Source organism: Tamandua tetradactyla, chromosome 5 (assembly GCF_023851605.1).
Source record: "Tamandua tetradactyla isolate mTamTet1 chromosome 5, mTamTet1.pri, whole genome shotgun sequence".
Lineage (NCBI taxonomy): Eukaryota > Metazoa > Chordata > Mammalia > Pilosa > Myrmecophagidae > Tamandua > Tamandua tetradactyla.
The window spans coordinates 88,079,967-88,142,180 of NC_135331.1; the positions used below are offsets into that span (position 1 = coordinate 88,079,967).

Below are 62,214 nucleotides of genomic sequence, written 5' to 3' on the forward strand. Positions count from 1 at the left end.
TATAAACTGGTTTTAATTGGGACATTTTCTTGACCTTAAAACTGTAAACTAGCAACTGATTAAATCCCCCTTTTAAAAAGCCATTCTCTTTCTGGTATATTGCATCCCGGTGGCTAGCAAACTAGAACACAGACTAATGGGACAGAAGTGGTGGTTTGCTACTATAATTGGGGTGTTCAGGGGGCATCTTTGAGGAAATGACTGGAACAGAGCTCAATGTGCAGAAGGGGGTTAGGTTTGTAAAGGGTGTGGAGTGACAAAGTTCCATGGGGAGGGAGCCGTAAATACAATCATCAATGTATTAATGAATCATAAATCGTAAGGTATGTGAATGTTTTACTATTATGACAGCAGAGAGGAAACTGAATATGTGGCCAATGTTTGGATAAAAGTAGCAAGAGCATTACCTAACTTGTGGGGGACCTTTTATGTTACAGATACTTCATGAACATCGTCTGCCATTTAAGCTTATTTGATTATTTATCATTGGCTATTTGAATATTTTCTTTGGAGAAATGCCTATTTATGTCTTTTGCCCATATTTTAATTGGGTGGTTTGTCTTTTTGTTCTTGAGTTTCCTTTTTTAATATAATGTAATTCAGCAATGTCTTATGTTGGCATTTTCTATAAGTTTAACTTTGTATATTTTCTGCACATTTACATGGATCTTTATTTTTTCCTTTTTTTCAGAACTGTTTGGGCAGGAACTTGGTAATGTTTCTCTGACAAGCATTCTTATAATATCTCTTAAAGACGATTTTTCTTCTTCTCTTTTTTGCTGTTTATCTTCTATTCTCTTGAATCTCCCTGCCATTGCTTTTCCTCCACATTCCCTTGTTGGAGGAAAAGCATTCGGTTTTCTGCTTTTCTTCCATACGGGATGCGTCTCCTTTCCCTCTCTTCCCGTTCTTTTCCATGCTCTCGTTCTTTTGCCCCACCCCCCACTCTTCTCCTTCCTTTCTTATATAGTTTGAGCTTCTTCTGCATTCCACTTGCTTAAGATGACCTTACCGTAGGGTTAAGAATGTGAAGGGAATCAGGTTGAGGCCAATTTTGATTTCCATTGGAGGAGTTTTCTAGAAATCCCTTTTGTAAACAGGCTCTGGAGGTGCTGAGCTAAGTCACTCTTCCTTTTGTCTCATTTAGTATCTCGCACCCATGCTTGCCCTTCAGTAGGCAGGAGCAGTCTTGAGACTTGATTGCCCTTGTCCAAGTCTCTTAAGTTGTCTCAAGGGCTGGACATAGTTATAACATGGTTCTGTCTGGCGCTTATGTTTTTCCACCTTTAGTTGTTACGGTTCTTTCCTTTGTATCTTAATTCACTCTATTATTAATTCTAATAATTCACTCAATTATTTTAATTTTTATGATGTGCTTTCTGTCGATAGAGATTAATTTTGCCTTTCTATAATTTAATATAAATTCTAATATAAATGAAATCATTCAGTGTGTCCTATTCTGCGTGAGACTGCTTTTACTAAGTCTAATGCTTTTGAGATCCGTTCATGTAGTTTGTTCCTTTTTATCAATGAGTAGTATTCCATTGTGAATCTCTTCACTTACGGATGGACATTTTTGGTTCCCAGTTCTGACTCCTATGAATAATGTTGCTATGAACATTTATGCATAAGACTGTATGGGCCTGTATTTTCACATCACTTGAGTAAATGCCTGAGAATAAAAATTTGGGGTCCATATACTAAGCTTATGCTTAACTTTCTAAGGAACTGCCAAACTATTTTCCAAATTGTTTGTTCCTTTTATTATTCCCGTTGGCAATGTATATAAGTTCCGGCATTCTATGTTCTCACCTACAGTACTGTCAGTCTTTTAAATTTTAGTAGGTGGGTAGTGATCTTTCATATTTAATTTTGCATTTCTGGTGAACATCTTTTTGCTTGTCTGTTTGTAATGTATATGTCTTATTTTGTGAAGTGCCTTTTCAATTTTTGATCATTTAAAAATTAAGTTGTACATCTTTTTATCATTGAGTTGTAATACTTATATTATAAATATATATTAACCTATATGTCATGTGTTCTAGATACAAGTCTTTCCTCTGATATATGTATTATAAATATTTTCCCCATCTATAATTGCCTTTTCATTTTCTTAGTGGTGTTTATCAAAGTGCAAACTTAATTTTTTTTTAATCAGGTATAACTGAACAATACTTTTTTATTGTTTCATACTTTTTGTGCCCTAAGATGTTGTCTCCCCAAGATTTTCTCATATATTTTCCTCCAATAGTTTCATTGGTTTAGCTTTTATATTTAGGTACAGCTAACTTTGATTTAATGTTGGTCTATGTTGTGGAGTAAAGGTTAGAGTTCATTTTTTTTCTTTTGGATATTTTTTTCAATGCAATTTGTTGAAAAATTATCCTTTCCCCATTGAATTACTTTGATATGTTTGTTGAAAATCAGCTGACTATAAATATATGTGCATATTTATATATGTGTAATATATCTCGATATTAGTCTGTACTTATAACATGCACATACACACACACATATATATATATTCTTGCACCAGTACTACAATGCCTAGATTACCTAAGCTTTATACTTCACCTTGAAATTCGCCAGTATAAATTCTCCACTTTCGTTTTTTAATAACATTGTTTTGGCCTTCCCAGGTCCTTTGAATTCTCTTATGAATTCTATAATGAGCTTGTCGATTTCTGCAAAAACCCTGCAAGGATTATGATCAGCGTAGTGCTGACTGTATATGTTAGTTTGGGAAGAATAGGCTCTGCAACAATATCAAGTCCTTCAATCTGTCAAACTGGTGTGCCCCTTATTTTATTTATGGTCTTTAACTTCTTTCAGCAATGCCATGCAGTTTTTCACTTTACAGGCCTTTCACATATTTTGTTAAATTTATCCCCATGCATTTCATGTTTTTGGGAGCTATTGTAAATGGAATTTTAAATATATGTATGACTTACTGGACAGGAAGATGGCAGAGCAGAGTGAATTGAGTTCGTTCCTGCTCTAAGGAACAAGATAGGTGATGGGGAGAAAATGACCAGGACCGTGGCCCCGGGGTGTGAGTAAACAAACAGGTTTCCAGGGTGTTTTGGGGAGGAGAGAGGAAGGAGGATTGGGACGGGAAGAGTGGGTGGATGGGTTGACCGTGATCCCTACCCAGGGTGGGTAGCGACATGAGAGGAGGTGCCCTTGGAGGGAACTGATGGTCCCTCCACCCCAGCTTGCCCCAGCTGCAGGTTGGGGAGACCTCCTGGTACAGGGCTGTAGCCAACAAGGCCCGGGGGTAGGCGGAGGCACACCGATCACCTACCATGGGGGCCGGACCGCTGGGCATGGGAAGTGATTGCGCAACTGGTTGCCAGGAAAACCTAGCCCCATGGACATGGTGTCTGGTAGATCCACCAGGCACTGGGCCCTGAGGGTTGGCTGATTCCCTGGTGCTGTGGTCAGTTCCCCAGTCCCACTGGCCCTGGGCAGCCCTTCTGCTGTGCACATCACCTTCCAGCCCCTGCACCAGGAGCCATGGACCTGAGGAAGGAGGAACCTCAGGATCGCCACCTGTTGATAGCAAGTGGTAAGTGCACGCGGGCTAACGCACTATCTGCCTAGCTTTTAATTTTTTTCCAAATATTCCTTTTACTTTTCCCCTTCTTTTTAAAAAATATGTTTTCTCTATATTTTTTATTAGTAGAATTATTGTTATTTAAAAATTATTTTTATTTACATATATTTTATTGATTATTCTTATTTATATATATATATTTATTATTCTAGGCTTTTTATTTATTATTATTTTTTTCTCTAAATTTTCTCTCCCTTTGCAAGACACCAGTCTGAATTCATTCTCAATATATCTTGGGTGTCTCATTCTGAATTTGGAGCCTACTATTGTTGAGATATTTTTGTTGTTGTTTCATATTTTTTATTATATTCTTATTTGATTTGTTTTATTATTGTATTAGTTAGGGTTCTCTAGGGAAACAGAACCAACAGGCAATATTTGTAAATGCAAAATTTATCAAAGTGTCTCACGTAACCGTGGGAATGTAGAGTCCAAATCTGTAGGGCAGGCTGTGAAGCTGATGATTCTGATGAAGGGTCTGGATGAACTCCACAGGAGAGGCTTGCCAACTGATGCAGGAAGAGAGCCTGTCTCTTCTGAATCCTCCTTAAAAGGCTTCCAGTGATTAGATTAAGATTCAGTCATTGCAGAAGACACTCCTCTTGGCTGATTACAAATGGAATCAGCTGTGGATGTAGCCAAGGTGATCATGATTTAATTCTATGAAATGTCCTGATAGTAAAAGACAGGCCAGCACTTGCCTGACCGGACAAACAGGTACCACCACTTGGCCAAGTTGACACATGAATTTGACCGTGACACTCCCCCCCCTTGTCAAATTGGCAGCTATACTTATCACCTTAAACCATACCTAATTTCTAAATAGAAAACAATAAGACATTTCTTTTCTCTCCTGACAATACTCAACTGTTCTGCATATAACTGGAAACACGTTAAATCTCTCCAGAATAGGCTGCAAGTCCTTGGGTAATATTCATTCTTAAAATTGATATATTACAACTTATATAGTATAACAATGAACTATTAGTAGTATAAGTATGAAGAAAACAACATTAGAGTCCTCGTTTCTGTAACTGATCATGTGGTTGTAGTTCATTTTTATCACTACCTCCTTCCACTACCCATTCCATCTTCCCTTTACCCTCAGCAAGCACTTCAGATGACTGTGGTTCTTTGCCTGGTGTGGTGACCCAAACCTTTATTCCTGAAATTTCAGAGCCATTGGTAGTCCTTCCAGGATTGGGTTGTTGCAGTTTTCCATTGATTTTAGCCACAGGGCATGATAGTACTAAAAGACACCCTAGGTGATCCCCTATATTCCTGGAAAACTCTTCTTAACCTCCATAGTGTAGTCACAGTCTTATTTCCCCAACAGTCAGGGTCAATAACCCAGACAGTAATGTAATCTCCTTCTTAGCTTGTTGATCCAGGGGCATGAGTAGCCCAAAGTGACCAGGTGGCAGCCTCAGATTCCAGTTCAATGGAATCATTGTTATTTCTCTTGGTGGAAGCACTCCTCCTTTTGTAACTAAAACCTGTAGACCAGTAGAGCTCAAGGTCGCAGGGACAGGAAGCAAAAATTTTCCTAGTGGATCGCTAGGGGTAATAGTGAGTGGTACAACTCCCACTTCCACCTCTTGGTTCCTGGACCCATAAATCCTGGCTATGGGAGAAATAGCACCACACAGCCGATGCTGATTCAGAGCATACACAGCTTGTTGGAGAACATTACCCCAGCCCTTCAAGGTATTGCCACCTAGTTGGCACTGTAATTGAGTTTTCAGAAGGTCATTCCATTTTTCTATCAATCCAGCTGCTTCTGGATGATAGGGAACATAGTAAGATCAGAGAATTCCATGAGCATGTGCCCATTTCTGCACTTTATTTACTGTGAAGTGTGTTCCCTGATAAGAAGCAATGCTGTGTGGAATACCATGATGATGGATAAGGCATTCTGTAAGTCCACGGATGGCAGTTTTGGCAGAAGCATTGTGTGCAGGGAAAGCAAACCCATATCCAGAGTATGTGTCTATTCCAGTTAGAAAAAATCAGTGCCCCTTCCATTGTTGCTTCCCATGAAACGGAGCTCGAAGGATATTAAGGAATGATGAGAAAGAAAGAATGAAAGAAAGAAAGAAAGACAGAGATGGATTCAGGGAGTCTGAAGCTCAGTGATAACAGACCACAGACATCACACAATTTTATTCTTAACCAGATCCTGCTTATATATTGCAGGATAACAAAAAGCATGCATGCATTTCCTGAGGGAACAAAGTTCTTATCTTTCAGTTCTCTTCCTTCATACTTAAAATAACCATTTGAGGTAAACAAACTTTCTCTTCCTTCCAGACTATTCTACATAAATCAGATAACATAAAGCAGGTTTCTGCAGTCACCACCCTAATGCCATCTACTCCCAAGTAGTTCCGCAGGTCTTATGTTAATCCTATCTTCTACATTTCCCCCTTTTAATTTTATTAGCCGAGGTGACTGTGCCTGTCTTAGGTTGCCCTTAAGCTCTGAAGGAAGGGGCTTACCTGTCATTGGCTACCAGTCAAACTTTCTGACTTTGATTATTTGTTGTTTAACACAGCTGAGGAGGAAGAGAAAAAGTATAAATAGCCCCAAACCTAACAATGCAGTTCCAGTGACCGCGGCCAATGATTCCAATGACAGCTATAGTGATGAGTCCAATTAGTCTCTTAGTCCTTTTCAGATATTCTTTTGCCAAATGGATCAGGACTTGTGTTTCTGGAGAGGATTGCCAAGATCTTGACATCTGCACTGGCAGCCAAATACCTCTTCTTCTCCTTGCTGCTCCAATCGTCTCATTTTCCTGCAACATAAATACTCGGATACAAGTGAATAGAGAATAATTCTCACAATTAAAAGTTTGATTTCCTATATGTATATAGTGTTTATGGCTGCTATTTAAAGAGAAGATATAGTTACTACAATTTGCTACACAAATTGGTCCCAGTCCTAGGAAAATTTCCTGTATGTTTCTCTGAATAATGTATTTATCATCCCAAATTTTGGCATAAATCATCCTCTATGTAATAAACTCTGATTTAGCTTGCCTGTCCATATAGTCTCAGTTATCTTTGACCCCACAGGGGCCACACCTTACAATTCCATAGGAATCATTAATTATGATAACTGCTTGATCCATATGACATAACTGGCATCCATTCCAACTTTCTTTTCCATCTAACAGGCAAGTATCCTTTGTTTCCATAAAGTTATGCATACGGGTCTTTCCAAAAATGGAAGAGTTAATTTGACACCATTTTTCTTCTTCCTTAGGTAGTTTTGGAAGCCTAGAATCTACTGGACCTGGGAATCCTAATCTAGTATTCAGGTATTTTGGTAAAGTTGGATTGGCCCATGTTAGGGCCCACAGCAGAGGTGGGTTAGGAATACAAACCCAGTAAGTATAAATATTTCCCTGTCCTTCAGGAATTAAAGTTATATGTCCTATAATATACATTACCCATTTAGTTAATTTCATCCAGGTCAACATGTCTGGGTTTTATTCTCTTAGAGGGAATCCAAACTGAGGTTCCTTCATCTGCAATGACAAGAGCAAATCCCCTACCCCACACCTTTACCATTCCTGGTTTCCATAAATCATCTTTAACATCTTTCCAATAGATCAGCTGCAGCTGAAGTTCTGTTTGGGATATATCATTTTTCTTTTCCAGATTACTAAAATGTTGTTCTGTAGGAGCCTGTGATGAATTATCATAAATATTTTAAAATTTTAAAGTAAACAGTGCTTTTGCTAATTGATCTTTAGGTGTACTTATTTTCATAACATCATCCTCCAGATCATCATCTCCCCCTTTTTGTTTCAAGAGCATAGACTTTAGCATCCGGTTTGCTTGTTCAATAATTCCTTGCCCAGAGGGATTATGTGGAATTTCTGTGACATGAGTAATATTAAAAGTGGTACAAAATTTATGAAATTGTTTTTCTGTATAAGCAAGACCATTGTCTGTTTTAATACATTGAGGGCATCCCATAACAACAAAAGCATTAAGTAAATGTGATCGAACATGGCACATTTACTTTGCAATCTCCTACAGGCCTATTTTGGCAAGTTGGTGTTTTAGAATGGATTTTTCTAAAATACCATTCTAAAGTGGATTGAGGTAAAAATTTTACCTCAATATGGGCTGCAAATAGCTCCAGAAAAGAAACAGTCTCCAGATTATGCCGCAGCCCAGATGAAATGAGAACAAGTGTCTATGATAACATGTACATACTGCATTTTACCAAAATGTGAAATATGAGTAACATCCATTTGCCATAATTCATTTGCTTTTTGACCTCAAGGATTAACCCCTGATGCAAATGGGAGTGCATTGAAAGGTCCACAGGTTTGACAAGTCCTAACAATGTCCTGAGCTTGCTGTTTAGATAAAGATGGAAATTTCTTTGACAGCCCTTTGCTATTGATATGAGTCAATTTGTGAAATGCTGTGAGATCCTTCATTACCCCCACAAAGTATCTGCTTGCTGATTTTGTAATGACAAAGGACCGGGAAGATTAGTATGAGCTCTTATATGCATGATAAAGAGAGGATTAATTCAATTTCTGAGTAATGTTTGTAAATGTAAAAACATTAAGGACAATTCATCTCTTTCAAACAAAGAAGCTGTGTCAATGTGAGTAACTGTTTGACAAACATATTCAGAGTCAGAAACAATATTGAGAGATTGTGGGAAACTTTGCAATACTTGAATTGCAGCTGCTAATTCAGTAAACTGGGCTGAGGTATAAGGCATTTTACAACTTTTGTTTTCCCCTGGGGTAACATATGCAGCCTGTCCATTGCTACTATCATCAGTAAAGGCAATAATGACTCTCGCCAATGGGGAAGCCCGAACTATTTTAGGCAAGATCCATTGTGTTATTTTTTAGAAATTGTAAAAGTTTTGACATAGGCAAATGATTATCAATTTGTCCTTTAAAGTCACTTAATGCTATTTGCCGAGAGGTATTGAAAATATATAGACTTTGAACCTCTTCCTTTGTGAGATCACACACTATGTGATTAAGATCATGACCTCTTAATTGATAATATCTTTGGCGACCTTTGGCTATTAAAGAAATGATTTTTTTGCAGATATGTATTTAAGCATTTTTTGTCTATTGTTTGGTAAAAAAAAATCCATTCTAAAACACCATCTTGCCAAAATAGGCCTGTGGGAGATTGCAAGGTAAAGAAAATAATAAAATCAACAGGCTTTTCTGTATCTATTTGAACAAGCTGTCCTTCTTGAATGCGTTGTTCAATTAATTGTAACTCTTGTTCAGCCACACCTGTTAACTGCCTTTTGCTTAATAAATCAGAATCTCCTTGTAAAATATCAAACAAGTTCTGTAACATATAATTAGGAATCCCTAAAGTGGGTCTAATCCAGTTAATATCTCCTAACAGTTTTTGAAAATCATTTAAAGTTTATAAATTATCCCATCTTAATTGTATTTTATTGAGGAATTATTTTACTTGCAGCTATTTGCATTCCTAAGTATAGGTAAGGCTCAGTCTTTTGAATCTTTTCTGGAGCTATTTGCAGCCCATATTGAGGTAAAATTTTAAAATAGCCCCGAAAACCTTTTCCAAAGAGTCATCATTGTCACATGCAATTAAAATATCATCCATATAATGAATAACAAGGGCCTCTAGAAATTTGTTTCTTATTTCTTGTAAAGGTTGATGCACAAATAGTTGACATATGGTGGGACTGTTCATCATCCCTTGGGGTAAGACACACCATTGATATCATTGCATCGGAGCCTGATTATTCAGTGCCAGAACAGAAAACGCAAACTTTTCTTTATCTGCTGGGTGCAAAGGGATAGTAAAAAAGCAATCTTTTAGATCAATAATAATCAATTTCCAAGATTGAGGAATCATAGAGGGTTGAGGGACCCCCAGTTGAAGTGTGCCCATAGGGCTCATGGCTTTATTTACTGCTCTTACATCAGTCAGCATTCTCCACTTCCCAGATTTCTTTTCAATAACAAAACCTGGAGAATTTCAGGCCTTTGGGAAGGTTCAATATGTTGTAATTGCAATTGCTCTTGGACAAGATTATGAAGGGCATTCAATTTTTCTTGAGGAAGGGGCCACTGATCCACCCATATTGGCGTAGTAATAAGCCATGTTATTGGGGTAATGATGCTCTTTGTTTCAATGGCCCCCATTATAAATTTGTTTGCTCCTTAGAATATCCTAAACCTTGATAATCCCTTATTTGCCTAGTGTTTTGAAATTACATCTTTAAGTATAGTTGTTCTGCCTTATCTGATACGTGAGGGATACGTAAATATGCTCCCCACTGCGAAAGCAAGTCTCTGCCCCAGAGATTCAAACTGACATCTGCCATGAAAGTTTGTAATGTTGATTTTTGTCCTTCTGGGCCGATTACTTCAAATGTTTCAGTACTTTGATAAATATCAGTCATGGTACCTGTGCGGGTAAAAACAGTAGGTATCTTTCTTAATGTCCAATTTTGGGGCCAGTATCTTTTAGCTATGATAGTTACATCAGCTCCAGTATCAATCAATCCCAGAAAAATTTTATCTTTAATAGTAATATTAATTTCTGGGTGGTCATCCCCAATAAATGTTTGCCAATAAATTTCATTTCCAGTTGAACCAAAACCTCCTTGACAGTTGAAGGGCAGAGAAGGAGGAACGTGATAAGGTAAGAGTAGTAATTGAGCAATGCATTGCCCAGTTTTAATTTGAAAAGGCTGTAAAGATTGAGCCATAATTTTCAATTCCTCTTTATAGTCACTGTCAATTAAACCAGTTAGTATTAATAGACCCTGCTTAGTTAAACTACTAAATTTAACTAAAAGGGCCAGAAACTCCAGAGGGCCAGAAACTCCAGTGCTAATTAATTGAATACCCATTTCAGGTTGAAGTAAAATATCCTCAGCTGCAGGTAGATCTATCGCAGCAGTACCGTGAGTTTCAGCTTTTAACGCTAAGGTTGGAACACGTGATTTTTGCCGTTGCTGACAGTATACTGTGTCTGTGGAGCTCGGCTCATGTTGTTTGTCCTGGGGCCCTGAGCTAAGCCCGCAAGGCAGTTTCCCAACCTTTTCAATAGAGCACCATTTTTATGTGTTCTAGAATGACATTCATTAGCCCAGTGAAAGCCCCTCTGACAAATAGGACACAATCTGGATGGCAATTTCTTAGTTGGGATGGAATTATTAACATGAAAAGATTTACAGTTTTTCTGAAAGTGCCCAAATTTTCCACAATTAAAACAATTTCCTTTCTTTTGATTCAAGTTAGACTTCATGGTAGCTGCCAATACTGCCATTTGATGAGAAGTAGACCCATTGTTCTGACAGGCTCTTATATAGTCCTGTATGGAACCACTGGCAGTTTCAATGGGTTGAATAGCCTTTTTACACTCACTGTTAGCATTATCAAAGGCTAATGTCGTTAAAATTAAATCACAGGCTTTAGGTGCTTGCATGGTTTTTTGAATCATGTCTGTTAGACGTGCCACAAATTTGACATATGGCTCATTATGTCCTTGAATTACTGTAGCAAAAGTTAAAGCAGGCTGTCCTGGCATAGAAATTCTTTGCCAAGCTGCAAGGCAGGCCATTCTGACTTGGTTGATAGCACTATCATCATATTGTAACTGTCTTTCAATACCTGCCCATTGGCCAGTGCCCATGATTTGTTCTGCTATTATTAACACTGGAGGTTGCTCATTAGCATTCCTCCTAGCTAACTGATTACCTTTCCTGGTACCAAGTTGTATCAGTTAGGGTTCTCTAGAGAAATAGAATAAACAGGCAATATTTTGTAAATATAAAATTTATAAAAGTGTCTCATGTAACCATGGGAACATAAAGTCCAAAATCTATAGGGCAGATGGATTCTGATGGAGGGTCTGGATGAACTCCACAGGAGAGGCTCACTGGCTGAAGCAGGAAGAGAGCCTGTCTCTTCTGACTCCTTCTTAAAAGGCTTCCAGTGATTAGATTAAGCATCACTCATTAAAGAAGGCACTCCCCTTGGCTGATTACAAATGGAATCAGCTGTGGATGTAGCCAACATGATCATGATTTAATTCTATGAAATATCCCCATAGTAAAAGACAGGCCAGCATTTGCCCAACCAGACAAATAGGTACCACCACTTGGCCAGGTTGGCACATGAATCTGACCATGATTATTATTATTATTATTTTTGCTTTTTTGTGGGGAGTTCATGGGCCAGGAATCTAGCCTGGTTCTCTTATGTGGTGGACGGCCATTCTACCACTGATCTACCCATGCACCCATGTTATTCTAGTTTACAAGCTGCTGGGATGTGATGCACCAGAAAAAGCACAGCTTTTAAAAAGGGAAATTTTAAAAAAGGGGTGGGGAGGGGGAATTTATTAAGTTTCAAGTTTACAGTTCTATAGCTGTGAAAATGTCCAAATTAAAGCAAGGCTATAGAAATGTTCAATCTAAGGCATCCAGGGAAAGATACCTTGGTTCAAAATGGCAGATGACATTTAAGGTTTCTCTCTCAACTGGAACGGCACATGACAAATGTGGCAATATCTGCTAGCTTTCCCTCTAGTCTTTGTGTTTCATGAAATTCCCCCAGGGGTGTTTTCCTTCTTCATCTCCAAAGGTCTCTGGCTGCATGGGCTCTCATGATTCCAATGGCTCTTACAAAAAATTTCCTCTTTTAAAGGATTCCAGTAAACTAATCAAGGCCCACCTGAAATGGGTAGAGTCCCATCTCCCTCTAATCAAAGGTTCATACCCTCATTTCTGTGGAGATAATCTAATCAAATATCCAACCTACAGTACTGAATAGGGATTAAAATAAACAACTGCCACCACAAGGTGGATCAGTATTAAAACATGGCTTTTCTAGGGTTGATGATCTTTTCAAACTGGCACACCTACCTAGCTTTTAATAGACTTTTAAATTGAATTGTATCCCCTACATGAGATCTAGACCTTGGTTTGGTGGGGAATAACTGACAAACCAAGTGCAAAAGAAACCTTCAATGCAAAATCAAGTAAATACAAAATTTTAGATGAGTGAAGAGAACCAACTTGCAAAATAACCTTATTGAGATAATCAAATGCCCTGAACACAATAGAAAATCACAAAGCACATGAAGATTCAAGCAAAAATGACCCAGCCAAATGACCAAATCAAAACTCTGGGGGTGAGGGTGGGGGAACAGCATATGAAACAACTACTCAATGATATTTATAAAGAATAAAGGACATCATGAAGATGTTAGAAAAGCATAAAGGAGAATTTGAAAGTTTAAATAGAAAAATGGCAGCTCTTATAGAAATCAAAGATACAATAGACTAGATTTAAAATATACTAGAGACACACTATAGCCAGTTTGAAAAAGCAGAAGAAAGAATAGTGAGCTAAAAGACAGAACAATTGAACTAGAGAGCACACTAGAAAAAGTGTCAAGAAAGATGGAAAAAATGGCACTGGATCTTAGGAAAATGATAGATAACAACAGGTGCACAAATAAAAGAATCACTGATGTCCCAGAAGGAGAAGAGCAGAGTAAATGGTTGGGAAAGTTAGTTAATGATATAATCAGGGAAAACTTCCCAACTCTTATAAAAGACATAAATATGCAAATCAAAGAGGCCCAATGTGAACTTCAAATAGAATAAATCTATATAGGCCTAATTCAACACACACACTAATCAAACTGTCAAATGTTGAAACAAAACAGAAAGTCCTGAAAGCGGCAGGAGAAAAGCAATCTACTACAGAAAATACACAAGACTGATTTTGGATTACTCAACAGGCATTATACAAGCAAGAAGGCAGTGGTATGATATATTTAAGATCTGGAATGAGAAAGCCTTTCAGTCAAGAATTCTTTATCCAGCCAAGTTATCCTTCAAAATTCAGGGAGAAATTTAAATATTCAAAACAGAAACTGAGAGAACCAGTTAACAAGAGGCCTGCCACACAAGAAATATTAAAGGAAGACCTATCATCTGAAAAAAAAAAAAAAAAAAAGAGACAGGAGAGGGAAGGCTGAAGAAAGGCATAGAAATGAAGAATACTAGTAACAGTCATATAAAGGATTAACAGAGAAAGAAGGAAAAGAATTTATAGAGCTGACAAATAAAAACTAAAGGATAAGATAGTAGATTCAAGAACTGCTTTTAAAGTGATTACTTTGAATGTTAATAGACTAACACCAGTGAAAAGATATGGACTGGCAGAATGGATTAAAAAATATAATTAATCTATATACTGTTTACAAGAGACACATCTTAGACTCAATGACACAATTAGTTTGAAAGTGAAAGGATGGAAAAGATCTTCTATGCAAACTGTACCCACGAGAAAACAGAAGTAGCTATACTAATATCAGACAAAATATACTTTAAATGTAAAGATGTCATAAGAAACAAGGAAAGGCACTACATACTAATAAAAGGGACAAATAACGAAGAAGAAATAGCAATCATAAATGTTTATGTGCTCAATTAAGGAGTTCCAAAGTACATGAGGCAAACACTGGCAAAATTGAAGGGAAGTATAGACGTTTCAACATAAGAGTGGGAGATATCAATACACCACTCTCCACTATAGATAGAACAACCAAGCAGAGGATCAACAAGGAAATAGAGAACCTAAACAATATGATAATTGAATTAGATCTAATAGACTTATATGGATCATTACACCCCAAAAGTCCAGGACATACATGGAATGTTCTCCAGGATAGATCATATGCTGGGCCACAAAACAAATCTTTATAAATTTAATAAGATTGAAATTACCCAAAGTAGTGCCTCTTATCACAATGGAATGAAGCTGGAAATTAATCACCAAAGAACCAGAACATTCACAAATATGTGGAGATTAAACTGCACACTTAAATAATCAGTGGAACAAGGAAGAAATTGCTACAGAAATCAGTAAATATCTGGAGATGAATGATAATGAGAGCACAGCATATCAAAACTTATGGAATGCAGCAAAGGCAGTGCTGAAAGGGAATTTTATTCACTAAATGCCCATATTAAAGAAAAAACAAGCAAAACTTGAGGAGTTAACTGCTCACCTGGAGAATTTATAGAAAGAACAGCAAGCTAATCTCAAATCAAGTAAAAGAAGAGAAATAAGAAAGATTAAAGAAATAAATACATTGGAGAGCAATAGAAAGAAATAAAAAACCCAAAAATTTGAAATCAGTAAAACTGCTGGACTGCTAGCTAGCCTAACAAAGAAAAAAAGAGAGAGAATGCAAATAAACAAAATTGGAAATGAGAGAGAGGTCATTACCGTGGATCTTGAAGAAATTTTTAAAATTATAAAAAAGTATTCTGAACAAATATATACCAACAAACTAGCCAATCTAGATGAAATTGACAAATTCCTAGAAACATATGAACTATGTACTCTGACTTAAGAAGAAATAGAAGATCTCAACAAACCACTTACAAGTAAAAAAATTCAATCAGTCATCAAAAATCTTCCCGCAAAGAAAAGCCCATGACCAGACAGTTTCACATGGGGTATTTTTACCAAACATTTGAAAAAGAATTAAGACCAGTCCTGCCCAAAACTCTTCCAAAAAAACTGAGAAAAAAGTTCTATCTAACTTATTTTATGAAGCTAACATTACTCTAATAACAAACCAGGTAAAGACGCTACAAGAAAGGAAAATTACAGACCAATCTCTCTAATGAATATAGATGCAAAAATTCTTAACAAAATACTAGAAAATCGAAGCCAATGACACAGCAAAGAATTATACAGCATGACCAAGTGAGGTCTATACCAAGAATACAAGGGTGGTTCAAGACAAGGAAATGTAGTACAGCACATTAACAAATCCAAAGAGAAAAATCACATGATCATATCAATTGATACTGAAAAAGCATTCGACAAAATCCATCATCCTTTCCTGATAAGAATACTTCAAAAAAAAAAAAGGTAGGAATTGAAGGAAACATTCTCAATACAATAAAGGGCATATATAAAAAACCCACAGCCAGCATTATACTTAATGGTGAGAGACTGGTTCCCCCTATAATCGGGAATAAGACAAGGATGCCCATTGACACCACTATTATTCAATATTGTAGGAGAAGTCCTAGCTGGAGCAATTAGACAGGAGAAGGAAATAAAAGGCATCCAAATAGGAAAGGAAGAAGTAAAATTTTCTTTATTTGCAGATGACATGATCCTATACTTAGAAAACCCTGAGAAGTCTAAGACAAAGCTACTTGAGCTAATAAATAAATTCAGCAAAGTGGCAGGGTACAAGATTAATGTACAAAAATCAGTAATATGTCTACACACAAGCAATGGCCTATCTGAAGAGACAACTACGGAAATAATCCCATTCAAAGCATGACCAACAGAATCAGGTATCTAGGAATAAGCCTAACCAGGGATGTCAAGGACTTGTACACAGTAAATTACAAAAAATTGCTACAAGAAATAAAAAATAACCTAAACAAATGGAAAGGCATTCCATGCTCATGGACAGGAAGGGTGAATGTTGCTAAGATGTCAGTTCTGCCCAAACTAATCTACAGATTCAATGGAATGCCAATTAAAATCCCAGCAACCTATTTGAAAACTTGGAAAAGCTGGCTATCAAATTGATTTGGAAGGGAAAGAGACCCCGAATAGATAAAGATATCTGAAAAAAAGAAGAGTGAAATGGGTGGACTATCACTTCCTGGCTTTAAAGCTTACTATAAAGCCACAGTGGTCAAAACAGCATGGTACTAGAACAAAGATAGAAATATTGACCAATGGAATTGACTCAACAGTGCTGAGATTGACCACACTCTCTGTCAAAGATCTATGGACGGGGTGGGCCATGGTGGCTCAGTGGCAGAGTTCTTGCCTGCCATGCTGGAGACCCAGTTCATTTCCTGGTGCCTGCCTGTGAGAAAAAAAATGTCTATGGACAATTGATCTTTGATAAGACCCCCAAATCCACTGAACTGGGACAAAATAGTCTGTTCAATAATGGGCATGGGAGAATTGGATATCAATAGCCAAAAGAATGAAAGAGGACCCCTACCTTATGCCCTGTACAAAAATTAACTCAAAATGGTTTAAAGATCTAAATGGAAGAGCCAGTACCATGAAACTTCTAGAAGAAAACGTAGGGAAACATCTTAAGATCTTGCTAGTAATAGGAGGTAGCTTCTTAAACTTTAAGCCTAAAGCACAATCAGTGAAAGAAAAAAACCAGACAAATAGAAACTCCTTAAAATCAAGAGCTTCTGTGCCTCAAAGGACTTTGTAAGAAAGGTGAAGAGGAAGCCAACTCAATGGGAGCAAATATTTGGAAACCACATATTAGATAAAGAAAGACTTGATATCCAGTGAACACAAAAAAATTATACAGCTCGACAACGAAAGAACAAACAATACAATTATAAAATGGACAGAGGATATGAATAGACACCTCTCTGAAGAGCAAATACATATTGCTAAAAAGCACATGAAGAGATGCCCATCTTCATTAGTTTTAAGGGAAATGCAACTTAAGACAACAATGAGATATCACCTCACACCTATAAGAATGGTTGCTATTAAACAAAAAGGAAACTTCAAGTGTTGGAGAGGATGTGGAGAAATTGGAACATTTATTCACTGTTGGTAGGAATGTATAATGGTGAAGCTACTGTGAAAGACAGTTTGGCAATTCCTCAGAAAACTAAATAATGAGTTGCCCTAAGACCTGGCAATACCAGTACTTGGTATATACCCAGAAGAGTGGAGGACAGAGATACAAACAGATATTTGCACACTGATGTTCATAGTGGCAGTATTCACCATTTCCAAAAGTTGTAAACAATCCAAGAATCCAAGTGCCATCCACAGACGACTGGATAAGCAAAATGTGGTATTTACATCCAATGAAATATTATGCAGCAATGAGATGAAATGAGGTCCCAAAGCATATGACAACATGAATGGACCTTAAGAACATAATGTGGAGTAAAATAAGTTAGACACAAAAGGACAGATACTGTATGATTTCATTATTTTGACTCTGGTAAAGACAAACTCAGAAGTTACACTATACAATATAGTGGACTTAGAGGTACACAAAAGCTTGAGATGAAGGAAAGGCTACCCAAAGAGGCTGAATCTAAATGCAAGGGAACAGACAGAAGTGATGGTAACTAATTAGCAAGTTTGTGAGTAACACTTCCATGTTGAAGGTGAATATGATTGAAAGGGCATGTATATTGCCATGTATCCCACTGATCAAATCTACAGTTATAGATAAGTTCTTTCATGAGCTATTTCAATCGTTCAATAGTAGAGAAAGAGTCTATAGTAGAGGGATATATGGGAAAAACTAAAAATGCATGCTATGGCCAACAGTTAACAGGAAGACATCAATAGTAACACAGCACTACTAGGGCAGCTAATTGGAGGGGAGGGGCAAGTAATAAGGGGGTAGTTTTGATTTGATATTTGGTGACATTGTGTTTGTTGGTTCTTTGTTACTATGGACAATGAAAATTGTCTAAAACTGAGAGTGCTGCTGATTGTACAACCAAGCAAGGACACTATAAGATATGGTTTGTTTATTTTGGACATTATCCCTGATGCCCAATAGATGGAGGGGGTGGAAGGATGCAATGACTGAGAAGCACAATGGCGAACAGTGATACATTTATATGATGGAATATGGTGCTGCTACAAAAAGAAAGGACATCAAGAGACGCATAATGAATGAACCTTGGGGAGAACAGGTTGGGCAAAATAATCCAGAAATATAGGAACAAATATACTAAGGTTTCTCTCAGAAAATACTTAAAAGAAAATGGGGCTTAGATTGTGGGGCCCTTATAGCAGTCACATTTAGTCTGAAGTTGTAAATGTATTTCTAGATTCTGAGACACTGAGCTGTATGTGTATCAGCTGGTATTTCCCCGGAACTTTGAATAACTCTGTGACACCTGAGACCCAGAAATGGAGTGCTGCAGCCTTGAAAGTTAGCATAGCTATATATAGTAACAGTTAAAGTAACTGAAAAAGAGATCTGGCCTCAATTAGAGTTGAAAACGAAGCCAGTCTGGCTGGGTCTAAGATCAATTAGTATGCAAGGTAAAAGAAGATAGCGTATGTACTCTAGACCTTTAGCTACGGTATGAGACCAAAGGCAGAGAGGTTTATTATATCTAGAACCTAATTTTCGGTAACACATAATCTAAATCAACCTCTGTGGATAGCTCATTAAAATAACCTGAACTCTAGGAATCCAGAATGAGAACAGGGCCTTGTAATTCTGTATAGGTTAATGTAATACCAGGATACATCTTACACTACAGTGATCTGATAATTTAAAAATATGGATAGCATCCCTTGAGGGTCCAAAAGGGGAAATTATATATATAAATATAATATAATTCCCATTATATATATAAATATAATATAATTCCCATTATATATAAATATAATATAATTCCCATTATATATAAATATAATATAATTCCCATTATATATATATAATTCCCATTATATATATATATATAATTCCCATTATATATATATATAAATGGAACTATTAAACTCTCCCATTTGAGAAATCCTGGGGACCCTCTTAAACACTGGGAATTCCAAGAAATAAGCCAAGACCTGGATTTTGAGGCTTCCTCTTATGAAACCTTTCTAAAGGGCAGAAACTAAGACTCCCCATAACGAGGCCTAAGAGTTTCTTCCAGGAAACCTCTTTGTTGCTCAGATGTGGCCTCTCTCTCTCTCTCTCTGTCTAAGCCCAAATTTGCAGGAAAATCATTGTCCTCCCCACTATATGGGACAAGCCATTCAGGGGTGAAAATATCCCTGACAACATGGGGTGCGACTCCCAGGGATGAGTCTGCCCCTAGCACTGTGGGATTGGCAACACCTTCTTGACCAAAAGGGGGAAAAGAAATGGAATAAAATAAGGCTTCAGTGGCTAACAGACATCAAGAGGAGTCAAGAGGCTGCTCTTATGCAAGCCTCAGTTAGATAGTGCTAATTGCCATGGTTTGCTAACCCCCAATCAATGTTACCCGTTGAGAACACCTAGGGCTTGAACTGAAACTCTATGAAGGTTTCATGTGCTAGATTTGCCTTCCCTAACATATTTCCAGAGGGTTACTAGGTCAGATAAATCCTTAAACTCAGAGGGACCAGCCTCTCCAGGATTATGAATTAATTTTCACCTTATCCTTTAGTATGGACACTCCTTCTCAACATGAAAAAGTCATAGTGGGCATTGGCCAAAGTAAATTATAGGTTGGGAGAAGGATTAAGGAGAAGGAGGAGGTATAACAAAGAAAATGGGTTTTAACAAACTAGTATGGCTGCTGAATCACTATATTAATAATCCTTCTAGCCTCCAGTGTTCTGGAGTAGCTAGAAGGAAAATTCTGAGATGGTGGAATGGTGGCCCCTGATAAACTCTGGAATCTGTTCTGTAACTACTTGCTGAACTCTGCTTTGAAAATTTTCGCTTTTTTTTTCTTTCTTTGCTTTGTATATATGTTACATTTTATGATAAAAAAACTTTAAAAATATATGACTTTCCATTGTTTATTGATAGTATATAGCAATGGCTCTTAACTGGGAGCAGTTTTGCCCCCAAGGAGACATTTAGCAATTGTCCATTTAGCTGGAGAAATTTTTGCTTGTTACAACTTTGGAACTGTTTGATAGAGACAAAGGATACTGGGAAACATCTTACAATTCACAGGACTCTCCTTCCCACAACGATTGTCTGGCCCAAAATGTCAGTAGTGCCAAAGTCGAGGAACTCCAGTACGTAGGAATTAATTGATTCTGTATATCAAGTTTGTATCTTGTGACCTTGATAAACTCACTGAATAGTTATAATAGCTTCTTCTTTTATAGATTGCTGAGAATTTTCTGATTAGACATTCATCTCATCTGTGAATAAGGTTGTTTGAAGTTTCACTTTCGGTCTGCCTTTATTTCTTTTTCTTGCTTTATTGCTTTGGCTAGGTACTTGTGGTGGTTTGAACCCATATGTACCCCAGAGAAATATGTTCTTAAATCTAATCCATTTCTGTGGTTATGAACCTTCTGGAAGTAGGACTTTTTTTTTTTTTTTTTTGGCATGAGCAGGCATCGGGAAATGAACCTGGGTCTCTGGCATGGCAGGCGAGAATCCTACCACTGAGTCACTGCCACAGCACCCAGTAGGACATTTTGATGAGGTATTATCAGTAAGGGTATTTCCCACCTCAATCAGGCTGGGTCTGAATCTATTATTGGAATCCTTTATAAGAGAATGAAATTCAGACAGACAGAGAGGAGAAAACCATGAAGCAAGAAGCTGAGGTCATTGAAACCTGGGAGAGAAGGGAAAGACCAGAAGTCACCACCGTGTGCCTTGCCATGCACCAAAGGAGCCAAGGGTCAGCAGCAGCTGCTCTTTGGGGAAAAAGCATTGCCTTGAATTGGACACTTTTCTCACCTCAAAACTGTGAGTGCATAAATTCCCACCATTTAACCTGATCCATTTCCTGCTAATTGCTTTGAAGAGCCTAGGAAACTGATATAATCCAGATCCTCTGGTACAATGTTGAACCCAACTGGGAATTGAATGATGCCATCCACTGTTTGAGGCTTAGGAATTGTTGTACTCACAACTCCTCAGTAGTTTTTCTTTCTTTTGCATTTATTCTTGGTCCAGCCTTTTGGGTGTTTACCCTACATATGTGCAGATTCTTCAGCCAAAGAGTGAAGAGGATTCCTGTGCATATTTCTAGAGCTCTTTTCCTATATAGTTCCCTCCTCTCTGGTACTTGTGGCACAAATTGTCATCTTCAAGGCATCCCTGAATCTGATCACTGTTTCCTTAACTCATTGAGATCATAAGGCTCTGTCTGTGTTACTTTTCTTTATGGTCTGGAAATTTGGGCAGTAATTAAAGTGGGTTGATAATAGGGTTCACCTGGTTTGTTTTCCTTTTACAGGGATCACAATTTTGCACTGCCTATTGTTTAATATCTGAAAATAATTGCTTAATTTATTTTTTCCCAGTGTTCTAGCTGTTTGTGGCAGTATGCTGTGGTTTTATAGCAATAATTTCTTTAAAGTTGGAAACAGATATTTTTCTGTTCTTATTTCCCACCGTTCCACTTACTATCCTCACTGTAGTTAAAGTATCTCAGTGAACACAACAGTACTGGCATGTATCAGTTTTTTTTTTTTTTTCTTTAATCTGCCCTGGAGAGACAGCCTGCATACCTTAGGGGTTTATTTCTTGAGTTTGTTTTTAGTCCTGGCTCTTAATGAAGGTACTGACCAGTCCACCCACCAAAGGCCTTTTAAAAGGCTAGGTGTGGTGGTTGGAAGCTGTTCTGTGCCCCAGAAAAGATCACGTTCTTTTAATCCATTTCCATGGATGTAGACCTATTGCAGGTGAGGCCCTTTGATTAGGTTTTTTCAGTTGAGATGTGACCCACCTCATTCAAGGTGCATTTTAATTCTCTTACTGGAGTCCTTTTTAAGAGGATTAAGGACACTTCAGATGACAGAAGCACCCAGAGAAGTGTAGAGAAAAGCCTCAGAGAAGCTAAGAGAGGATTCACAGAATACAGAGAGGAAGCCACTGAAACCAGAAGTGGAAAGCAATGAAACCCAGGAGAGAAGGACCTGTAGGCACCTTCTTATGTGACAGAGGTATTCTGGATGCCAGCAGCCTGTCTTCAGAGTTCAGGTATCATCTTGTTGATGTCTCATGTTGAACATTTGCATGGCCTAAGAACTGTAAACTGTAAGTTGATAAATTGCTATTGAAAAACTTACTCATTTCTGGTTTACTGTATTCTGGCAGATTTACCAAACCCAAACACTAAGCTATGCAACCTAATTCTTACTCCCCACAATTAGTATTTTACCCTGAATTTAATGTGAAGTTTAATAATTGAGCTCTAAATGCCTTAAAAAATAATGTCTGGATATCTTATTCAAATCAGGGAACCATCTAGTCACTAAAGGGAGAAAAGTACCCTAAAAATTGACCAATGCAAAGAGGGGTGCCCCTGCCTCCAAGCAGAGGTGATTTTCAGCTGTACCTACTGATTCTTCTCACTTCTTAAAGTATTCTTCATCAGACAGAATTTAACTAGTATTGATATGTTTCATATTAATGAGTGTTGCTTCTTTTCTTCTCTTCCATATGACTCTTATTTTTTTAAAAATTTTCTACAAAGATGTCAGCTTGACTAAGGTGGAACTTTGATGCAAAGAATTCTCCTCCTTGTGTAGTTCTAGGTTTGGCAACGGGAAAATTTTGTGTAAGATTTGGAAGGCAGACTAGAAGCAGCAGCCATACATTTTGCATGCTGAGGTCAGAGCAGGGCAAGCTTGGCTGCAGCTGAAGGACGTTGTCCAGGATCTGGTGGCTCACTTGCCTCGTGTTGCAGAAAGCATGCCTTGGCTTCTCAGGGCCTGCTGGATCTGTCTCCTTCAGCTCTTCCAATCCTAGACCAGGCACATTTGTAGCCATGTTGAAGGGTGCCAGCTTGATCTGCAGGTCACCTGTGCCATCAATATTTGAGATGGTGAGTGAGACAAGATTTCCTCACAAATTCTAGATTGTCCTTGGTCTCCACCATTCCACTTCTATCTTCCTATCTCAAATTCCAGCACTGCTGACTTCAGGCCCAGCACTAGATGCAGAAGGAGCAGATTTACATAAGCAGTTCAGCTCCCACAATTGTAATAAATTGAATTCCTACCCAAAATCCTTTATTTTATGTTGCCCATAGTTGTTCTGCTTCTCTGCTAAAAAAAAACCTTAACTGATACAAAACCTAATTGTTTTATACCATAAAGTCAACTGGTATAGATACTAATAATACCCTAATGTGTGGTCAGAGAGCTCTCAGGGAGTTCAGAAAGAATGAAAATTCAGAAAAAGTTTGGTCACCCCATTCAATTATGAAATATGATTTTTAAAATGATTTCTCTGGTGAATTCTCTGCTTCTTATACTTGATGCTTAGAGATGCTGAGGGAAGAAATAACTTTCTCAAAGGCAAGGAGATATTTTCTTTTTTTTTTATAAAGCTTTTAGGATTTTTTTTTTATTAATTAAAAAAAGAATTAACAAAACAATTAGAAATCATTCCAATCTACATGTACAATCAGTAATTCTTAATAACATCACATAGTTGCATATTCATCATTTCTTAGTACATTTGCATCGATTTAGAAAAAGAAATAAAAAGACAACAGAATAAGAATTAAAACAATAATAGGAAGAAAAAAAACCAAAAAAAACAAAAACAAAAAACCTATACCTTACATGCAGCTTCATTCAGTGTTTTAACATAATTGCATTACAATTGGGTAGTATTGTGCTGTCCATTTCTGAGTTTTTATATCAAGTCCCGTTGTACAGTCTGTATCCCGTCATCTCCAATTATCCCTTCTCTTTTTTTTTTTTTTAATTAACGGAAAAAAAGAAATTAATCCAACATTTAGAGATCATACCATTCTACACATGCAATCATTAATTCTTAACATCATCACATAGATGCATGATCATCATTTCTTAGTACATTTGCATTGGTTTAGAAGAACTAGCAACATAACCGAAAAAGATATAGAATGTTAATATAGAGAAAAAAATAAAAGTAATAATAGTAAAATCAAAACAAAACAAAACAAAACAAAACAAAAACCTATAGCTCAGATGCAGCTTCATTCAGTGTTTTAACATGATTACTTTACAATTAGGTATTATTGTGCTGTCCATTTTTGAGTTTTTGTATCTAGTCCTGTTGCACAGTCTGTATCCCTTCAGCTTCAATTACCCATTGTCTTACCCTGTTTCTAACTCCTGCTGAACTCTGTTACCAATGACATATTTCAAGTTTATTCTCGAATGTCCGTTCACATCAGTGGGACCATACAGTATTTGTCCTTTAGTTTTTGGCTGGATTCACTCAGCATAATATTCTCTAGGTCCATCCATGTTATTACATGGTTCATAAGTTTATCTTGTCTTAAAGCTGCATAATATTCCATCGTATGTATATACCACAGTTTGTTTAGCCACTCTTCTGTTGATGGAGATTTTGGCTGTTTCCATCTCTTTGCAATTGTAAATAATGCTGCTATAAACATTGGTGTGCAAATGTCCGTTTGTGTCTTTGCCCTTAAGTCCTTTGAGTAGATACCTAGCAATGGTATTGCTGGGTCGTATGGCAATTCTATATTCAGCTTTTTGAGGAACCGCCAAACTGCCTTCCACAGTGGTTGCACCCTTTGACATTCCCACCAACAGTGGATAAGTGTGCCTCTTTCTCCACATCCTCTCCAGCACTTGTCATTTTCTGTTTTGTTGATAATGGCCATTCTGGTGGGTGTGAGATGATATCTCATTGTGGTTTTGATTTGCATTTCTCTAATGGCCAGGGACATTGAGCATCTCTTCATGTGCCTCTTGGCCATCCGTATTTCCTCTTCTGAGAGGTGTCTGTTCAAGTCTTTTTCCCATTTTGTAATTGGGTTGGCTGTCTTTTTGTTGTTGAGATGAACAATCTCTTTATAAATTCTGGATACTAGACCTTTATCTGATATATCATTTCCAAATATTGTCTCCCATTGTGAAGGCTGTCTTTCTACTTTCTTGATGAAGTTCTTTGATGCACAAAAGTGTTTAATTTTGAGGAGTTCCCATTTATTTATTTCCTTCTTCAGTGCTCTTGCTTTAGGTTTAAGGTCCATAAAACCGCCTCCAGTTGTAAGATCCATAAGATATCTCCCAACATTTTCCTCTAACTGTTTTATGGTCTTAGACCTAATGTTTAGATCTTTGATCCATTTTGAGTTAACTTTTGTATAGGGTGTGAGAGATGGGTCTTCTTTCATTCTTTTGCATATGGATATCCAGTTCTCTAGGCACCATTTATTGAAGAGACTGTTCTGTCCCAGGTGAGTTGGCTTGACTGCCTTATCAAAGATCAAATGTCCATAGATGAGAGGGTCTATATCTGAGCACTCTATTCGATTCCATTGGTCGATATATCTATCTTTATGCCAATACCATGCTGTTTTGACCACTGTGGCTTCATAATATGCCTTAAAGTCAGGCAGCGCGAGACCTCCAGCTTCGTTTTTTTTCCTCAAGATGTTTTTAGCAATTCGGGGCACCCTGCCCTTCCAGATAAATTTGCTTATTGGTTTTTCTATTTCTGAAAAATAAGTTGTTGGGATTTTGATTGGTATTGCATTGAATCTGTAAATCAATTTAGGTAGGATTGACATCTTAACTATATTTAGTCTTCCAATCCATGAACACGGTATGCCCTTCCATCTATTTAGGTCTTCTGTGATTTCTTTTAGCAGTTTTTTGTAGTTTTCTTTATATAGGTTTTTTGTCTCTTTAGTTAAATTTATTCCTAGGTATTTTATTCTTTTAGTTGCAATTGTAAATGGGATTCGTTTCTTGATTTCCCCCTCAGCTTGTTCCTTACTAGTGTATAGAAATGCTACAGATTTTTGAATGTTGATCTTGTAACCTGCTACTTTGCTGTACTCATTTATTAGCTCTAGTAGTTTTGTTGTGGATTTTTCCGGGTTTTCGACGTATAGTATCATATCGTCTGCAAACAGTGATAGTTTTACTTCTTCCTTTCCAATTTTGATGCCTGGTATTTCTTTTTCTTGTCTAATTGCTCTGGCTAGAACCTCCAACACAATGTTGAATAATAGTGGTGATAGTGGACATCCTTGTCTTGTTCCTGATCTTAGGGGGAAAGTTTTCAATTTTTCCCCATTGAGGATGATATTAGCTGTGGGTTTTTCATATATTCCCTCTATCATTTTAAGGAAGTTCCCTTGTATTCCTATCTTTTGAAGTGTTTTCAACAGGAAAGGATGTTGAATCTTGTCGAATGCCTTCTCTGCATCAATTGAGATGATCATGTGATTTTTCTGCTTTGATTTGTTGATATGGTGTATTACATTAATTGATTTTCTTATGTTGAACCATCCTTGCATACCTGGGATGAATCCTACTTGGTCATGATGTATAATTCTTTTAATGTGTTGTTGGATACGATTTGCTAGAATTTTATTGAGGATTTTTGCATCTGTATTCATTAGAGAGATTGGTCTGTAGTTTTCTTTTTTTGTAATATCTTTGCCTGGTTTTGGTATGAGGGTGATGTTGGCTTCATAGAATGAATTAGGTAGTTTTCCCTCCACTTCGATTTTTTTGAAGAGTTTGAAGAGAATTGGTACTAATTCTTTCTGGAACGTTTGGTAGAATTCACATGTGAAGCCATCTGGTCCTGGACTTTTCTTTTTAGGAAGCTTTTGAATGACTAATTCAATTTCTTTACTTGTGATTGGTTTGTTGAGGTCATCTATGTCTTCTTGAGTCAAAGTTGGTTGTTCATGTCTTTCCAGGAACCCGTCCATTTCCTCTAAATTGTTGTATTTATTAGCGTAAAGTTGTTCATAGTATCCTGTTATTACCTCCTTTATTTCTGTGAGGTCAGTAGTTATGTCTCCTCTTCCATTTCTGATCTTATTTATTTGCATCCTCTCTCTTCTTCTTTTTGTCAATCTTGCTAAGGGCCCATCAATCTTATTGATTTTCTCATAGAACCAACTTCTGGCCTTATTGATTTTCTCTATTGTTTTCATGTTTTCAATTTCATTTATTTCTGCTCTAATCTTTGTTATTTCTTTCCTTTTGCTTGCTTTGGGGTTAGCTTGCTGTTCTTTCTCCAGTTCTTCCAAATGGATAGTTAATTCCTGAATTTTTGCCTTTTCTTCTTTTCTGATATAGGCATTTAGAGCAATAAATTTCCCTCTTAGCACTGCCTTTGCTGCGTCCCATAAGTTTTGATATGTTGTGTTTTCATTTTCATTCACCTCGAGGTATTTGCTAATTTCTCTTGCAATTTCTTCTTTGACCCAGTCGTTGTTTAGGAGTGTGTTGTTGAACCTCCACGTATTTGTGTATTTTCTGGCACTCTGCCTATTATTGATTTCCAACATCATTCCTTTATGGTCCGAGAAAGTGTTGTGTAAGATTTCAATCTTTTTAAATTTGTTGAGACTTGCTTTGTGACCCAGCATATGGTCTATCTTTGAGAATGATCCATGAGCACTTGAGAAAAAGGTGTATCCTGCTGTTGTGGGATGTAATGTCCTATAAATGTCTATTAAGTCTAGTTCATTTATAGTAATATTCAGATTCTCTATTTCTTTGTTGATCCTCTGTCTAGATGTTCTGTCCCTTGATGAGAGTGGTGAGTTGAAGTCTCCAACTATTATGGTATATGAGTCTATTTCCCTTTTCAGTGTTTGCAGTATATTCCTCACGTATTTTGGGGCATTCTGATTCGGTGCGTAAATATTTATGATTGTTATGTCTTCTTGTTTAATTGTTCCTTTTATTAGTAGATAGTGTCCTTCTTTGTCTCTTTTAACTGTTTTACATTTGAAGTCTAATTTGTTGGATATTAGTATAGCCACTCCTGCTCTTTTCTGGTTGTTATTTGCATGAAATATCTTTTCCCAACCTTTCACTTTCAACCTATGTTTATCTTTGGGTCTAAGATGTGTTTCCTGTAGACAGCATATCGAAGGATCCTGTTTTTTAATCCATTCTGCCAATCTATGTCTTTTGATTGGGGAATTCAGTCCATTGACATTTAGTGTTATTACTGTTTGGATAATATTTTCCTCTAACATTTTGCCTTTTGTATTATATATATCATATCTGATTTTCCTTCTTTCTACACTCTTTTCCATATCTCTCTCTTCTGTCTTTTTGTATCTGACTCTAGTGCTCCCTTTAGTATTTCTTGCAGAGCTGGTCTCTTGGTCACAAATTCTTTCAGTGACTTTTTGTCTGAGAATGTTTTAATTTCTCCCTCATTTTTGAAGGATAATTTTGCTGGATATAGGAGTCTTGGTTGGCAGTTTTTCTCTTTTAGTATTTTAAATATATCATCCCACTGTCTTCTAGCTTCCATGGTTTCTGCTGAGAAATCTACACAAAGTCTTATTGGGTTTCCCTTGTATGTAATGGATTGTTTTTCTCTTGCTGCTTTCAAGATCTTCTCTTTCTCTTTGACCTCTGACATTCTAACTAGTAAGTGTCTTGGAGAACGCCTATTTGGGTCTAATCTCTTTGGGGTGCGCTGCACTTCTTGGATCTGTAATTTTAGGTCTTTCATAAGAGTTGGGAAATTTTCAGTGATAATTTCTTCCATTAGTTTTTCTCCTCCTTTTCCCTTCTCTTCTCCTTCTGGGACACTCACAACACGTATATTTGTGCGGTTCATATTGTCCTTGAGTTCCCTGATACCCTGTTCAAATTTTTCCATTCTTTTCCCTATAGTTTCTGTTTCTTTTTGGAATTCAGATGTTCCATCCTCCAAATCACTAATTCTATCTTCTGTCTCTTTAAATCTATCATTGTAGCTATCCATTATTTTTTCTATGTTTGCTACTTTATCCTTCACTTCCATAAGTTCTGCGATTTGTTTTTTCAGTTTTTCTATTTCTTCTTTATGTTCAGCCCATGTCCTCTTCATGTCCTCCCTCAATTTATCGATTTCATTTTTGAAGAGGTTTTCCATTTCTGTTCGTATATTCAGGATTAGTTGTCTCAGCTCTTGTGTCTCATTTGAGCTATTGGTTTGTTCCTTTGACTGAGCCATATTCTCGATCTTTTGAGCGTGGACAGTTATCTTCTGCTGCTGGCGTCTGGGCATTTATTCAGATTTCTCTTGGTGTTGGACCCAGCAAGGTTGTAATATTTTTCTGTGAAATCTCTGGGTTCTGTTTTTCTTATCCTGCCCAGTAGGTGGCGCTCGTGGCACACGTTTGACTGCGGGTCCTACCAGTAGAAGGTGCTGTGGGACCTTAAACTTTGGAAAACTCTCGCCGTCCTGGGGGTTCGCTAGCCGAAGTGGCTTGAGCCGGCCCAGGGGTCCGAACTCAGGGAGGGTGTCCGAACGCAGGGAGGGTTGCTGGTCGCCGTAGCCAGGGAAAGAGCCCGTCCGAATTTCCTAGTCGGCCCTGGGCAACAAGTGTGGCGGGAGGGCGCCAGCGGCAGCAGCCCGCCCGGGAGAGTGCACGTTCCCCGGGAGTCACGGGTTTGGAAGGGGCCTCCCCCACCCGTCACCGTTCTCCGCGGCCTGGGGGTTTCCGATCCAATTCTCTCAGTTGGTCCGGGGGCTGCGCGTGGTGTGGGCGCCAGACGCCTTGGTTTCAGGGGACCACCTCTCCAATTCTCCCAGCCGGCCCGGGAAGGGGGAAGGGAGTAACTCCGGCCGCTTGCCACCCAGCCCGGTAAGGCCCGCGCGCCTCGGCGATCTCACCCGAGCTGCTTCTCTCAGCCAGCCAGCCGTTCCAGGATGGGGTACGCTGTCTTTTTTATCTCTGTTGTGGCTTTGGGCGCTTTCTGTATCGTTTCTACTCCCCTAGTAGGTGTCCTGGAGAAGAAACTAAGATCCGCGCGTCTTACTAAGCCGCCATCTTCCAGGAAGTCAAGGAGATATTTTCTATACATTGATTTAAAACTTATTCAGTACAGGGTACTGTGGTAGGCATAGGAGAATGTAAGCTCCCTTTGGAAAATGCATGGGTAGTGGGGTGTTGTAAATATGAAAAGTATCAGTTGAATAGGTGTATGTAAATTTGGTTTTGAGAAGAAGATTTCCTTCGGTTGTCATTAGGGGAAGGAAGAAGTGATAATGATGGTTTTAAAATTCTACAAGGATATTTCCTCTTATGCCTCTGTTAATTCTGGTATTTTCTCCTCATTTTTATGTTTACTCATTAAAAGGGAAAATACTCAAGAAAATGTAAATTTCCAAAGTAAGGGGCACAACCTCATGACTGCTTAGAGCCTGTTGACAGGAATAATGATGGTGTATTATGGATGGGACTATATTTTGTGAGATACTAATTTTAGTGATAAAAGAAAGGGCATTTGGGAGTCACTGCCTTCCGGTGACTGAGTTTAGGAAAGGTGTGTGGGAACAAAAAAGGGTTCAGGTTTTTCTGAAACTCTGCAAGAGGAATATGATGGAATGAGGGAGTGGAGGTAGAGACAGATGTGGGATAGTATGGAGACTATTATGAGGTCAAGAATTAATGCAGGATAAAATGAAAGAAATCCTAAGAACTGGAGAGTAGAAAATGAAAGGAAGGAGATAAGAAAATGAAAGTGTGGGAAGAGCATCTAATAACGCATCTCACTGAAATCATTAATTATGGAAGCAACTAAATAACTAAGGGGAGGACTAATCTCTAAAGAAAATAATCCAACTTTGGGAATTTTTTACCTGATTCTGATTCTTTCCTGGCTTTATTAAGCTAGGTTCTTCTTCTTCTTCTTCTCTCTCTCTCTCTCTCTCTCTCTCTCTCTCTCTCTCTCTCTCTCTCATAAGCGCGCACACACACATATTCACCTTTCTCTCCCTCTCTGTCTTTCTTTGTCTCTCTATCCATTCTTTATCTCCCATCCCATTATCATGCTATCATCTATGTATTCATTTTCTGTTCTTGCCGTGATATATTTCCACAAATGTGACACCTTAAACAACACAAGTTTATTTCCTTCGGATACAATTTCAACATAGATTTCACTGGGCGAAAATCAAAGGTTGACAGGGAATAGTGACTTCTGGAGGCTACCATGGAGAATCCATTCCTTGGTCCTTTCCAGGTTTTAGAGCCTGCCCACATTCCTTGGTTTATGGTCCTTCTTCCACCTTCAAAGCCAGAAATGGCAAGTGGAGTCCTTCTCATATTCCATCACTTGGACCTCCTTTTGCACCTTCCTCTTCCACTTTTATGGACTTTTGTGATTATATTGGACTTGCTGGAATAGTTCAGGATAATCTTTCCATTGTAAGGTCAGCAAGTAAGTAACTTAATTCCATCTGTCACCTTAATTTTTTATTTTTAATGTCAGATAATGTTACTGGATAAAGGCCATGGATTCTTTTGCCCCATATACCCAGTAACCAATTCCTGAGACACTGGGGTTTCAAAAAGAGAAAGATTTATCATTAGGCAGGTAGGAGGACAGCAGATGGCCTAGTGGCCCAAAATCTGTCTCCCTGAGTTTAGGGGCTTCAAAACTTTTAAGGATTTTAGCAGAGGGAGATGAGGTCATTTTGAATGGCAAGTTCAAAGCAGAAAAGGAGACAGTGTTATCATTATCATTTCCATAGAAGAACATAAGTTGAAAGGAGGGGAGGCCAAGCTATCCCTTCAGTACTAAAGGTGTACGCCAAAAGGAAGGGAGACAAGTTCTTTCAAGAGTGGAAGCTAGCTGATATGATTTACAAATGTCCAGAGCTGAGGCTAGTTAATGGCTGACTTCAAGTTCTTCAACACACCAGGCCTTTGCCCTACAAGAAAATGACCAGATAAGGGGCGTAGCAGCTCACAGAGCCACAAGATGAGGGCTTTTACAGTCATTTCAGATATTATGGCTGCTGGATTACAACTCAGAGATTTCAGGAATTTCCTTCTCTCTACTCCAATGTACCAGAAAGCAAAACAAACAGCTACATAATGATTCTGTAAGCAAAACCATCCCTTAAATCCTGATTTCTCGGTTACAGTAACATATTCACAGGTTCCAAGATTGGAACATTGAGATCTTTAGTGGGGGTGGGCCATTATTTTGAGTATATCTATCTATCTGTCTGTCTGTCTGTCTATCTATTTATCTATCTATCTATATCATCTGTCTAATCTATCATCTATCTAATCTACCATATCTCCATCCCAACTCTCCATCAATCATCATCCACCTGCTCTATGGCTCTTTCTCTCTCTCTCTCTTTTTATCTTTCTCTCTCTCCCTCTCTCAGGTATGTTTCTAAACCCACCTGAATTGAGCCAAATTCACTGACACATTTCAAATCAGGGTATACGCAAGTCTGTAAGTTTTAGTGTTTTCCTGAATTTTTAGATTATAACAGGTCAAAAAATCGTTTTCTATTTTCCTGCTATACAATTGCATCATCAGATGCTATTGCCACTTTCTGAATGCCTTGCCCCCCCACCTGCCTTGCAAATTTTTTTCTATAGGGAGCAAGTAACTATTTCTCTGTGTGTCCTTCTCTGACCATATTCACCTTTGCACTCACCATTTAGTGTACTAACAGGGCACACAAAGGCAAACTTAGTAAGACTCCAGCAATAAATCAACCATAAATGGTGACTGAGCAAAGATATCTAGATCATAAAATCAGCAGCCTTTGGAACTTAGCCCATAGAGAATAAGTGGAATATTTTACTGTTGAGAGTGTGATTATATGGAATAAATTTGCTCTCTTTCAGTATTTGAAACTGTTAAAGTGTACGGAAATAAGACAATACTCTGAATTCTTTCATCATAGCACTGAAATATGAGTGAGGTGCCAGAAGCCAATATCGTCCTGCTATTTTGAGTGACCTGCATTCTCAGCAATACTTACCATTAGAGAGAAGGAAGCTTTAGGGGGAATGTTGAATCAGGGGATGCGATTATCTCAAGTTGCCTGTGGAAGGGGACAAATGAATTTTACAAAATTTCCTACACTTTTTTCCTCCACATGGTTGCACAATCATGCTTTTTCCACACCTAAATATCTTTGATGTCTTGAAGATTGAACATCAGGACCTGATGAGGCACTCCATTATAGGACCACGAACACCTGTTTCAAAAGTAAATAATGAGGTGGTGTTTGCAGTAACTAGAAACTCTCAGAGCATTTGGGAAATACCGGTCAGACTAACACATCCTGCTGTGTGCACTGAAATCACTCTGTGCCTCCACTGGTGTACAGTGAGCCCTGTGTGATCTGCCCACGTGCCAGCCCCAGAAGCAATCCCATGTGCTTTGGGGTTAGTATGACCCTAAATTTTTATTTCATTATGAGTATATCCTTCGATCCTCTATACTATCAAAATACCGTGAAAGTATTGATAATATTTATAATATAAAATGAACTGAGGTTGTTGTGTGGCAAAACATAGAAGGTGTGATACCACTTTTGAGGTGGAACTTTATTTCTTCTTGTGAAAAAGCTGTCCACTCAAGGAAGCAATCATTGAAGGATGGGTTATTTTGAGAGGAGTTACAAGAAAAATTCTCTTTGGGGGGTTTATGCCCTCACCTTGGACTGCCACTTTAAAAGGAGACTTACACTCTTTAGAATCTGGCTGTCTCTTAAGCTGTGAAAACTTTATGAGATGAATGATAAAACAGGCAGATGAGGCTCAAATAGTATATTTTAAGTTGGGTTCCAATATTGCTTTTGAAAAGAAAGTTTTCTACTGAATTTCAACAAAATACTTTAGAAGAACTGGTGGGTCTTGCAGATGTGTAGCTTGGCTTCTCCATGCCTGGTGCATCCAATAAGATACAGGACTGCATTTGGATGGCCCCAGAAATACCGGAGCTCTCAGGCTGTGTCCATAGGGCAGGCTGCGGATAAAGATGGTGGGCCTGGTCTGCATTAGGGGTAATGCACCTGCTGAGCCCCGCTGTGAGAACTGGCATCTTAGTGAGAAAAGTTCAGTGGAAAGCTTGTGATGACAGCAGGGTACGCTGAGAATGACATGGGAAACAGAGAAATAGGAACAGAGTGTTTAGATAACTATATTGAAAAGTTTGAACTATGAAGGGAGAGAGGGTCAGAAGAATATCAATGGAAAATTGTATTGCTTTGGATTTAAGATGGGTAAGATTTTGAAAATGTTAAGGCTCATGGAAAAGAACCAGTAAAGGCAGGCTGAGGGAGAATAACTGATGGTTCTTAGTCCCAGAGGAGGAGCACAGGATGGGTGGAAAGAATAATGGATTGGGGTTTCTTGATAGGAAGAGAGCTACTTCTCTTAATTTAACAGTGAAAGAGGAGTAAGGGAGAGGTGCAGATTTAGATATATTTGTTGTAACAAAGATGATTCATAACTTTTCTGATGTATTATTTTTAGTTATTATTTTTTTAAAGTGAGAACACGGTCATATATGGAGAAGAAGAGGGGAGAATGAAAGAGCAGTAGAATTAGAAGTTTGAAGGAAGTAAAGATATTATGAAATTGACAGTGCAACTGTAGGGAAATGCAGATGGATGGAGACCCACAAAAGGATTACCAGATGGTCCTGAGGTCCAAGTTTCGATAGGTGACTGCACAGAGGACCAAGCCGGTTATACGTGTGACATTTTACACCACTGTCCAGCTGCTGGTATGAGAAATGAATGATTAGATTCATCTGTATTTGTGGTGTTGCCACCCAGGTGTGAGAGAAGGACAAAAGTGATAAACCGTGGCACCTGAGTAAGAAAGAGTAGACGTGAAGTCAGGAGGGAAGATGGATGAGGAAGACATGAGAGGATCTGGTGAGGCCGAAATCCAGGAGCGGTGGGAGGAGGCCAGCAGGCAAGTGTGGGACTTTCACCCCCCTGCTCCACTTGAATGTCCAACTGTGGGTGCTGTCAGCTGCCCTCCTTAAAGGGAGGGGTCTCAGTTAGGATTAGATTAAATGACAAGGGACAAAAGTCCAGCATGTAAATATCTTAAAGTATAGAAGTTTAGTCCTTACTGTAAAGAACTCTGGAGTTGGGCAACAGAGTAGTTCCTTGAAGTTGTCCATCAGCCAAGCTCATTTGATCTTTTCTGCCATCCAGGTCATTGAACATTCACTACATGGCCAAAGGTGTTATATGAGTTCCACCCAGCATGTCACATTCCAGCCAGCAGAAAAAAAGGTAAAGAAAAAAAAATAGAGGAAGGTATAAAATTCCTTTAAGGACACATCCTAGAAGTCATCCAGGACAACCTAGCTTATAATACATTGAGCCCTTTGTGTTTCTGATCATTTCTTTTTATTTTCTACCATATGATAGACAAATGGGCAGTGAGTTAAATTTTTTAGTTCATAAATTTTATCATGAAAAAAATGATGAAATTAATGTAAGATAAGAAATACATAAGAACATAAAAATGGTTAACCTTAAGAAGTTAAAAGTAAAATGAAAGAAAAATACTAAGGAAGACAAAGCAGTAACTCCTAATGATATGATGTTTAAAAAAAAATCACCAAATATCATTTTAGTTGAAGAAGAAAAATGTGATAATTCAAAACATATGAAAAACTTCTGAACGTAACATGTATCATGAAGCAAATTGACAATGACCTCGAAGGTCGTTGTGACAGACACTGTTGAGTGTGATACGGAGCTGCAGGCAGGGGCAATTTCCAGGCTTGGGCTTCCTGCCTGACAGCCTCAGAGTAGAGACTTCAGGGAGTAAGAATGGAGACCAATGGTTTTTTTCTCCTCCTTTTAGGACATACCTACCGCAGATGGATTATCATAAAATTTGGAATTGTTATGAATAAGCAAAGTAGCATTTCTTGCTTTCATAACCTCTTACATAAGGAATGTTGGAAGTTGTTCTGCTGAAAATTAGGATCCACCCAAGAATATGAAGCATGGAAGTATTTTTGTCTAGAAAGGTAAGTCTGATGCCTGTGAAGATTATTAACACAGGAAGGTTGTGTGACAATTAGGAGGCCATTAATTATCACCACAAACAACTAACAGCAACGCAATAGAGCACTTACTCTGCTCTAGGCACACTGCGAAGAGCTTCACAGGTGTTTTCTCATAAGCCCTGCAGCCACCTGATAGAAGAGGAGGCATCACGGCCATGACAGCCTCGTGCAGAGGAGGTGGCTTAGAAGAAACTTGGACAAGGTCACACATCCAACTCATAACAAAGTCAGTATTTGGTCCTAGGTCATATAAATGCAGAATGTGTAATTGTAACCTCACTGACAGTACAGAGAGGGCTTAGATTATGCAAGCAAAATCATAAAGGCAGGAGAGAGGTAAATAAATGGTGGGAAATATTAGTATGTCTACTCAAAGGGGTGTAATGGGTGAGAAGGAATAAGGATGTTTTAGATGTCTGGACAGAAGAGTCCTATGCATGGGGGTGACCACAAAATAGGAACCGATGGGAGTAGAACAACAGAATAGGGTAGGAAGGGTAGTGGGTTCAGCTGATATATATATATATTTTGTTATGCCTTCAGGACATTCAGCATGAGGTACTCAAATGGGTTTTTTGTATGTCTCCTGCAGGACCTAAATTCATATTTTGTTCTATAACAGAATTTTCCCACTTGTCACTTGTCCTGTCACTTAAATAGGGTTTTGTTCTTCTAGGCTCAGGGATTGGAGATCACAGGTTGGAGGAGAGCAATGAAAGTAACTATGAAGGTAGATAGTCTACTGAAATCAGAGTTGTAGGAACGTAGGAATAACGGGGCCCATCATATTGTTGTGGGCAGATCAACAAGGAACAGAGGGTCCTGTGATCACAAGATCAGTAACGGACAAAGGCCCAAAAAAGCAATGACCTTAAATTCACCACCTGGCTCCATTGATTAATTCTTTATTGCTGGACTACTCTGAAAATACTACTTTGTGTAGAGTCCATAAATATATGATAAAACACTAAAAATATGAAGTGACTCCACTAGAATAAATACCTGAGATCAGGAATGGTATCTTATTAAGTGTAATATCTCTAGGACATATTGCAGTGTATTTTACACATAAGGTATGCAATAAATATCTATTTTATGAATCTATTCATGCACTCACAAAAGTTTATTGATCAACTAATATATGCCAGCACTTTTCTAGTTTGCGGAGATATGCCACATAGAAAAAATCACAATGCTCATGCGTCAATGAGGAAAGAGTCATACCAGGGGGATAACAAATTCATTCTCTTATTTCCTCCAGTCCTCTCCCTAAAACTGTGATTCACTCAATCCCTGCATATATTCAGAGAGGCATCATGTTTTGACATGACTACAACCTGCTGTCTTTACATCAGGAGTGGGAGGGACTCTGATGTCTTATGGGTCCATCTTACTACTCATCCATTAGCCCTGGTATCTGTGCCAATGGTAGTCGGGGTGGGGGTGGGGGAATGAAAGGGAAAAGGCATTTCAGTAAATCATTCTTCTTCTCTATGGATTTCCTAAATAGAATTGGAACTGAGAAAGCCAATTAATCTCAATTTGGGAAAGTATATTTCTGAATACACAGTAAAGGAATCTGAGTGATAAAAGATATTTTCATGAGACTTTCCCCTGGGAAAGCCAATATATTTATATATGGGGCTTGCATTAAGACACAGGACTAATAAGCAAAGTGCTAGATTGATTAGGAAGACTGAAAAAATGAAAAGTAATTTTTATTTTTTCAGAGTTAACACATTGTAAAATAAAGCGCTTTCAATTACACTAAATTAAAATAAGGTAAAATGCCAAAAAATATTTTCAGGTAAAGCTATTACCTAGTATATTCAACTAACAAATTTGTCTCCAAAAATATAAATAAAGCTATTCCAATCAGAAGGGTATATAATACACAGTTACAAAAATCATTGTGAGAGAATAATACACAATTTCAAGTGTAAATGTATGAGTTTTGAAATAGAGAAAAAATGTGATGTGACTGGATCTCCAGAATGCTGTAGATCTTCAAAAGTCAATGATACTCTGTGATGTTTTATACTAGAAAACAGCAGAGTGGTGTTTGCAGGTGGTCCTCATCTCAGTTCAGAAGATTGAAAGACTTTTTAAAAGCCTCACTTTATTTCACATTCTTTCTTCTTCCACATCTAATTTCTCTTCCTTAACTGATTATGACTTCAAATAAAATATGTTATATATTGCACTTCTTGCTTATATTTATTCCATAAATTATTAATTTTAAATTGTGCGCCTTATTTTGCTGTAAAAATACAATTTCTATTTTCATATGCATGGTGCATAATTAATCTTTCTCTTGGAATGGAGTTTCTAAACATTTCCCCCACTCCAGGTCCTCTATTAACTTCTGTAAATCTCTAGAGCAGGCATTCCATAATACTTCATATGATTTTCAAGACTATATCTTAGTGATTAGATTTTCCCCTCATATTTAGTTTATTTTTTATGCTTTTAAACTTACTTTTTGCCTTCTCAATCCCTCATACATGGATAATTTATTGTCACCTTCTTAAAGAAACCAAACAAATGTTTGAGCATTCCTTGCATTTCCTCCTCCAGGCTAAATTGTATTACCCTTTGGAATTTCTAGATGTACTTTGGTCATCAGAAATCTGATGACCTGGTTTGGATGGGTATCTGAAGGGATAAGCCTCCAGGTCAGCATTGAAGCCTGAGGGAGGGTGAAGCACTCTTGACTTGGCACTTTAATGGATGTGTGAGCCCCCTTTGAGCAGTTGGCGAATGAAGAAAAGTTCTGGGACTTGCAATGTCTTCTTGGTTTCTGGAGTCCATGGTTGTGGTTTCCTTGGAAGGATTGCAATGTATCCCCTAGGTGCAGGAAGGATGTCAGGAGAACTTGCATTAGGGGACCAAAGAATAAAGAGGGGGTGCAGAGGTCCAGAGAATAAAGTTTTGGGGAAGGTGTAGATGGGGCACTTGTTAGTCATGTTATAAAAGGAGAGGTATCCAGCGGCATAGTCAAGGGAGATTCTGACCTGTCTAGGGGCCCTCTTCAGAGACAGAAGGGTTGGAGGAGAGGTGATGGCCCAGTACTCATTTCCATAGAGACCCATTGTCCAGAACCCATTCTCAGGAGACAAAGAGATGATCCCCTTTCTCTTGACATCATCTCTGACAACTCCCAGGAGCCATCCTGTCCCGTCCCCAACCTCCACTTCCCAGTGCCATCTCCCTGACGTGAATGCTTCCTGGCCCAGCACACAGGGCAGGCAGTCAAATCTCTGTGGGCCTTCTGGAAGATTCTGCCAAGAATGTCCATGGGTCACACATTTGTTTCCCTCAGAAAGGATGAGTTCTGGGTGAGCTGTATTTGGATCCAGAGTCACATTCACTATAGAGAAAGAAAATCCACTCAGATTTTTGGGGTGGGAAGTATTAAAAATATTAATATAATGATATTGATATCCAAATCAGCAAACTTTAGCTTCAGTGAGATGGATAATTTAAAATTGTAGAACTTTCTAGACATACAAAACAGTCTTTCAATCAGCACTTGAGGAATCCTTCACCTGCACGGCACAAACCACCAATAAACAGGCCACCAGAATAAGTATTCTAGCTAAAGCTCAACTCTCAGCCTTGAAAACAAGGATGGCTATCCCATTAACACTTTTCCCTCTTAACTTGATACCCTGGGTATGGGCACCAAGAGATCAAATTATTGTATTTTGATGTTTTTGTTTCTATTATCCCTGTAATCTCCTATCTCATCCAACAGCGATCCTTGATTACATGAATGTAAGGCCATTCGTTTCATGAAGTACTGAATACTGACTGATGCTTCCCAAATGTAGTGGCAAGAGAAAGTATGCAGTAAACTCCCACAGGAAACTATGCTCCACCCTTATGATGGTCAGGTCCATGTGTCAACTTGGCCAGGTGATGGTGCCCAGTTGTCTGGTCAAGCAAGCACTGGCCCATCTACTGCTGTGAAGACATTTCATGGACTTAAATTGTGAGAACACTGGTTGTATCCATGGCTGCAGATTACATCTGCAGTCAGCTAAGGGGAGTGTCTTTTGCAATGGTGATGCTTAATCTAATTACCCAAAGGCTTTTAAGAAGTCAGAAGAGACAATCTCTCTTTCCACTTCAGCCAGCCAAGCCTCTCTTGGGAGTTCACTGTAGACTTTAACTGAAGCTGCCAACTTGCAGTCTGCCATACAGATTTTTGACTCTTACCTCCCCATGGTTGCATGAGACACTTTTTTTTTATAGAGGTAATTTATTACCCCATTGCTTTTTTTTTCGCATGAGCAGGCTCTGGGCATTGAACCAGGTCTCCAGCATGGCAGGCGAGAATTCTGCCACTGAGCCACCATTGCACTGCCCCGTGAGGCACTTTTATAAATCTCTTTTTTACAGATATATCCTGTTGGTTCTGTTTCTCTAGAGAACCCTGACTATCACAACCCTTTTCCTGTTTTCCCACCTTACCTTTTCCACAGCTCCTCTTCCCACTCAGGACTACAGCCCCAGCAAGAAGCAATCCACAGATAAGCAGCATCTTCCATGAGGAAGGCATCTTGCATTCTTCAATAAAAATGAATCCCATTAAATCACAATATGAGAAAATTTCAAAACTTTCCTTTCTATCAAGGATGTAGAAAGGGGAACAATTGGGCCTCTCAAAGATTCCCTCCTCCTTACGCTGTGGAAGCTGAATAACTTTATTGCTTTCTTCTCCCAAAAGGGCACACACATGCACGCACACACACACACAGGATTTTCCCCCTTTCTTTGCCAGTTATGCCATCAAAATAACTGGAATAACTGGGATGAGAAAAGGGTAAATTTACTCAAGGCAAAATTGTGACGATGATGTAAAGGAAACTTAACTTCTAATCCAGAACAAAATCTACCATGAGGAATAAAACAAAGTGCTGTGGTTGTTTCCACATCAGAAGAAGAGAATATGTAGGAAAGGTGAGCACTGGGTCAACTCTTAGAACTCAGTGTACACCCAACAATAGAACTTTCATGCTCTTGTTGGGGATGTGAGTGAGAAACTCAGAGCAGGTGGTTTCCTATGCCTCCTGAAGACCAACTGTGCAAGAGAGAGGAGACTATTTCATCAGAGAGAAGAAAATACAAGTTAAATATTAGAGGAACAATAGAATGAGAAAGTCTGGGCTGATACTCATGTTCATTTTCCCAAAGCTAAGAGGAACGTATGGAATTACCAACCTGAAAGAGAAAACGTTGCCGTTTTCTCCTGACCCAGCAGGGGGTTGCTGATGGAACAGGTCACTTTCACCGTGGAGTGTTTTCTGACCAATAGAGATGTCTCCACGTGGAACAGCCCATGACTGCCTTGAGTCAGGGCCCCAGGAAACGATGGCATTGCCTCCCCTTCCACATCTCTCCACTGGACGTGGGGCTGTGGGAACCACCCATGTGAAGTGCACATCAGCTGTATTTCTCCATTCTCCAGCCTCTCCATGGTGATAACTGGGGGCGAACCTAGACCTGGAGAAGAGACGTCAAGGAACTAAAACCTGGAGTCTCTTTAGCAGCTTTATGGTTAGTGACTTCACTGAGTAAGAAGAGGAAAACCAGAGGGCTCCTGGAAGAAAGAAAAGCTTACAAGATGTGGTGGTTAGATTCAGTTGTCAACTTGGCCAGGTGAAGGCACCTAGTTCTGTTGCTGTGGACGTGAGCCAATGGTACGTGAACCTCATCTGTTGCTGATTACATCTGCAGTTGGCTAGGAGGTGTGCCTGCTGCAGTGAATGACATTCGACTTAATTGGCTGGTGCTTAAATGAGAGACTCAACGTAGCACAGCCCAAGCAGCTCAGTATACCTCATCTCAGCACTTGCAGCTCAGCCCAGGCCTTTGGAGATGCAGAAAGAAATCACCCCAGGGAAAGTTGTTGGAACCCAGAGGCCTGGAGAGAAGACCAGCAGAGACTATCCTGTGCCTTCCCATGTAGGAAAGAACCTCATTTGAAAGCTAGCTGCCTTTCCTCTGAAGAACTAATGAAATAAATCCCCTTTTATTAAAAGTCAATCTGTCTCTGGTTTGTTGTATTCCGGCAGCTAGCAAACCAGAACACAAGGGCATTAAATTCCAATTGCCTTGATTTGTTTTAATTTTGTTTTTATTATTCCTAAAATCATGCAGGGGCAGTTAAGACATAAGATAAATTTTCACACCCAAGATTTTTCTCCTAACCCTGAGAGCAAAGTAACTTTAACTGGGATATGCATCACGTGGTCAGGATGTAAGAAATTAAAAGAATATTCTCAAAGATTAAAATCTTAAGAGTATTTATGTCCAATGACATAAAATTGGTGGAGGTCCATTTAACTTTACAACATATGTCCCTGCTGAAAATTCTTAAATGTATTAATTTATCCCAAATACATGGAAGAAAGAAGTTGATTATCCAAAACTTTGCCTTTTTTCCACAATGCTATTTGTTAACCTTGGAAAATCACTTCTCACTCCCCAAAATAGACAGTGGTAACTCATCATGCCCAAAGTAGTTTTAACTGTCCTCCTCCATCCCTGGCAAAACTGTCGATATTTATTATTTTGCTTACTTGTTGGATCTAGTTTTTTTTGATCTAGTTTATTTTTAAATTATCTTCCAACTAAGTATACATTTCCCAGAGTTTTTTTTTTTTAATGCTTTGTAAAATATTGAATCTTGTATAAAGTTGTGGGGTAAAATTCTCAGTTTTCCATAAATATGTACTCACTTTTGAAGGTACAGGGTAGGATACATGTTGCATATTAAAATAATTAAATTCCCATTTTACCTTATAGACTTTCTGTTTCTCTCTCAGTTTCTGCATATCAGAGGTCAATTTTAATTTAAAGGATGAATGTGCATCAAGAAATTTGAGATGCCAGGGAAAATTTCCGGAAACTAGCATGTTAAAACAGTAATAACAGGTTTGAGTCCAAAATAGCCATCTAAAATTCTCACCTGCTACCTTGAGATCCAAGCTGGTCTCCTGGTAGACACCATCGTCTTCAAAAAGGCACCGGTACAGCCCAGCATCTGTTGCCTTGGCATCGTGGATCTGCAGAGTCAGTCTCCCCTCATCGACGGCATCCCTCACCAACGCTGTCCTTCCTCTGTATTCTCCCATCTGCTCTTCAGCCACACGGTTCTCATCCACATATACATACACAGCAGGGTAACGGTGGTTGTGGACCCACCTCACCTCCATGCTCTGGGCATTAGCCTTGGGGGACAGGTAACAGGTTAATTCTATATCTTCTCCCACTCCGACAAGGATGGGCTGGGAAGGTCCAATCACTTGTAAGGAAGCTGTTAAATGCAGCACAGAAAACACAATGAAAGGCTCACAATGGGGAAACTGTATCATCAGCAGGAACAGCTTTCTTAGGGTTTGGAAGCCATGGGCATCCCTGGCACAAGGTCTTTTGCTGGGGCGCTTGGTGGAATCAATGCCACAGAGTTTGTCCCTGCTCATGGTTCAACCATGCTGTGTGTCAGTCCCCTAAATTCACTATTAGTGCCTCTATACCTGTAACCCTATACCACTGTCTACCTTTATCTGTATTTGGTTTATATCCAAATAAGTAAAGAATTTTGCAATTAAAACTCCCAGAATAAAATCAAGATTCTATCCCTTCAAATCCAGATCACCTTATAGTAACATAGTATCTTGTGCATATTTAATACTTCAAAAGGCTGATCATTATTTTTCTAGACCAATAGCATTATTTGTCAGAGTAGGAACTGTAATTTCAGTCTGAGGACTTGTCTGGAGAGTTGGGTTTGCAAGCTGCCCTTTGAGGTGGGTCCTTCACTCTGAGCCTCTAATACATAAGAATAACACAGAGGCAGCTGTGAAACTGCTGGTCTTCAGTTGCCGCAGCATGGCCTCAAAGCTCCAGAGGGCACAGCCCTCCTCCCCCAACCTGACACGGAGCAAAGGAAGCCCTGACTTTCTGTCTTGCTTTATTATGGTCCCCGGAAGGTCAGGGGTGTGTTCTGCTCATTGAAACAACATGACTTAGGACTGTACTTGTGTGCCGAACCTCCAAAGGATATGTGGATCGGCTGGGAGGATGCAGAGGACTGATTCTACACTTAAAATCTTCCTAAGTGAAAAATGTGTTAACCTGTCCCTAGAACCAGCCTGGCTTCCTGATCTGTAACCAGCAAGTTCCTCCAGTTAAGGTTTCAGTCTCACCAGGTACATAAAGAGCCCCAGGCAGGTGATCAGATTCCAAAGGTAAGGTTCACAGGTATGCAGAAATCCTCAGATTATGGAGTTACCTTTGACCTTCCTGAGGCCCTTAAGTTTATCTTTATGTTCTGATGGGTCGAAGGTGTCACACTAGCCTCTGGCATCTCTTACATGGGTTGAAAGGTAGGCTAATGTAAAGCGCATGCACATAAACACATTTACACATCCCTTCAACAGGTGACTTGATGAAAAAGAGAGCATGGATGGAAGGAGAGAGTGAACCGTACAGGTTACTGCACATCTGGGCAGCGGGCAGGCTGGTTGTCATGGCCTGGGAGCAAAGGTCATAGACGGGAGGAAAATAACAAGGAGCTAAAGGAGAAAATAATGGGGTTCAAACATAAGTTTGTTATTTTTTTAGACAATTTAACTTAGGTATAATACAATGTTATGTGCAGTCCAACTGTAAGGTAAAATGAACAAAAAAACAGGTAAAATGAGAGGCCCAGTCACAGGGTCAGGGCTGCACCTGGAAAGTAACAGCTCCCTCCCAATAGTTATGAGGTTAGGGGGCTACTGGAGAGACGACCAGGCGCAGAACCAGTAGCAGGAAGAACCGAGAACTGGATTAAAGAGCGGAGACTAGTGGCGGCCTCCAGCTATCAGGGTGGCGCTGCCGGCGCTCAGACCAGCGGCGCTTTAAAAGGTCCTTAGAGCCCGGGCGGCTGCACTGAGCCCTCCCCTACGCACCCCAGGCAGCTCCTTCTCCTCCCACCGCACTGAGAAGGGACGATGTCCGAACTGAAAAGAGACAATGTCCGCACCTCTTAGAGGCGTCCACCTGCGCCTCACGGGAATCCCTGGGAAACCCCAAAGGGGCAGGTGACACAGCGGAAAAATCCCTGAAGGAGGTTGTGAGGGGCACATTGCCGCCCCCTCTGGTACTAACTGAACTTAAGACTTCTTCAAGTCACGCCTCGGTTTCTCATCAGGATCCCGAGGGCGCACGGGGCCCCACAGGCTTTGTCTTGCAGCAGCACCTTTAACCTGGGAGGGCAGAGCCCACCTACCTGCTGTGTGCAGCTGCCCCACTTACCCAACGCAGTCTGCAGTTTCTCTGGGAAAACAAAGAGAATAGCATGCTAAGGAATTTGGTCTTAGGAAAGGAGAAAAAACTTTTCAAAAATAAAAGCAAGCTTCCCTACATTTGATTGGAAAGCTCAGTTCATCAAAAAACTTAAATGCAGAAAATATTCTTTGCCACCCATCTCCTGGTTTTCACAGCTGCTGTTCCTTTTCTCAACACAACAAAAATGCTCACAGTTCTACTGCCCTGTGATTCTGATTGTTTCTGCTCGTGTTTAAGGTCTGGATATTTAATTATCAGTTATAAAAAAAATGCATGTCCATTTTAGAACAGTAGAAAACATATGGACATAGGTAATCATCATCTTTAATTCCAACTTATAGATAGAACATATATGTGTGTAGATATATTTCCTTTTAATTTTCCCCGTATCAATTTATATATTAACTATATATTTATATCTAAATACATAAGGTGTTCAAAGTGTCTTAAGTTCTTTAAAGCCAAAAATGTTTGCATGATTAGAAATGTGTGTTTATAGATAGATAAAATGATAGATATAGGTAGATAGATGTGCTTTTTATCATTGAATAATATATCATGAGATTTTTTTCACCACTAAAATTATTTGAAAAAAATCATTTTAACAGTGCTATAATTAATAGTACATAAGGCATTTAACACTCCACCATTGCTGTTTTTTTAGGGTTTTTTTTTGGTATTTATAAATGAAGCTGTAATTAAGATTCTGTTATATATATAGTTGTCTCCATCTCTCATTATTTCCATATCAATTCTTAGAAGCAATCATCATGATACAGTGTAGGAGAACATTTCATTTGAATGAATACAGCTTTACTTTCTTTACAACACGATGTGTACTTATGAGTAAAGAAAATTAATGCAGTAAGGTTTAAACAAAAACCTGAAAACAACTGATATATCATTAACCACTACTGAATCAAAACTTAGTATATATATTCCCAGTTTTAAGTATTTTATAGCTTTTGATCTATATTACTAAATGTTCCATTTTTTTTTCCTTGCTAAACATATGGTGTGTTATGGAACAACTGTGGATCATTCCTATTAGCCTGAGCACATCAGTGCTGGAGGTGAGAGCACTGACCTGGGATGGAGATTCCTGCTCCCTTCTCTTCCTGGAGGACGGTGTTGTGGATGAAGCAGGACACAGCCCCTACAGAAGCATCTGGGACAAGGAGAATGGCTTCCACATGAAACAGGCCATCTTCATCTTGGATGTGATGTTCAGAGACAGTCAGCAACTTATCTCCCTCCGAGTCCTCCCAATACACCTGGGGCTCTGGGTACCAGCCAGCTGCAGTGCACACGAGCTGGACTCTGCCCTCCACACGTCCCTCCATATGGATGTCGGGGGCAGATCCCAGCCCTGTGGAGGGAAACCACAGTCTGAGGCTCAGAGCACATGGGGGGCAAAAAGCCTAGAGACTGAGACCTGAGTGACGTTGGATACAGGGAGAGGCAGGAGTTCAAGAGGCCTGGGAGCAGACAGTGGTCCAAAGTCTTCCTCCTGTTCAAATGTGAGTTTAGATCCACTTTATTTCACCTCCAGTCTGGTTCTTTTAATCTCAGAATCTGATCAGAATTTTTCTTCTGACCCGGACAAGGGGAAAAGAGGGTGGACATAATGACATTTTGCATTTGTTTCTATTACTGCATGCAATTATGTTCTGTAATTGGTTCATGAGCTCCCCCACATCATGAACTCTGTCCTTTTCATCTTAATATTATCTATGTCAGACGCTTTGATATTTTAGATGATTTCTTGACTCCAATTTAGACATAATATTTAATATATACACCTCCATTCCTACACTTTACTTTTTTGTGTGGTTGTGATAGTGGGCTGCAAGTATCAAACTGGGGTATTCAAATGAAAAATTCCATGAGGAGATCTGATGTCAAAATATTCCATTCCATGGGAAAAATGTTCTTGAGAAATCCTAATTGAAAAAATTAACATGGGCATGATTCCTTCTCTTTTCAACACTACAATTCCTGAACCCAAATAAAGGGAACTAACTGTATTTTCCACAGAGGGGAATTTTGTTGCTATTACGTGCTTGGGGCAAGAGAATCACTTCCTTCACCTAAGCCTTAGAAAATCCATGACTCATTTTCAGATGTCACCAGTAAGGAAATGCATTTGTGTGTGCCCAACCCGCACTAACACAGCACTACAGGGATTATTACATCCATCTTGAATCACCTTGAACATAATAACCATAATAATTATAGTCATGGATGTTAAGGAAAAATATTAGGGGAAAAAGTGTAGTGGGGAGTAAAGAAGGAAACAACATCTGCCAGAGATGTTAACATGTTCAGGGAACTGTTTCCTTGGCAGGTAAATGGATTTGCCTGATTTTTTTCTTTAGTGTGTGGAGAAGTTATTCCTGTCAGGCAAACACCTGAAGCTACACTTTTCTCAGCTACTATCTTGTCCATAAGATAGATTTCTTTTCTGGTCATCTCCTTTGTCCTCACTCCTTCCTGCTTGGCTAATGCATAGCATTGTGCAAAACTTTGTCATTCATACTGGTTATGTCCAAAGCCAACTGAACACTGCTTTAATATATATCTCCAAAACACCCCACAATGTTCTTAACTTCTTCAGTCCTATCCACTAGCTTTCTAACTGGAGGCATTGCACAAAGAAACAAGATTTTCCCATCTCAGTGTTTGCACATATTAGACAGAGAACAAATTCTGTTGTGATACAGATGCTGGGCAGTCAGCTGAGCTCACTCAGAATTGACTTGCTCTTGTACACCAGCCTTTGTGGCACAAATTTGTACTTCAGCAAAATGACTAATCATGTCCTCTCTTGCATTTCAAATAATCCTCAAGAACAGTAAACACCATGCAAGTTAAGTATGTCAAAACATTTTATAACTGCTTCTGTATTGAAGGCTCTAGAACCACTTGCCTTCAAATGAACCTGGTTAGAGGGCTGAGCGTTAAGAATTGCCTTGATGGTTAACCGGGAATTTTTCTACCATCACTAAGCTTATCATAAATTATTATACTTCTCCCCCAAAAGCCCTATGTCTTTTCCCAGATATTTACGGGCTACTTTGAGCTGCAAGCTTGTTTCTCCACAATGGCTCTCTTCCTGGAAACGGCACCAGTATTGCCCATTGTCTGATGGTTGGATGTTGTAAATCTTCAAAGCCACGCTTCCCTCGGCAATGTTGTCCTCTATCCATTCTACGCGGCCTCTGTATTCCTCCATCTGCACATCGGCCAACTCAGCTCCGTCCCGGTATGCAAACACGGATGTGCTGGGCTCTGAGCGGTACCACCTCACCTCCATGTGCTGTGCTGTCCTCTTGGGGAACAGCTGACAGGTGAGCAGGGCATCTTCCCCTACCCTGGCCAGGATAGGACTAGCAGGACCAATCACTTTAAAGTCATCTACAAAACAATGATAAAGAGGAACCAGAAAGTGCCAATCAGAGGCTTAATATGTCTGTTCTGGGATGCTCAACCTATCAAAAATAGAGGCACCCAGAGAAGTGAGGGCTTTATTTTCATTTTAAGAAAGAGATCTCCAGCATGATAATTTGCACATTTGGTTGTCACAAAACAATTCTGTATTCTGAAAATAACATGCAGTTCCAAATTTGAGCTGGAATGCTAGATTGGTCACGAGCTATATGATTTTGGGGCAAATTTAGTGAGCCTTTGAGACTTGAGAACCTCAATTTCTTCATCTTTTAGATACTAAAACCATCACCCAGGATTTTTAAAATATATATATATTTTTTTACATGGGCAGGTACTGGGAATCGAACCCGGGTCCTCTGGCATGGCAGGCAAGCATTCTTGCCGCTGAGCCACCGTGGCCCGCCCCATCACCCAGGATTTTGTTATTATCAAATAAGGTTATTTGTAAACTGACTGCTTTTTAAATTGAAAACTTTATTATTGCTTGTCATTAATATTATAATCACTTTTCCTAAAATGTAAGCAATAATCCCATCATTAGATTTTTCAGCTTTTCAGAATTGCTCTTGTCTGGGGCAAGGAACTCATTATAATTTTTATGGAAAGGGTAAGACTCTAATTACCAGGAGCTATATACAAGTCAGTTGTTCCAAAGACATTTAGTGGGGGATTAAGTGCAGTGGATTGTCTAGAGAGTTTAAGCCTTCCAATAAAATTTCAAATGTGTTTGATCTCTTTGTTATTATTCTCTGCCAAGTCAAGATATGCTCAATAATTTAGGTACTGTTTTTTAAAATAGTTTCATTTATTTTCTACATGATGCTTTTTCTTATGTTAAAATGCTCCTAGGTCATTTTCACTTTCTCTGTACAGATTCAGTCATCGTAAGAAGAAACCTCACCTTGTTTAGTTACTACAATATCAAATAGATGCAATCTGAAAGGTCGATGTAGAACTTAAGTGGAAATTGACTTGAATGATTTGCTGATGGAGTCTAAATATTAATCTAGAACTGAAGAATTGCCATCTGGTTACTCTTTTATAGACTAAGGAATTGAAGAACCATGAGGGGACGACACCTCATTGTATCCCATTATTTGTGGCAGCACTGAGCCCGGAGCCTATGCTCCTGATTCCTGATTCAGTGTTCTTCCCCCTTGGCCATACTGCATCTTACTTAGACTCTGATCTTTCCCTCTGACATTGAATTATCAAAATACACTTTCAAGTTACAATATTTTGATAGATAAAATTCAGCTACTGAGATTTCCAAGTACATCTCTTGGAAGCTCCCATCTAGTCTATTATTTCCAAGTATTTTTACACTGATTAACATACTTTGAGAAGCAGCTACTTTTCTTGCCTCCAAAGTGCTGACTTGCACAGAAGCACGAGAATGGATAAAAAACTTAATAGGTTCCAGGCACTGATGCAAGTGCTTTTTAGTGAATGATCTCATGTAATCCTAAATCCTGTGCTAACCTAAGAGATGTAGGTGCTGTTGTTATTCCTACTATCAAAATGAGGAAACTAAGCATAAGATGCTGAAATAATTTTCATCTAGTAACACAGCTAGACAAGGAGAGCCCCTTTTCAAACACAAGCACTTGACCCCTGAGCCCACACTCTTAAGTGCTATAGTATTCGTTTTAAGTCTAGACTTCTGCAACCAAACTGGACCACTGGGGCATTAGAGCCCAATAAAGGGGAGAAGGAAACCCTACCTGATGACCTCATGGTCAGCAGGATGAAGAAGAAGGAGGCAGCTGCACCAGACAGACTGAACCCTGGAAAATCCACCATTTTTCCTGGAGTAAACAGAGGAGAAAACAGGACTGTGCTACGGGAGGCTGGAATGCACCAGGAACCCTACGTGCTTTCCCCTGGTTGCATGATCTAGGGCCCATGGACAGGAGCCCCTTCCCCTTCAATGATAAAATGGGCCCAGTTAAATTATTCTGTAGTTGTTGACCCCTCCTGATCCCTTCCCTAATCTGTTATACTTTAAGATAATTTCGTTTTAGGCCTGAAGGAAGCTTTCTGATTGAAATGAAAAGCACCCCTGAGCTAAAGGGGCAATATTAAACAACAAATGAAAACAAAATATTCCTTAGGCCATCTGTTGTGAGCATGAAACATATGTTCTCTTCTTCCTCCCTGTCCCTTCTGCAAAGTCCTTCCTTCATCGCTAGTTTCCTAGATGTAGCAGAAAAAGCAGGTAGACTCTGGGTCCCAAAGTAGCAACCAGGAAGTCACCATTCAATGCCTCAAGGGAATGTCTTGGAAAAGGAAGAAAAGAGCAGGGGAAGTGGTGCTTCCAGCGGAAGATGGCCCAGGAGACTACCTTGTAAGGACCTTGCAGTATAGTCGTGAAACCGCATAAGAATGAATGAAAAAAGCAGCCTAACTGGAAGAGTTTAGCAGCCCATTTTATCACCATTGTAAAAATAGTTGTGTACAGCTGGAGAGTTTAAACATTACCAGAACAAAAGTAGAGTGCTAGCTTTAGCTTCTGAAAAGTGAAAAATTTATAGTGTGAGAAGGCAAAGACCTATTATCGTTGATGTGTCAAGAATTTTATTGAAAGGAAAACTTGCTTCTGGTCAAGCAAATGATGAACTGGTCCTGCTCCCCATTGCCCAGAAGTCAATGGGGGCAAGGAGGAGAAATCAACAGTCCATCTGAAATGGAGATTGCGAATCAAGTGTTTCTGAAGATTATTATTACTCTATTACCTTATTTGCTTTCTAAAAAGATACTTTCATTTAAAGCATCTCTGGGGAAACTGATATGAACTCAGTTACAATGCTTAGATCTAAAAGCGAACTAAGATATAGGTATGAAATGAGACTGAGAGTTGTAAGACAATGAGACCATCAGTAGTTTGCCACTTGAAACATCTGGGTCTATTTGCCCTTAGATTGAAAGCTGCGCGGCTGCCTCCATGACTCCCTCTATAAAAGGCAGAAACCTCCTGTCCCAAAAGTGAGAGCAAAGAAAGTCCCACAATGGCCATGCCAGGCACCCTCCCCAGGTTGCACGAACTAAAAAGGACCCACATTTGCTACTTACCACCTTAAGAGTTTGTGTTCCTTTGGTTCTTTTATACTAAAGGCGGAAGAAAAAAAACACTACAAATGCAATTGAAAGAAACAATTGCTTTTATCAATGAAACTTTTGAAAAATACAGTTAAAATACATCTTTACGTTTTTTAGTTCTCGAGAGGGATGTTTGAGAAAGTAACTGCTCTAGAGGACAGTATTGGGGGGACAGAAGTAGGGAGGTTTTGCCCCCCGGGACATTTGGTAATGTCTGAAGATATTTCTGGTTGTCACACTCTGAGTTTACTATTGACATCTAGTGTTGCTAAACATCCTACAGTGCATCAGAGACACTGACCCTCACCCTCACAGCAAATAATTATTCAGTCCAAAGTCAATACTGTCAAATTTTAAAAACCCTGTCACTGACTATCTGCTGTAAGCATGCTGAAAAATCTTTGACACATTTTTTTTTCTAAATAGATGACTTTATTGCAAACCTTAGATTTTTTTATAGAAGCTAAAATCCTTAGTTTTAGTGGAAATGTTTCCTATAAATCATTAAGAAATTTTTAAAAAATTAGATAAATCAAAACATTTTCATTGTAGACACTTTACATCTTTATTTTACCTTGTGAATGCAAACCAAGAATCTTCTGAGACAGCTGTGAATAATATTAAATAAGGTACATTTTGATATTGACAAGGGATATGAACTATATGTATGTGAATCTTCAAATTCTCCAAAATCTATAATATTTCATTTAATTTTCTGAATAAAGTACATGTGTTATGATGCAATGTTAACTGTTTGGTTGATTTTAGGCATTAGACGAATGCCAAATTTTACATTCCAAGGTTCTTGCAAGCATTGTTAAGGTTCAAGTCAAGGAAACTTGCAAATTATTCAATATCATAGATTATTAGGATTGTATTTTTCATTGAAAAGCCTCAAATGTCAAATCCTCAAATGCTAAGCAGCTCCAGCATTTGATTTTTTTAAATATTAACTGATGAGAACAAATGTGTTTAGTTCATGAAGTATGAAGTGTATTTATCTATGTCACTTCAACAAAGAGCTCTAGTTTATCAGATGCTAAAACAACACATTTTGCTAGAGTAAAAGCAAAATAGAATAAGACCTGGAGGAGACAAGGTGACTTAGTTTCCATTTGTGTGACCTTGGGCCCCTCACCTTACTTTCCTGAACCTCTGTGTTCACACCTCTCTCAAGGTGACACTTGTCCCTCCTGTTTTTCCAGCTGTGTCACCACCACGGGACAGAGGAAATCAAGGCTCAGAGACACCGCCCCGAGGTCATCCAGGACGAGTGAGACGTCCTCCTGGGGTTCTGATTCTGACCTAGTACCCTTCCCCATCCAGCCCGGCTCACAGAGACATGGGAGGACCAAATGAGTGTGGCCCAGTCTAAAAACTAGGAAGTGCCATGTGAATGCAGGTGTGGTAACAAGCACCAGAATGTTCCTACAGGATGCTGACTCTCTATGCCCTCCTTTCTCTGCTTCACTGATTCCCACCTCCTCATAGCAGCTCTTCGCAGGGAATCCCCAGACCCCTCCTGCGATGCCCTCTCGGTTCAGAGGGAAACCAGGGCTGCGGGGTCTTCTCCTCACAAGGTCTCAGTGTCTGGGCATCATCCACAGGGCAGGTGTCCAGGACAGCTCAGAGTCCTGGGTGTGCTGACTGTGGCAGGAACTTGGGGCAGCCAGGGAGGTGGAGGGGCCGCAGCTCTCCCTGGGGTCCCCGTGCAGGGGGGGACTGATGCCGCCTCGCCCAAGCTCCAGGGGCAGCCAGATCCTGAAGCCTTCTCAGAAATGAGGTTCCCCCCAGAATAGCACGTTCACCTCCTTCCTGCTGCCGCCTTCTCAAAAGTGAAACTCAGAGGACCTGTGGACTCTGGGCTCAGCTCTGAGTTCTCCAGCCCTGCAGAGGACGTGGTGACCTTGGCATTTATATTTGCAGAAAGCCAGACCCCACCCCCCCACTTCCCCCAGCTGCCTCCCCCCACTCAGCTCCTCACACAGCCCAGCCTCCTGCAGCGCCCCAGGCCCCCCGTCTGTCCTCCCCTTCCCTGGGCCTCACACACCTCAGGACGTCCTGCCTGGTGCCCAGTTCCCCTCAGAACATTGCACCCACAGGGCTGTCGAGTCGGAAGTGAGATCCAATACCAGATTTCCATCCCTGTTTTCACTGTTGAGAAAATGGAGACCCAGAGGAAGGAATTCCCTTCTCCAGATTTCAGAGGACCAGGCTGAGTCCTTGTGACCTCGTTTATTGCCCTTTTTACTTTCATTCTTTATCTCCCCGTGCTGAGTAATGAGGAGTTTACTTTTTCTCAGATAGTTGCCATAGGAATGGAATAAACTTTGTAATTGCATGCTTTTCCTAATTCCGTGCTTGGACACAAAGTATTATAATAGAGGTTATAGGTACATAAAAAAAAAACAAAACTTTGGTTTGGTCAGATTATTATTTAAATTCCCCATTAAGGACTCCTGGAGTCTGTAAATATATTATCAGGGATTGAAGGGTAGTCCAGAGTAATTTTAAATTCAATTTTGTATTTTCACATTTCAATGTAATAATATAAACGTATGCAGATGATGACGTGATTAAAGGAAAGGGGATTTTTTTTTTCCTCTGACGTTTCGTTCCTCCCTTGTTATAATCAGCCCATATTCGGACAGCTAACTTTAGGGTTCTGTTCTTATTGTAAGAATTTTTTCCTTCATCCTCCAGACTAGATGAAGACACCCCCACCCTCTCTCTTGAGACAAGAGGAAAATAATTAACCCTCAGAGGGGAGGGGCTGCCCCGTCCTCTCCCCCTGTCTGGGGAGCCGCAGCGATGCCCACAGACTCCCGCCTCCCGCAGGGACACGAGAATCTCAGCAGAAGAAAAGGTCCCGAGGCGGCGGGGGGAGGCTCTGCAAGGCTCAGATACTGGGATGAAAGGTTTCCGCCCACGGTGCTGGCGTGGAAGCCCAGCGGGCAGCGCGTGGTGCTGTGGGTGTGACGGTCATCATCACACACCGAAAGGTCGCGAGGACCAGGGACCGTGATGCGATGCCAGCCCGGCGGGAGTCGGGGCTGGGAACCGCGGAGAGCGCTCAGCCCCGCCCTGCAGGCGCCCCAGCTCCGCGCTTAGACACAACGCATCCTGGAGGGAGGCTTACATCAGTTATTGTGGTGAAAATCCTGAAGCCACTGATTTTATCCAGAAATTATTACAGTAGCTTCTCTGTTATAAAGCATTATAGTGCTTGGTTGGGAAATTCGGGCCAATAATAGGAAAATACAGACATTTTTGTTTTGTGCTGTGAAAATACACTGCACAGATTCTACACCGGCGTAATGATATAAACAATTGGAATTCTACCAGGGCCCTCAGTACCCTTAAAGTGCATTTGGGTTTATGAGTAGTCACATTAGCACCATCTGACCCCTTAAAGTGTCTGTTTAAATGTTTGTGCATTTTCTTCTCCAAAAAAAACCAAAACAAAAAGCCATTTACTTACACACTCTCAGATGTCTACCAGCTTTGAAATAAGAACCACGTCCTAAATTCCCCTGTGATCTATGCGTCCATGTAGTGTAGGGAGATGTTGGCTTGTTGGAAAGAGAAAGAGATACCCTCTTTGCCATTCTGATTAGAGTCCACATCTGGGAGGGGCAGGAAAACAAGGCAAATGCTCACAGCCCTGAGGAGACGGGAAAACCAGGATCCCGGGCAGGCAGGAGGGGTGCTGAGGGGAAGGAGAGGCAGGGGTCTACGTGGGCACCAAGGGCAGCAGGGGCAGCCTCTTTGTCTCTGCCCTCAAAAGGGATTTTCTTTAGGAGATGCTTTTCTTCCAGATGTTCCTTCTTCCACGTGCTGCTGTCTGCGTGGCCCATGCCTCAGCGAGTGGATGACAGAGGAGCCCTGAGCTTAGGAGACCTGCAATGTCAATTCTAGAGTTGCTGTCTGTTTGGACAAGCTTTAATTTGGATTTGCCTGTTCCCTTTGGGGACTTCGATCTCCTTACCATTCAAGGGGATCATATAGGCACAGTTTACATTCAAGAATTCTTAAAAGGATAGCGTGAGAATAAAAGTGCGATGCAAAATCCTTATTTAGATATAAGGTGCTGTGATGGACGTGGAAGGTCTTGGAGAGAATGGAGACTAGAGCAACAGAGGAGAAGAAAACAAAAACAAAACAGCATGATTCCAAGAGTATGTCAGTAGTCTTTCTAGGAATATGGAGAAATTCAGGCAGTGCCCATCAGTTTCTATTCCTGGGGACCTGGTGGAAAAATTTTCGGAGAGTTGTCAGATCAATTCACCAGACAATCATAATTATCTATTTCAGAAAGACCCCTAGCAATGAAACTTACAAATGCAGAGTTTCTTGAGGTAAAAGAAAGAAAAAGTAGCAATGCTTATATCCTTGTGGCATGGCAGTGTGTCCTTCTAGGGTCTTCTAGGTTTGTGTTTTGCCTGGAGGGGAGAAGCACTGACAGATGCCCTGAGTCCCCCATGCTGAGTCATAGGACCGGCCCAAGAGCACTGAGGAGTGGGCGGTGCTCAAAGGCAGACAGGGGTCTTTCTTTGCAAGTGTGACCAGAGTTCAGTCAGCGTCTTGGGAAGGGTAAGGGGATCTCATTCCGTGATCTTCCCCACCCCCTTTATACGCTGGAACCATCACAGCCAAAGAAGCCTCAGGGTTGTTGTTTGCAAGAAGCCCGAGGTGCTGAGATATTGCTTAAAGCAATAATGCTTAGATTTGTTCCTCTGGAAGATACATTTTTCTGATACAAAGATAGAGGAAAGTCTGTTTGGAACATGGGAATGGTTCCCTCACTTTAAGATCTGAGCCTGAAATGATGGGTTCAGGCGGGCCATTTCAGCTCAAGAGGGATGGAAGTAGTTGCTGTGGATGCAGGAGGAAGCTGACGAGTTAAAACCTTGAGCTTTACGAAGGATGCACCTCACAGAGTGTATCTTCCAAGGAACAGATAGCCTGGGGACTAGCTGAACTCATGTAGAAATGAGTTACTCTGTCAATGACCAAAGAGGCCCCTCTATGACATCTCAGGGCCAAGTAAGAGGGACCACAGTTAACCTCAAAGTCTCTTCTATGGGAATAAATTATTAGGAAACAGGTCTGAGGGCTCCTTGTTGTGCAGGCCTCTTTGCCCTACTCCTTCCTTAACCCAGAGACACATTGGCTTCAGTAGGAGACATGGCGGACATGGAACTAAGGTCTCCTCCAGCGCTGAGAACTGTGACAGGTTTCTTCAAAATCCAAGAGATGCACAGCATTCCCTGCAGGCCAAAACCTGGGGAAGAAAGAAAATCAGTCACAAAGTGAGGTCCTATGGACTGAAAAGTCACTGGAAAGAGGATAAAGAAGATTCTAGTTCTTAAAGTTCACACCACAAGAACAAGGAAACTGTATCTGCCCTAGGAACCCTCATCCAGATCAAGGTTTCTTAGCAAAATGTCCCCCATGTCATAACTTTGCAACCAAAATTAATAAAAAAAAAAAAAAAAGAAAATAAAGGAGGAAATTCTAAATAGTGATACTTGAAATATCCCGCATTTGAGGATGGGAGACTGAATTAATTCTCAGAGTTAACTGACCTCAAGTTTAGGTCGAAAGTTCTCCATACGGCTAGACCATGGAGAATTCTGTGTTAGAATGTAAAGTGTCTGATAAACCAGTTCCTCTACCTTTCAAATTTACTGTATATTGTGAAAAAATTACAAGTGGGAAAACAATCATTTAATATCATCCACTATTTTTTGAAAATGATAAAATTAATTCTGTAGCAAGGTTTAGCTTGGAGGTGACTAGAATTGAATGCAAATGCCCCTTGGGGAACTAAGACAGTCACAGAATGTGTCACACTGGAAACAGAATACTCCTCAGAATGCTGAGAGAAAGAGGAACCAGTCTCGTAAGAGAATCAATTTACTGAGCCTCCTGCATTTGTACACATGTATCTTGCTACACTTCCTTAGTTCTTTTCCTTGGGCTTCCTCATACCCCTCCTTGCTCTGAGTCTGGGTGAAACCCATTTCCGGCAGGGTCATTGCAGTTCCTAGAGGTGCCCAGAGGGTGGCAGTGTTTGCTGAAGAACAAACACGCCAGATTCAAAAGGTGCAGGAAAGTTAGACTGGGTTGAAAAAATGCAGGAAAGTTAGAGGCCTTTGCCAGGTGTACAAGTTCTATCCTTAAACGTCCCAAATTCTTAACTTCAATCTCTTCCTTTCCTGGGTTATGCTTTTAGATTTCCTGGTGATCTAAGTTCAAAGCTTGCAGACTGAAGCAGAAATAGGAAAGCTGCTACGGAATATGCCTAAACTTCCAGTGTGCCCTGGAGGAATTTGTGATTGAGCTGTCTGAGGGAAGGGGAGAGAGGGAGGGGGAGGGGAGGGGAGGGTGAGGGTGAGGGTGAGGGGAGGGTGAGGGAGAGGGTGAGGGTGCTTCATTATCTTAAGTTCATTGTTATAATGTTTCAATAAGCAGCTCCTATGAGAAAACAAAGCTGAAAGATTTATAAATCCAGCTCTCGAGGACATTTGCAGTTTCAAGAGCAGAGAACATAGACCTTAAAATTTTAATAATTGAATGACTCATGAGGAGCTCAAGAAAATCATGGCATCCATGAAAGGAACATGAGATTGCTCATCTTTCATTTTAGGGTTCTGAGGCAGAGGGCCAGAGAGAGTAGAAGGTTGAAGCTTTTCACTAAGGACAAGGTGCTTTCAAAATCAGGGAAATATGAGCTTGTGAACACAAGAGAGAACAAAGAATAAGGAGTCCTACATCCTAAAGGATAGCATGGGCATTGAAAATGATATAGGTTAGAATATAGAATATTTACTCCTTTGATTATATATAAAGCATTTAACTGTGTCTAGTTGTTACTTAACACAAAAGCTGTGTTGAGAAACATGCTTTATAAAGCTTTCACGGAGACCCAGGTTCGATTCCGGGAACCTGCCCATGCCAAAAGAGAAAAAAAAAAACTTTCAATATTTTAGATGGGCTAATCTTATCTTTCAAAATTATAATATTTTTAAAAATTAATTTGAGCCAAGAAGATTTCACACAATTTCAAACCCCGTTAGAGAAACAAATGAACACAGCAGTCAGAAAGCATGATTGTTTACAGATAAAACCCTAAGAAATCTGTTATATGTATCTAGAGTTTGTGAATTTAACAATGGTAATAGGCAAAATTAAAAATTAAAACCAATTTAAATTCTATATAGTAGTAGCAGAAAGCTACATACAAAATTTTTAAAAATTACATTACAAAGCAATGAAACATAAAATTTTCAGAGATGAACTTAATTAAAAGATGAGCCTTACTGTGAAAACTACAAAATACTGATGGGAAAACTAATCACCACATGAAGAGCTACACTATATTTTTCTTTTGAGGAACCACTGTTATTGAAACTCCAATTCTCACAGATAAAATATTGATCAACATCCCCAGTTCTCTTTGTAGAAAAGGACAAGTTAATTCTAAAATTTATGTAAAAATGCAAAGGATCAAGAATAGCCAAAACTATCATGAAAAACAAGAAAGGGAATGTATTAGTAAGGGTTTTCCTGACAAACTGAACCAAAAGGAATCTACACAAATCTGTTAGTAAAATAATATATAAAAACTCCAAGGAAAAAGTGATAAAGACAAGAAGAAACATTCTATAGCAAGGACGCAAATGACATATATACCCACAAAAAGTTGTTCAACTTTCTCATTACTAATCAGATGATTGCAAATCAAGATCACACTGGAAAAATTATTAAAATGACAAACAATATTAATTACAGGCAAGGATGTGGAGCAGTGAATGTTTCTACCAATAAAGACAGGTGGAAAAATAAACTGGTACAATCCTTTTCCCAAACAAGGTGGCATTACATAGTAATGTTTATGCATGCATTATTATATGCCTTCCATTCCTGCATATATTACACTGTACCTGCCATCAAGTGGGATGGTTGAAGACAATGGAATTGGCTCTGTCTCCACCCAGAGCAGGTAGATGGACTAGTCAGTGGTGGGTACTGGACAGAGGGGCAGTGTCGGGAATGGTCTGCAGCCCTAGATGTTGTAGCACAGTCAATGTTACATCTTCCCCTGGATGCCTTAGAGCAGACATTTCTATGGACTTGTCTTAATTGGGACATTTGCACGGCCTAACAACTGTAAATTTGCAACTTATTGAATTCCCCTTTTAAAAAGCCATTCCGTTTCTGATATATTGCATTCCAGCTTCTAGCAAACGAGGACACTACCCAAGCAAAGAGAAGTGATTAACAACCCTGGGAACTTATACAGAGAACTTGATCTTTGGAATATCAGATTATAAGTGGAGGTGAACAGAGAGAATGAAACAAACTCTCTGGCTGTCATCCTCCAAGGTTAAGTTGAGCCCAAACATCATGGAGCTCCTTAGTCATGTTGGATATTCTAGGAGGCCTATTAATCCAGCACGCTACTGCCTGGGTTGGTTTTCACAGTTCACAGTCAAGTAGACTTATTTCAGTAGATTAACTTCTGCAACCTCTCATGATGGGGGCTTGGGGTGGAGTCTTGGTGGAGAAAAAGGAAGGAGAGCTAAAGAAGGAGGTGGGAGTTTCCAGAACTTGAACTTCACAGACATATTGTGTATTAAGGTCCGACACTTCATCTGAGCCCATGTTAAATTATGTCTTTTCCAGAGCTAAGCCCAAATACTTTTAAAGTATATTTTCCCTGGTTCTAGGTGTGACACTGAGGGGAAAACCAGAGTGTACTATGGCTGAAAATTAGTAATTTTAGGAAGTTTTAGAATTCCAGTTCAAGTCTGTGGTCTTGCCTATAACTTAGGGAATGGAAGTAAGAAAATTACATTTCCCATGCTCTCCTTGTCTCCAGGTTAATGCATGTGGCATGCATTCTTCACAGTGAAATGTACTATTATGATCTAGGAGACAGAAGGTAGACTGAATCTGTCAAGGCAGTGGGTACACGGATGGTACACACATGAGTCTGGGAGCAGCTCCATATTCCTTGGGGGTCTAGAGGTGCTGTGGCTCAGCAATGGCTCCTATAGGTTCCTGACATCTTACTGTTAGGTTCTGCATTGACTTCCGTTCCCCAAGACTTCCTAACAGGTAAGAGGTGTAACCCTCTGTAATATATCCAGTTCTGCTTAGAATGCCCACAGGAACTTCTATTTCCTGACTGAACTATGACTGGACAGTGATTGCTCACCACTTAATGTCACCCAGAAGACCTCATCCAGATGTTTTCAGAGATTCTCTCAAACAGCACAAGAAGCTAGAGTTTGAGAGAGAACAGAGAACCATGAGAAAAGTCCAAGTAGGCATTTCCTCCTTATCACAGAGAAAAGGAACTGAAAGTCTTTTCTAACATCTCTCAGATTTGGTAATGTTGTGAGAGAACCAATCAGTGTTTTAGTGTGGGCAAAATCACAAGTTGCTGAGCAGCACCTTGAGTTGAAGCTTCTATCTGTAAAATACCTTTGAATTCATCCTATAGTGATTGAATACCTTCTAAAAACCAGGCATTATGGAAGACACATGGGGGTAGGCATAGAAAAATTTCACTTGTTTTTGCCTCTAAAAGAGGAGATGATTGGTCTGAATCAGGATAAGATTCTCAGCATAGACTGATATTTTTGAACTGTCATTTGGTTCGCTCTCCTGCCTTCAAGAGATGTGTGCCTTAACAACTGTAGCCATGCTGTGGTTCTCCTCTTAGTAATCTAGGAGTCAATGTCAGAGTATGTTCAAAGCTTTGATGTGATCAGATAATATCAGGCTTTTTGGGGTGTCTGCCCTCACAATTTGTCTGGACAGCTACAGGGTCAGTATGAGATTTCAGGACAACAGCATGGGAAGTCCACATTCAATAGATGGGGTCATAACCGATATTAAAGGATGGACTCACCATCTGGTGGATGGCCTCACTGCCAGGTATCTCTTCATGAGGAGTATATGGATTCCAGCCTTTTCAGTGTCTGTCCTTTCTATGTGTGGTTTCACGGATTCCATTCTATTATACTGGGTTTTCATAAACATGAGGATCAGAGTGTCAGCCTTTAGTCTTCTCTATGATGAATGTCAAAATCCATTCTTTGCGTCAAAACATTAATAATCTCAGGACATGAGGAAAGGAATGGGACAG

The 62,214-nt window shown here is 39.6% G+C and overlaps 1 protein-coding gene and 1 long non-coding RNA gene across 6 annotated transcripts; one reads left to right on the plus strand and one right to left on the minus strand.

The window, feature by feature from the left end:
* The first annotated feature begins 3,823 nt into the window (after positions 1-3,823).
* LOC143684450 (uncharacterized) lies at positions 3,824-50,244 on the plus strand. Of its 2 annotated transcripts, XR_013176035.1 has the most exons (7): positions 3,824-6,938; positions 10,243-10,296; positions 34,903-35,044; positions 35,293-35,373; positions 35,954-36,122; positions 46,555-48,853; positions 49,827-50,244. It is a non-coding gene; the product is annotated as an uncharacterized LOC143684450 (long non-coding RNA). The 2 variants fall into 2 exon arrangements; XR_013176034.1 differs by lacking the exon at positions 3,824-6,938 and having other exon boundaries at positions 8,920-10,296.
* On the minus strand, positions 35,175-54,316 carry BTNL2 (butyrophilin like 2). 4 transcript variants are annotated; one of them, XM_077161424.1, is made up of 10 exons: positions 54,149-54,316; positions 53,534-53,939; positions 50,678-50,761; positions 48,573-48,920; positions 46,591-46,872; positions 45,471-45,491; positions 43,138-43,485; positions 41,388-41,669; positions 40,638-40,733; positions 35,175-35,307 (listed from the first exon to the last, which is right to left on the minus strand). In XM_077161424.1, the coding sequence occupies exons 3-10, from the start codon at positions 50,754-50,756 to the stop codon at positions 35,294-35,296; spliced, it is 1,470 nt and encodes a 489-aa protein (XP_077017539.1). In that variant the 5' UTR covers positions 50,757-50,761; positions 53,534-53,939; positions 54,149-54,316; the 3' UTR covers positions 35,175-35,293. The 4 variants fall into 4 exon arrangements, with proteins under 4 accessions (XP_077017539.1, XP_077017537.1, XP_077017536.1 ...); XM_077161422.1 differs by lacking the exon at positions 35,175-35,307 and adding an exon at positions 37,873-39,531 and having other exon boundaries at positions 53,861-53,939; positions 54,149-54,315; XM_077161421.1 differs by lacking the exon at positions 35,175-35,307 and adding an exon at positions 37,873-39,531 and having other exon boundaries at positions 54,149-54,315.
* Between the last annotated feature and the right edge of the window lie 7,898 nt (positions 54,317-62,214).

Coding starts and splice junctions, on each gene's coding strand:
- BTNL2 (XM_077161423.1), bottom strand. CDS start 50,756: ATGGTGGATTTTCCAGGGTTCAGTCTGTCTGGTGCAGCTGCCTCCTTC. Junction 46,873..48,572: donor CTTGCAGCTCAAAGTAGCCC/GTAAATATCTGG, acceptor TTCCCTCCACAG/GGCTGGGATCTGCCCCCGAC. Junction 40,734..41,387: donor GGCAACGTTTTCTCTTTCAG/GTTGGTAATTCC, acceptor TTTTTATTGAAG/AATGCAAGATGCCTTCCTCA.